The sequence below is a fragment of the Muscardinus avellanarius genome (genome assembly GCF_963383645.1).
Source record: "Muscardinus avellanarius genome assembly, chromosome: 4".
NCBI classification, from domain to species: Eukaryota; Metazoa; Chordata; class Mammalia; order Rodentia; family Gliridae; genus Muscardinus; species Muscardinus avellanarius.
Window position 1 is genome coordinate 24572380 of NC_137789.1, and position 72089 is coordinate 24644468.

General features: G+C 38.9%; 1 protein-coding gene across 1 annotated transcript; it reads left to right on the forward strand.

Moving 5' to 3' along the window:
* Positions 1-24937: 24937 nt before the first annotated feature.
* Positions 24938-45904, forward strand: RAD21 (RAD21 cohesin complex component; the record flags this gene model as incomplete). Its single annotated transcript, XM_080694636.1, has 13 exons — positions 24938-25081; positions 31306-31435; positions 32370-32469; positions 34105-34211; positions 34839-35045; positions 35335-35460; positions 35828-35950; positions 38233-38456; positions 40048-40225; positions 40650-40798; positions 42872-43021; positions 45082-45165; positions 45713-45904. 13 exons carry the CDS (start codon positions 24938-24940, stop codon positions 45902-45904), a joined length of 1914 nt encoding a protein of 637 aa, XP_080550762.1.
* Between the last annotated feature and the right edge of the window lie 26185 nt (positions 45905-72089).

A 72089-nucleotide genomic window follows, 5' to 3' on the forward strand; every position in this document is an offset into this window, starting at 1 on the left:
CATGATCTGGGGTCCCTTTAGCCTGACTGTCTAATAACTAGACCATGTGTGATTTGAACTCATAACTAATCTTGTTTGCATCATCTCTGTTGTAAAACATTCAAATCCCACAGATACTTTCTTAAAATAAAATGGGATTAGACTCAGCTAATTAAAGCAAGAAGCAAACTACAATCTTTGTTGAATACCATTCCCAGGCAAGAAGCTTAGGTTTTTCCTCCATTCTGGAAGAGGACTCTCATTCTAACCTGACTGAATTCAGGACAAACTCTATAAAACCAGAATCCCCTGAATTATTACTTTAATAGATAAGAACTAACTCCCAGATGTTTCACACTGTTTAAAGTGAAAGATTCATTTGCCTCTGAGCTCCATGCAGAAAACCTCACATAGAAAAAGTGTCCCAGGCATAAATGAACTAAGAAAATCACTTTCCTTTCCTAGTTGGAAACTTTTAACTTCTGGGATGAAGAGAATTACTATAATTTCCTTTAAATTTATGGATGCAACTATCTGGATGCAGGCACTAATAACACATCTTGATGGAAACCTGGGAAGTGACTGCTTGCTTCCTCTTCATTCCAAAACCAAAAGGCTTCTTCATGCTACACTGCATTTCATGAAGCAAATAACTTGGTCTCTACAGCCTGTATTTGGAACATGTTATGAGAGTAATAAATGAAATCTGGGTGAGAGATAAGACCACTAGAAGTGCTAGAATTGAACAATTGAAAGGAGATGTTGGTTTTTGGTGTCATCTTATTTTGGGGAGGGTGGTTTCTGGGGACTGAACCTCAAAATATTTTTTATATTGAAACAGAGTCTTACTAAGTTGCTGAGGCTGGCCTCAGACTGTGAGCCTCCTGTCTCATCCTCCAAAGTACTGGGATTACAGGTGTGTGCCACTAAGATTGGCTTGATCCCATCTTTAGACTTTAGGGAGAGTTGTTTTGTTCCCAAAAGATCCTGCTAATATTACAAAAGACTTACAAGATGCAGTAGAGACCACTGGCCAAACCATATTTCTACAAATTATGTAGGTATTACCTGGCAGTCAAAGCTATGGGTTACATGAAGTCAGACAGACTTCAGTTCAAAGACTGAGTGTGCCACTTACTATCAGATGCTTAAACCTCCCCCAGACTTGGTTTCCCCATTTGTAAGTGGAATAAAAAAATATTAGAATAAACTATATATCATTTGTACCTATATTTTATTTTATTCTAACAACTCAACATTGCCAATTTCCACTTTCACTTACTAACTATAAAAGTCTCTTTAAAAAAAAAGTCTTTATTAAAGCAAATGCCCAAGAAATAGAAGTGAGTAGCAAAATCATGGCTATTATTATTGGTGATAATAACCAACATTAGCCCACTGATTTAAGAGCTGGTTCCAGGTTTGGGGATGGTGTGTGTTTATTTTTTTGTTTGTTCATTTGTTTGTTATTGGTGCTGGGACTTAGACCCAGGTCTTTGTACATGCTAAGCACACACTCTACTACTCAGCTACATCCCTAGACCTCCAAGGTTTAAATATAAGATCTACCATTTTTTAGTGACCTTAGGTAATGTATAAAGCCTCTCTACTATTAGTTTCCTTGTATGTGGGGATGGTGATGGTATTTATCTCATAGTGTTTTATAACAGTAAGTAGGTTAACACATTAAGTGCCTAGAATAGTGCCTGATATGTAGAAAGTACTATGTAAGTATCAACTGCAATTTTGAGCAGTAATATTGAATTAGAAAAATTGAAGATCAAATGCAAATCAATCCACATGCCTCTGAACCAAAGAAAACTATCAAAGTTCCATTTTGGGGGAAGTCATGGCTTGAAAATATTTCTTGAAGGCCATTAATCCTGGCCATGTGCTGTACAGCAAGCCACAAGGATGGGAACAAGTGTGATGGTGTGAGGTAGGGAGCCACCTACCACCTCATCCCAATTTTACAATCACTGTTCCAAGAAGCCCAAAGCTTCATTGAGCTTCTCCTCTTATGTGTCCTTATTTCACTTAGGGAGCTGAGCTATTTGCATCTTCCTTTTCTGTTACAAGGTAAGATGCATATTATTATCACACAAACTAGTATATGAAGAGGAGAGAAGTCAAATGAGTCCTGATTGGATGTAAACTTCTCTAACTACATTAACATTCACAATTCAAACATATAAGAAGTGAATTTAGAGTTCAGGAAAGCTGAGACATACTAGGTCTTTAATAAAATATGCCTGCCATTGTCATTATTACAACCAACATCTTATTGTTACTCTAATGAAAAACATTTAAAGTTCTGACTTCTGCACAATAAATGACTCCAGTTTCCCCTGTATTCTGATATTTAACAAAACATCCTAAAGTATAGTTTCTCTTAAAAAAAATCAATATAGAAGGTGCACACTTTTTGTATGAGAAATTCAAGTGAGGATGGCTTGTACCTACTCCACAGAATCTGAGGACTCACTTGAAGTGGTATAAATGGCTGAAGGTGAAGTTGAGGCCATGGCTCAGTGGTCTGGATTCTTTTCTATTTGCCATCTGGTGGGACTGCAATGTCCAAGCTGACTTTAATCATCCTCAAAATGAATAGTTAGAAGATGTAGGGGCTGGTCTGCGTCACTCCCTCTCCACAGGGTCTTACTACCTAACTAGCCTGAGCTACCTTACATAGTGGCAGTCTCATAGTAGTTGAACATTTTTTCAAAGAATTTCCCAGAAGCCTAGAAGGATCCTGAAAAGTCTTGTTACAGTCTTTCTTGGAAGTCCCAAAATATCACTTCTGTTGCCCTCTTTGCAGGTAAAGAGCTGAGGATAGTACCTGAGACATACTTTTTGGTCTGTTAATATTGGCTATTACTTTTAATGTGGTTATGTAACATGGTTGATAAATGTGGTTTTGAGAAGCCTGCATGTATAATACATGCTATTAGGCCAGACATGGTGGTGTACACTTATAATCCCAGTACTTGGGAGGCTGAGACAGAAGATCACAAGTTTATGGCCAGCCTCAGCTACTTAGTGAGGCCTTCTGCAACTTAGTGAGGCCATGTTTCAAAATAAAGAATAAAAAATAAAGCTGGACATGTAACACAGAGATAGAATGCCCCTGGATTCAATCCCCAGTACTACAAAATACTACATACATATATACATATACATACATACATACATACATGCTATCTAAAGGTCAGAAGGGAAGAGACTGTTAGGTACAGAGGAGAGGTGAGGACCCATAGTAATTTGTCTGTAACTCCCTGCCCCAGTTCACAAATCAGTGATGTGAGGCTGGAACAGTGACTTCCTCACTCTTCAGCATCCTGGGGGTTGCAGAGAGAGAGAGTCCTTTCTTTGGAGGGCTGATTATCAGTCACTATTCTGAGATTTGGTCCTGGAGATGCAGCCAGTTCTTTTCTGTAATCAACTGAGTTGCAGAGGGCTTCACTAAGTAGCTGAGGCTGTCCGCGAACCACAATCCTCTGGTCTCAGCCTCCTGAATGCAGGGATTATAAGCGTGCACCACCACGCCTGGCTAAGGGTTCTTATTTTTTACAATTGTTTGGCAATTCTGGGTCTTTTGTTTATCCATATGAAATTTAGTACTGATTTTTCTAGCTCTTTAAAGAATGGCATTGTTATTTTGATAGATATTGCACTGAATCTGTAGGTTGCTTTTGGTAGAATGGTCATTTTGATAATATTGATTCTGCTTATCCAAGAGCATGGGAGATCTTTTTGTCTTCTAAGAGCTTCTTAAATCTCTTTCTTTAGTGTTTTATATTTTTCACTGTAGAGGTCTTTTATCTCCTTGGTTAGATTTATTCTTAGATATTATATGGTTTTTAAAGTTATTGTGAATGAAATTGTTTGTCAGATTTCTTTTTCAGTGGATTCATGGTTGGCATATAGAAAAAATTACTGTTTTTTTTTTAGATTGAGTTTGTATCTCAATACGTCACTGAATTTGCTTATTAGCTCTAGAAATCTTTTCGCTGAGTTTGTTGAGTCTTCTAAGTATTGGATTATCTCATTTGCAAATAGGGATAATTTCAGTTCTTTATTTTTTATTTTTTACTTATCATTCTAGCAAAAGTCTTGAGTATAATGTTGAAAAGTAATGGTTATGGTGGGCATTCTTTTGTTGTTCCTGTTTTTAAAGAGGAATCTTGCAGTTTTTTTCCTCATTTGATATGATGTTGACTTTGATATGATGTTGAGATGTTTCTTCTATTTTGATTTTCTGCAGTGTTTTCAATATGAAGGGGTGTTAGATTTCGTCAGTTTTTTTAACATCTATTGAGATGAGCATGTGAGTTTTTTCTTAGTTCTATTTATGTGGTGAATTACATGTATTGATTTGAATATGTTGAACCAAACTTGCATCACTAGAATGAAACAAATGTGGTCATAATGTACAATTTTTATATGGTTTTGAAAGTGTACTGCTGGTATTTGTTTTAGAATTTTTGCATCTATGTTCATCAGAGATATTAGTCTGTAATATTCTTGAGAAATTTTAATTCAGTTTTGGTATTAAGATGATACTAGCCTCACAGGAGGAGTTTGGAAGAATTCCATCTCTTTCTATTTCACAGAATAATTTGTGAAGTATTGAGTTAAATTCCTCTGTAAAGGTTTTATAGAATTCAGCTGGAAATCTGTCTGGAATTGGACTTTTCTTTTATAGAAGGCTTTTTATTGTTGTTTATCTCTCTTTGCTTGCTATTTGTTGGTTTAGGCTTTCTATGTCCTCTTGGTTCATTTTAGATAGGTTTTATGTGTCTAGAAATTTGTTGACTTTGTCTATGTTTTCCAGTTTAATTATTAGAGTACAAATATTTAAAAGTTTCTGATAATCCTTTGGATTTCCCTAGTGTCTGGGTTATATTTTAATAATTTGGGTTGATTCTCTATCTTTTAAAGGAAGTTTTTTCATTTTGTTAATCTTCTGTATTTTTGTTGTTGCTGATGTTGTTGTTCTTTCACTGATCTCTGCTCTGATTTTAATGATCTCCTGCCTTCTGCTGGCTTTAGGATTAGTTTTTTCCTGCTTTGTGAGGGTCTTGAGGTGCATAATTAGGTTGTTTATCTGGTGATTTTCTGTTTTTCTAATGTGGGCAATCAGTACTATAAATTTTCCTCTTAAAACTGCCTTCGAAGTGCCCCGTAGAGCTAGGTATGGTGGCACATGTCTGTAACCTCAGTTCTTGGGAGTCTGAAACAGGAGGATCGCAGGTTCAAGGACAGCCTCAGCAAGTAATAATATGTTCATCAACCTAGTGAGACCCTGTTTCCAAATAAGAAACAAAATCAGGCTGGGGGGGTGGTATAGCTTTAAGATAGAATGCCTCTGGGTTCAATCTGCAGCACCACCACACACACAAAAAAAATAGTGTCCTGTATGTTGTGTCTCTATTTTCATTTAATTCTAGGTTTTATGTGTCTAGAAATATGTTGATTTTGTCTATGTTTTCCAGTTTATTAGAGTACAGAGTTTTTATTTCTCCTCTTATTTCTTCTATGATCCAGTCCTCATTTAAAAGTACATCAATCTCCATGTATTATGTAATTTCTTTTGTTCTTACTGTTGTTTAATTTCAATATGATCTGAGAAGATACACCAAATTACAGTTTTTTTTTAATTTGCTGGTACATCCTTTGTGACTCAGAATATAGTCTATTTTGGAGAAGATTCCATAAACAGCTGAGAATAAGGTGTATTCACCTGTTGTTTGGTTGGGCTATTCTGTATATGTCTATTAGATTCATTTGTTTTAGAGTGTTCTTTACGTCTCAAGAGTTTTTACTGATCTTTTATCTGGAAGATCTATGTAGTGGTGTGAGAGGTGTATTGATATCTCCCAGTATTATTTTGTTGGGGTCTATCTGAGTCTTAACATCTCCAAGACAAACTCAAATTTGGAGCATAAATATTTACTATCATTATATCTGTTGAATTCATTTTATCAGTAAGAGATGACCTCCTTCATCTCTTCTGATAAGTTTTAGCTTAAAGTCTGCTTTGTCAGATATAAGAGTTGCTATCCAGCTAGGCATGGTGGCTCATGCTTGTAATCTCAGCATTTCGGAGGCTGAGAAAGGAGGATCATGGTTTGCAGCCAGCCTCAGCTACTTAGTGAGGTCCTTTGTAACTCAGAGAGACTCTGTTTCAAAATAAAGAATAAAAAATAGGGCTGGGGGTGTAGCTTGGAGGTAGAATGCCCCTAGGTTCTATGGTTCTATCCCCAGTACTGCAATAAATAAATAAATAAATAAATAAATAAATAAATAAATAAATAAAGAGTCGCTACCCCCACTTGTTTTTGGTCTCTAGTTGCATGAAATATCTTTTTACCTTTAGCATAAAAATATATTTGCCTGTAAGGTAATAGAAAAATTTTTGTTTGTTTATTGTTTGTTTTTTGTTTTGTTTTTGTGGTATGGAGATGGAACCCAGGGGCATTGTATCTCTGAGCTACGTCTCCAGAGCTACTTTTTAGTCATTTTTTTTTTATTCTTTTTTTTTTTTTTTTTTTTTTTGGTGGTACTGGGATTCCTAGAAACCCTTCTACCTCCAGGCTACACTCCCAGACCTATTTTATATATATATATTTTTGGAAACAGGGTCTCTTAAGCCAGCGAGACTAGCTTCGAACCAGCTTGATCCTCCTGTCTCTGCCTCCCAAGGGCGGGGATTACAAGCGTGCGCCACCATGCCCGGCCTAGTCATTTTATTATTGAAACAGGGTCTCACTGAGTTGTGAAGGGCCTTGATAAGTAGCTAAGGCTGTACGCAAAGAGGATCCTCCTGTCTCTGCCTCCTGAATGCTGGGTTTATAAGTGTGTGCCACCATGCCCAGCGCTGTTTTGTTTTGTTTTGTTTTGAAATAAGATCTTGCTAGGCTGCTGAGAGTTCTGCTCAGTTGCTGAGGGTGGTCTGGAACCTGCAATTCTCTTGTCTCAGTTTCTTAAATACTGCTAAAAATATATTTTTAAATTCAGCTAAAAATATATTTTTATCACTCAGGAGATTCCAGGTCTTTTAGGAGCTATAAATAAGGAAATGGGATGAAGATCGAGAATTTCACAATATCAGAGATTCTAGATTCCTCTTCTAAAGGCTTCCAATAGTTAAAACCTATGCAGTCCAAAAGATTCCCCTTTTAAAACTCTCAGAAATCTATGTTTCTAATAAACTAATGTGTTCTTTCCGGTCCAGGCTTTTTTTCTGGAATGCTTTGCACCTGCTACCAATGCCTGTTAAGGGTGTTCCCAAAAGGCAAAAAAAAAAAAAAGTATATATATATATATATATATATATATATATATATATATAGCATCTAGTAGAAAAATCTAGTTGAGTGTTTTGCATAATGCATCATGTATGATATTTAAGAAAATTTTAATAAATGTTGCACTGGGAAATTTAAATTAAGTCACAAAAATTGGCTGTTTGATTATAAAACATTCGCTTTTGGGTTTATGGTGCATATTATGCTCAAATCTTTCAGCTAAAAATGGCCTGTTTTCCTTTTTAGATTACTTGTTTGATGGCGTGTGTGATTTGGAACAATCAGAGGCCATGAATCTGGCTGTTGCTTCCTGATTTCTGCACATTCTGTTGAAGCAGCTAAACTCTTTCCTTGTTTAGTTATTTTTTGTGGATTATGCCTTTGAAACTGAAAATATATAAGGGAGAAAAAATCCCATCTCAGAAAAACATGATAGGGGAAGAAATGAAAAATCTTCTCCATTATTTAAACAACATTATGCCGAGCCTGGTGGCACACGCTTGTGATCCCAGCCCTTGGGAGGCTGAGATAGGAGGATCGCAGGTTCTCAGGCAGCCTCGGCTACTTAGTGAGGCCCTCTGCAACTTAGTGAGACCTGGATTCAAAATAAAGAACTTTAAAAATGGGTATGAGGATATAGCTCAATGGTAGAATGCCCCTGGGTTCAATCCCCAGTACTGCAAAAATAAATGAATAAATAAATAAATAAATAAATAAATAAATAAATACAATTATATGGATAAGCCAAGGGCAGCCTCCTCTGGAGTAAAAGAAACAGAATATTCCACAATATAGAAAGCAAATAAAGTTGGAGTGATCAGAGGAGGAATAGGGAGGGCCAGTATATTTTTGTCAGGACTATGTGAAAGTTAGTAATACAAAGTTACCAAATAGCATGTGGGTTAAATATATTACACCTTATCACACCACTAGAACTTATTTAAACCATTTAAACACTTATTTAAGCCATTTTAAAACGTATTTAAATGGCTGGGCATAGTGGCACACACTTGTAATCCGAGCATTTGGGAGGCTAAGAAAAAAAGGTCATGGTTCGCAGCCAACCTCAGCTACTTACTGAGCCCCCCTGCAAGTCAGGGAGAACCTGTTTCAAAATAAATAACTAATAAATAGGGCTGAGGGTATAGCTCAGAGGTAGAATTCCCCTGGGTTCCATCCCCAGTACCAAAAAAAAAACCTTATTTAATGAGTTGTTCTATGTGTTTTTAAAAATGGTTCAAAAAGTACAGAAGGAATGAATAGGCCTTCCAGAGTTCTAAGTTATATAATGAGAAATTGTCAAAAGTTATTAAAAGAAAAGAGAGATTCTCCCTTTGCAATCAAAGTCAGTATTAAATTCCCCAGTGCTCAAACTGAAATTACAGAGAACGCCGCTCTAAAAGAGTAGTTTCATATCATTTAACACAATAGTTTATTAGAATCAGGAAGAAAGGCAGAGAGAGAAAGAACAATTTTTTTCTACTATCAATAGAAATTGTATTTTCAAAAAAGATTTTTGGAATAGAGAATTATAGCATGAATCACTGCTACCTAAAATGTTATCCTAAATATCCTATGTAATGGCATCGATGAGTAGAATAGCTCCCAGAATTCACAGGAAGATCAGGGCAGAAGAAATTTAGTGAGTGTTAGGGGGTGGAGAATGACCCTGTTCTGTATAGTCAGGCATATATATATATATATATATATATATATATATATATATATGGAAAGGAAAATTAATGAAAAATTCTCATGTCTGCATCATATATATGTATATACACATGATATATATATGTGTATGTATTTAATGATGCACATATCATTAAATTCCATCGCATGATGCATTACCATACAATTGGTCCAATACATACGTGTCATACAGCTTGATCCCAATGAATGCACAGCAACTCCTCTCTTCACTCTTCTTGTCTACATGGTGAAATGATGCCAAAACAAGAAATACCATTTTCCAACCATGAAGCCACAAGCCAGCTCTAAGGATGACAGCGTATAAAGACGCCAACAGTGTATTCCTAATTACTAACAAGCTGTGTCCTCCACGTGTTTTGCACATAAGATTATTCAATGCCTTTCTCCTTTATTTCTGAAACCAGTGTTACTTAGTGTTACTTGAGTTGTCCATACCTTGCAGCAAAAATCATTCCTAATTAATGTAAATCTAGAAGGAAGAACCTATATTTTCTTCAAGGTCCTCTAACCCAGGCCAAGTCTGATTTGTAAGCTCCTTTACTGCAGCCCCGCCAAACAAATCAAGCAAACCAAGAACTTGCCAGCTGGTATCTGCAACTCTCTATTTACTGGAAGAATACTTAGAGCCTGAATTACCCTCTCGTACTTTCCTGTACAGCACCTGCTTTTTTGGCACTGTCTTTGGGTGTCAAAAGTAGGTGCTATACGGGAAATTAGGTGTCCATGGTCAGCTCCAAGATACAACTTTCTACCTTCTGGAGTTTTTGGTGCACAGCTTCAGATAATACTCAGCATAGCTTTTTTAAATTATTACAGGTTTCTTGCTTTAGTCATTGCTAAGTTTTTGTTTTTCAACTCTGTATTGCATAAATAAGCACTTCTGACATCCTTTCTAACCAACATCTTTTCTCTGGATTCTTCCTTCAAATAGTCACCAATGACCACCATCCGTGCCAGTCATCAATTTATTGCCCCTATGGTTCCAAATCCACATTTATCTTGCTTTGCCATATGAAAGCTGGACTGTGGGATCATTTCCCTTCTCTGGAACGTGTAATGTTAGTGTTTTATCAGCAAGGGGTGCAATAAGGACCAGTCAGGAGGGAGGGGCTGCGGTTCTGGGTTCAGGGGTGTGGTTTTGCTCCTGCAGCTCTGGACAAGCTGAAATGGGACACCCATGGACACTTCATGCTACTCAAGTTTTGCCAGAGCCACCACACATAGTCCTTAGCACCACAGAGAGCCGCCTTCCAGCAAGTTTTATCAGTGTTGTGAAGGTTGATTTGCAGCTAGTTCCTGGTGCCTCCACAGTTTCTAGCTCCCTCAGGTACTGTGAAACCACAGCAAATTTCTCTGCTTTTAAGTCACCCATAACTACACCCTTTCCCAAAGCGTTGAGATCTCAATGGGCTTTTTCTTCCATGGCTACTTAGCCTCAGCTATAGAAATAGAATATGTTTGTTGTATCTACAATTCTTATATTCTTAGAGTTCTCTTTATTTAGTAGTTAATTCCACGTCATTGGTAAATTACTAATTACCCTTTAGTGGTTAATCTTTATTTTAGTTCATTATTAGTGCGTTGTAAGATAATAATTCTTTATATTAAAACATTTCATTCAAATTACTGAGTGGTTCCTGTCTCTTGACTAGACCCTGCCTAGCACATCATTTCTGGTTGGTTCACTGGAATTCTGCAAGCTGCATCTTTATTTTACACAAATGTTAGGAGTTTATCCATTTCCAAAATAAATTAACCTGTTTGTGGTCAATGATAGAAGTCCAAATTGCTAAGCCTGCCAATCCAGTATTAAATTTAATCAATATATGTTATTTTGCAAAGGTCCAGGAATGAGGAAAGACTCAAAGGCATTGAATTTTTGTTGTGGTGACCTGCCTTAAACCAATTAACATTTAGTTGTTTCTTGTTTGTTTGTTTGTTTTTGTGGTACCTGATATTGAACCCAGGGCTTCACGCATGCTAGACAGGTGTCCTACCACCGAGCTACATCCCCAGCCTAGTACAACATGTGGTACAGAGGATTGAACCCAGGTGTGTTCTACCTCTGAGCTAAACCCCAGCTCTTTTTATTTTTTTATTTTTTTATTTTGAAACAGGGTCTTACTAGGTTGCTGAAAGCCTCAGTAAATTGCTAAAGCTAGTTTTGAAACTGCAATCATTCTGTCTCAGCCACCCAATTACAGAGATTACAGGTATATACCACCATGCCCAGCTTCTCACATTTATTTTGTGTTCCAAGATTAGATTTTTGAATGTCAGCCTAAGAACTAAATTACATATCTAAAACTTCAGTGTTTAGAAACGTGCTTAAGTATTAGAAAATGGTCTCGATAAGGACCATTTTCATATCTACATAGGGACCACTACATATCAAGGGGTTGAAATATTTTTACTTCTACTGATAGTGAACCCATAGACAAACAACAGTTTTTTAAACCATACTTTCAACCCACACAACTGAATATTAAAATATTTTAAATGTTTAAGCTTTATGCTATCCTTCCTCAATGGTATCTTCAAATAATATATTTGATGAGGACATAGATTCCTGAATATATTAAGAACTCATATAAGCCAACAATAGAAAAATTCAATTTGAAATGACAAAGAACAGCCAGGCATGGTGGTGCACGCTTGTAATCCCAGTACTTAAGAGGCTGAGACAGGATGATTGCAAGTTATTGGCCAGCCTCTGCTACTTAATGAGGCCCTCTTCAACTTAGTAAGACCCTGTTTCAAAATAAAGAATAAAAATAGGACTGGAGTATAATTCATAGGTAGAATGCCCCTGGTTTGAGTACCCAGTACCACACACACAAAAAAAAATGACAAAGGGCTTAAAAAAGACATTTTTTCATTGAAGATATACAAATACACAAAAAGATGCCCAATATGATTTTGCCACTACCAAAATTCATATTAAAATCCTGATGAGACCTCATTACATACCCACTTGGATAGAATTAAAGAACAGAAAAATAACAAATGTTGGTTAGGATATAGAAAATCAGAGCCCTGATCCATCGATGATGGGAGTGCCAAAGGATACACCTGCTATGGAAGAGAGTCTGGCTGTTTCTCAGTCAGTTAAACATAGAATTACCAGATGACTCAACAGTTCCACTTCTAGGCATATAACCCAAAGTATTGAAAAGAAATGTTCAAATGAAAATATGTACACAAATGTTCATATAGCAGCACTATCCATAGACACACTTGTGGATAAGTGGTTGTCAGGGACTGCAGGAGGGGGAGAATAAGATCCCTGCTTAATAGGTGGGGGATCACTTTTGGGGATAATAAAAATGGTCAAGAATAGGCAGTGGTGACTGTCACACAACACTATAAATACACAAAGTGCCACAAAAATCATGCAATTTTAAATGGCTAATGTGGTAAATTTTATATTACCATGATAAAAAGATATATTATTGGAGGGGAGGATTTGAAGGGAGAAACTTGAACAATTCTCTCAAGAAGTAGCTTTGCTATAAAGAGGAGTGGAGCAGTGAAGTAGTGGAAATGGAATAAAGGGATTTTCTAAAATATTGACAATAGTGCCATTATATAATAATCATTAAACATGCTTGATGAATAGATGTATGTTATCAGAGGCATCAAGGTGTCTCAGTTCAGCTCAGGATGAATAGATGGTTCAGTGGATTCCAGCGAGTCTGTTAGGTGCCTAGCAGATGATACCATGACCACACCTTTCGCTGACACCCATGGTCTCATTGTGCCAAAGAAATGAATGACTTCAATAGGAGAGCAAGATCAAATATGGAAGAACAAAAGATGGACACATCGCTTAAGAGAGCAACTTTGTCTTCCTCTAGTGTGATAGTGGATACGGCTTATCAATGTGTTCTAACAGAAAGATAGAAGAATGATCAATGAGAAATTCTATTTCTCATTCATACATTGTTGGTGAATGTAACAGATTAGTAACTTACTGGACCGAATGGTTCCAAATGATCTAAAATAAATGTGGGTTACAGATATCCTGTGAATCTTTATAAATCTGCTTATCTAATATTAACACTTGTTTTGATATCATTTTGTAAAAACAAAAACTATTATAAAAAAACTTCTGTAGTAAATACATATAAAGATATGGAGAGACATATACAAAGGCATAGAAAAAAGTAAAAAGAGTTTTATGTCAGATGCACTTTTGCCAATAAAGAGTGATTTATTCTGAATCATACAACGCAGCAGCTATATTACCTCTCAAGAGTATGTTCCAGAGAAAAAGGTGTTGGCAAAAAAAAATTTACTGGGCTATGCAGAGACTTCCTAATACAGACTTGATATAGCCAATACTTTTAACATTTTGATATTAAAAGTAGAGGGCTATAACCCAGAATTTTAAAGGACTCATCAAATCCTAACCATTTCAGATGATATAAAATTCTGCCTTCAAAGCAGACATACAATGTATTGTCAGGGAGCCTGACATCTAGAATGGGGAACTGCAAGCCTTGGGATTAGACATGTAACCTTAATTCTTCACTGTCAAGGTATTAACTCTGAAAGTAAAAAAAAAAAAACTGGACAAGCCAGCCATGTAAGTATAGATTTATAGGTCTTGATATTCCCTCTGTGGTTTGAAATATGATTTTTTTTTGTACTGGGGATGGAACCCTTCTACCTCCGGGCTACACTCCCAGACCTATTTTATACTTTTATTTGGAAACAGGGTCTCTTAAACCAGCAAGGGGCTTTGAACCAGCGCGATCCTCCTGTCCTGCCTCCCAAGCACGGGGATTACAAGCATGCACCACCACGCCCGGCGAAATACTGAATTTTTTAAGAACAAAATGTATGACAGACTTGGAAGAATATATTTGGTGAGCCACTTACAAACATGATCAAAAGTATAATAACGGTAGAGAAGTATTTGAAAGTGAAGTTTATAGGAGAGAAAATTCCCCCAATAAATTATAAAATAGTACTCCATGGAAGACAACTGATAATGACAGATTACTGGGCTATCTAAAGTGAGAGAGCAGACATTTATTTTGTAGCTTCTGTATCTTGTGAAGTACTTGAGCCAGATAAAACGCTTTATCTGTATTAGATACAGATGCATATAACAAGAAAAAATATCAAGACACGATTTTCTTCTTTACAAAACAAAAGAAGTCTGGAAATGGGCAATTGGAAGCTTGAATAATAACTCCACAAAGTCAACATGGACTCAGGTTAGTCCATTTTACTGTGTCTTTATCTTTAGTTCAAACTTAACTCTTATTGTCCAGGATGGCTGCTGGAACACTGGCTCTCACACCTATGTTCCAAGCAGGAAGACAGAGGCAAGGGAAGGGCAGGCTGCTCCTTTGTAGAAACTTTCTAGCAATGTCCAAACAAAACGGGAATAAAACAAATTCACTTAACCACACTTAGATGCAAGAACATTTGGGAAATATACTTTTTCATCTGGGGGCCATGTGCCAAAATAAAGAAAAAGGCAGAGGTTGAGAGGCAATTCTCTGCGTTTGTCAAAGAACTCAATACAGAATAAAGATCAATAGTGAAGGATACTCAGTCCATCTAAAGAGAAAGGAGATTATGTGAAGGAAATGAGTGTGGTAGTAGATACCCAAATACCAATTATATTAACCACAAGGACAGTAAAATAACAATGACTATTTACTGAGCTCAAACTCTTTGCCCCCCACTATGCTATATGCTTATATACATTACCGTACATAATAAGCATCACAGTGCTATGGGAGTAAATAAAATTGCCTTATTTTATAAGTGAGATCAGGCTCAGAGTTGTGGAGCAACTTGTGTAAGTCCACAGAGCTACTAACTGGAAAAGAGCTGTGGTGCAACCCAGGTCTATTTGATTCCAAAATCTGGTTTCAGAAAAATGCAGTCCACATACCAGGAAACCTTGGAATTACCTGGAAGTTGTTTTAAAAAACCGACTCTCGGGCCACACCCAAACTACTGAATTTGAAAAATGTGATTTAAACAAGATCTCCGGGTAAGTAGTAAGCCCACTAAAATCGGGAAGTATCACTTTCCACCACCACCTACCATGAATATGTTAGACTCCGCTGATAGGAAAATGACAGCTTTGGTCTTGGGGTTTCCTAATTTCAATGTTTTGTTACAGTGTGCGTTCTTTGTTGTTGTTTTTGTCGGATTTGGTATCGGGGATTGAACCCAGGGACATTCTACCTCCGAGCTATATACCGAGCCCTTTTTATTTTTTGTCTTTGAAACACTCTCTCTAGGTTGCTGAGTGTCATTATACTGCTAAGGAGGATCCTTAGAAGAATGGGATGAACCTACCATATGATCCAGCAATATCACTTCTGAAATACGTCACTTAACATTTTTCTACAAGATAAATATGTTGATACGGTGGAAAGCTGAGCCAGAACAGAGCATTCACCTTGCTCGAAAGAATCAAATCCAACAGGTTTAGGGTACTGGGGCTGTGACATAAGTACAGAAATTACATGAAAACCCATGAGTGGGAAGGTGGGCTCACATGCTAAGAGCTTAGCATGAAATGAGTGTTCACTCCGAAACTGGACACGAAAGTCAATCATTCTACATCCGTCTATGGCCTTCATAATATGAATAAGTATTTGTAAAAAGCTTAAGATTTCTCCCTAGCTATAGATTCGTGGAGGCACGGATTATCTCCGTGGTATTCGTTATTTTTAATATCCCAGAGCGGAGCCAGCACATTGACTGTCAGACACAGAACTTTCTACATATGTAAGTTGACTATTGAGGAACTCGTTTAAAGTTCTCGTTTCCTTCGTTACTACAAAGTCATTAAAATAAAATTTTGTGTAGGGCGCCTGCGAAACCGCATCAATGACAGCTCTTTCAAACAAGCTGAAGAATCAAGCTAAACAATTCACGCGCTGGCAAAGCACTGCGCATGCGCGGCTTCCTCGCAGCCCCGTCCCGCTCCTCCCCGCCCCGCAACCCTCGCGCAAAAGAATCATTTTTGCGCCTGCTCAGTTTCGGGCTCCACCGCCAGGGGGCGGGTCCAAGGAACCGGAAGTGTTCACTGCGCTTGCGTCGCGCCTCGAGTGGCGCCGGCCGGCTGCGCAGGCGCACAGGGACCATTTTGACCATAAACATCCTGCCGATTTGAACCGAGGATTTGGGCGGCAGGAAGAGCCGCGGCGTAACGGCAGCCATCTTGTTTGTTTGAGTGAATCGGAAAGGAGGCGGCGGCCGTGGCGGCGGCGGGAGCGGCTCCGAAGCGACACCTCGGGAGGGCGCCCCCTCTCCCCGCCCCCTCCCCCGACCCTTTCCCCTCCCCGGGCCACCCAGCCCGCCCAGCTCCCCGCGGAGATCCAGGTAGGAGACTCGGCCGGCTCCCGCCCGCGGCTCCCTCCCCCACCCCTTCCCCCGGAGCCGCCGTCGGGGCGCGGGGTGGGCGCGGAGGGCGAGGTGGCCCCGGTCCCCCGCCGCCCCGAGCCGCCCGCCGCCCCCGGCCCGCCCTCGCCCCCCGCCCGGCCGCGCAGCCCGGGCCGCAGCCTCGCGCGCGGGGCTGCAGATGGGCCCGGTCCCCGAGCCCCCGGAGCCGCTCCTCGGCGCCCCTCGGCCCCGCGCCGCGCCTCTCCCCGGCCGGGAGCTGCCCTGGGCGGCCGAGGGAGGGGAAGGAGTTTGAACCTGTGCGCTCTCGGGCCGGGCCCCTCCTCGGGTGAAAATGGCTGTCGGGGCGGACGCGGGGCGCGGGCGGGAGCGTCCTGGCCCCCGCGCGGCTGCAGCTGCCCGCCCAGCTGGGGTCGGGGCCGGGCCGGGGTCGGGAGCGCGGGCCCCGCCGGGGCTGCAGGACGAGGGCCGGGGGCTCCCGCCAGCTCCTCCCCGCCCCCGCGCATTTGGTTGAACTTTTCTTCTTCTTTACGTTAGGCATGCTCTGTTAAAACATTACAAGGCCAGAAGGAGACGCATTGAAGGGAAGTTGCTTCTAATTCTCAGGACATGAGCGTGATTGGTTTTCCCCTTAACTTTTCTAAACGCCTTTTAAAAGTGATTGAGGAGATCAGGTGTCGTGGAGACGCTTTGATGCTGGATGCCTTTTTCGTCGCCCAGACAGGCTTTGGCGAATGGTGTGGGGTGACACTGTCGGGTTGTGCCGCCAGACTCAGCGGCCTTCTTCAAATTTGAAAGAAGGAAACTCTGGGGAGTTTGGTCACTCTTCATTTGTTAGGCTGACTTGAGAGTTTGAGAGCATCGATGTTGTGCAGGGGTTTGGGTTAGAGTTTGTGTTTATCGGCCAGTGTGTGCAAGTTATTTGCTCCCAAGTAACTATTTGCTCTCAGACTGTAGAATAATCACTGGATTTCAAAAATCACGTTTTTAAGATGAGAATAAGTACCAGTGAGCTGTGAGAGTCTAAAGAATTATAAGTTGTAGAGTCATTAAATACTTCTGTTTAATGAGCCCAGTTTCGAGGTGAAGGCATCGATGAAGACATATGCTGTATTGTTATTAACTGATTAAGAGTTGTGCAGTTGGGACAGCAGTGTGTAATGGACTAAAAGCTCTCTTTATATACAATTCGGAATTGCTTTGATAGAGCATTACCTGTAGCTTTTTTGTGTTTATAAAAGTATCACATTAGTATAGTATAAAATTAAAGTTTCCATTTAGGCTGGCATATGATTACGGTTATTTTTACAGTCCAGAATGTCTTTTCTGAATTCCTATTTAGAACACAAATTCAGAGAAATTAACATTTTGGTAGTTTTGAGAAATTTTAATTCTTGAGAAATAAACATTTGTAGTTTAATACTTATAGTTAGGCGTGATTGCACTGGCTAATGTTTTGCTGCAAGATTTTTATTTTTATATTTTTAAGTTAATGTTTGCATCTACTGTGATTGCGCTATTATGTGTGCTGCAGCAATTAATTTTTATTCTTGTTGGTAAATATCCCATATTTATAGTTTAGAAAGCTAAAGCTCGGATGCTAGATTAACTTACCATTACTCCCCCCCCAAAAAAAATAAAATAAAATAAAACTGGAGGGAGCTGAACTTGAATTTAGGGCCTATTTTAAAATTTTGGGTCAAGCAATGTTAACAACAAAAAGAGGGGAGTTCTAGGGCCCGGGTCTGGAAACGCTCTTTCTTCCTTTCTTCACCATCTCTCTCCCCCCAACAAGACAGCTTTGTACTTAGCAGAGCTGGGTATTAATGTTCCAAGGATAGTAGATCACCAGATGCTGTTCCTCTGTGTTTTTATAGCAGAGCAACTGCATCACATAGAGCTTAAGTAGTTTAACTTGCTAGTTAATGACAAAGCAGGATTATATCTTGACCCCTAAGGTGGTAATTTCTACTTAAAGTAGGTGATTTTTATGTATGCCCAAGTTAAATATACACATATCAAACGGTACAAAAGGGTAGGCTTCACTTTCTCTCATACCCACTTTTTAAAGGTAGCTATTGTCACCAGTTTCATGTATATTCCACATTATATTTTATGCTTATACAAATGTTTGTAAATGTATACAGTTGGCTCTCCTCCTTGGATTTCACATAGGTGGAATCAACCAACCACAGATCAGTAATACAGCCACACATTGTTTTATTGAGCTTTACAGTACTGCTGTTTGCTTTTTATTTTTAGCCTATTGAAGGTTTATGACACCCCTGAGTTGCTCAAATCTGTAGGCACCTTCTGTAGCATTTTTTAGGAATGAAGCACTTTAATATAAGTTTATGATAACCCTAAAGATATGGCATTCTGAAGATACAGGTGGCTACTATGTATACAGAGAAAGAGAAAACATCTCTTGCCCCTTCCTTCCTCTGAGCTTATCCTGGAGATTTTCCATATTAGTATAAATTTTATATCACTGTTTAAGGCTGCATTGTATTTTCTTGTGTAGATTATTTCTAGTAAAGAAATAATATATTTCTAAATCAAGTCTATGAGCACCATTTTTCCAAATCTCAGATTATCTTTAGCATTTTTTAGTAGTAAAGCATTTTAGTGTATTTAGAAATAATGTTGTTGTACACTTAGTAAATTACAGTATTCCATAAACATTTGTGTGGGCTGGGTAACCAAAAAACTTATGATCTAGAACCAAACCCCAAATACCTCTGAGGTATGCATGTATTAAAAAAATTTTTGAAAGACTATCTTTTCTTATATCAGAGAGAGATTCATTTGAGGCCTCCCTGGCTCATATCAAAATATTGATGCTCAGATATTCTATATAAAGTTGTGTTGTATTTGCATATAACTTCCACAATCTCAGGTATACTTTGTTATTTCTGGATTGCTTATAATACCTAACACAACATAAATGCTATGTAAGTAGTTGTACTATACTGTTTAAGGAATAGTGACAAGGGGGCAACTATACATTGAGTATAAAATCCATTTTATAAAAATATTTTTTATCTGCAGTTACTTGAATCTGAGGATGTGGGGCCTGAAGATATGGGTGGCTACTATGTATACAGAGAAAGTGAACACATCTCTTGCCCCTTCCCTACTCTGAGCTTATCCTGGAGATTTTCCATGTTAGTACAAATTTTATATCATTGTTTAAGGCTGCATTATGTTCTTTGTGTAGATTATTTCTAGTGTAGAAGTAATTTTATTTCTAAATAGCCTAAAGTAGATTCTATCCAATATTCTATTATTGAAAATTATAATTGTAATTAGAAATATAGACATCTAAGTTCCAGCTCCATTTAGATGAAATAATCGTGGTGTTTTCCTATCTCTTTTGCTTTATTTTCTCATATATAAAATGGGCCAGTGTTTGCTACATAGGACCATCATTAGCAAGTTGAGTATGGGAAACATGTATTTAGTAAAGGGTGTGTGTGTGTGTGTGTGTGTGTGTGTGTGTGTGTGTGTGTGTGTTTAATACATCTTCAAGTATATCGTTCAAGTTGATTACTTGAAGTGCAGTTTCTGTCTAGAAAGTATGAATGTATGCAATTTTTATGAGCCCTTGCCAAACTTTCCTCCAAAGAGGTTACACAACCACTATCCTAAAAGATAAGTGAAGTGTTGGTAATGATTGACATCATAGAAGAAACACAAGCTTGACTTTGGGATTTTGGGGGGGTGGTTCTGGGGATGGAACCCAGGGGCATTGGACCTCTGAGCTACACCCCTTGCCTATTCTTTATTTTGAAACAGTCTGAGTTAACCTGAGTGTCTCATTAAGTAGCTGAGGCCGTCTGCAAACCTTGATCCTCGGTCTCAGCCTCCAAAATACTGGGATTACAAGCGTGCGCCACCATGCCCGGCTGACTTTGGGATTTTTAAATAATCTTAAAGAAATTTCCTTTTTTTACATTAAAAAAGATTGATCTTTCACATAAAATCTGAATTATTTGAGGAGATCAATTGAAAAAGTTGCTTGCTGTTTTAGAGGAAAATGATGTCAAAATCAGGAAATGGCTTAAGTCTTCTCTGCTATCAAATATAGGCTTTCTGCTGTTTTTTTTTTTTTTTTTTAAGCATTACCAGAATTTAGAATCTTCGAAACCTAGAGAGTTTAACCAGTATTTTCTTTTTAAAGTTTGGAAAAAAGTTGGCACTACCGAGAAAAACAAATTATTTATTTAATTTGTGGTCCTGGACATGAAACCTAGGTCTTCTACCTCTGGGCTTCACTCCAGATCTATTTTGTCCTTTTATTTGGGAACAGGGTCTCACTAAGTTGCTATAGCTGGCTTTGAACCTGTGATCCTCCTGTCGCAGCCTATCAAGCATTAGAATTACAAGTGTGCACGCACCACCATGCCCACCAAAAAATGATTTTAAAAGGCAACAAGAATTACGTTTTCTCCTTATTCAGATATAAGCCATCAGTTGATCCATCAGTACTCCTTTGGTTTCCTTTAGTTACCAGGGTGAGTTCATCTTGCTAATTGTTTCCCCAATTAATTTTAGCATGACCCTGCCTTACTTAGCCCCTCTCCCTATCCCATGCCAAGAGGGCATCTATTTAGGAATCTCTGCCTCTGCATAGCAGGGATATTTTAGACATGGTGCTCTGAATAGCAGCTGAAGTGTTGGCTATAAGTTACTGGCACCTGTTGAAAATGCCAGTAATTTTAATCTCTAAAAACTAGAATTTTTTTATGAGTCAATTATGAAATCATTTTGTATATCCCGTTTATTTATTCATTAAGTTCATATTTAGTAATTTCCAAGTGAATAGCCACGTTTTGCTTCTATATTGAAACTTAGAGGACTTTCATGTATGACAGTTACTACATTTCTAGGAACACACTTCCATATTGAATTTCTATAAAATTATCAAGGTTTTATAACATTATAGGGACATCTTGGGTTTTACTCTAACAAGATTTTTGAGGTTTGAAGTGGAAACTCAATTTCAGCATAGAAGGCTGATTATGGAAAGTATATTGACTTAGTGACAAAGAACCCTTAAGGTGGTTACTATTAAATACTTGGTGGTTACTATTAAATACTTGCCTTTGATTTAACTTCTTCCTGGCATAGTCTATGTTAGACAATTGAAGAAGCCTGGGTTCCACACCCCTGTTTTTCCTACTGTAAACTAATGATTCCTTGGGAACATTAGATAAACATAATGAGAGTTTTAGAGGAGATAGGCAGACCCGATCCTATTACCCTTTAGCCACTAATCCCCATCCTCCCAGATATTTTTGACATATAACATGGAATCTCTTGCCTGTAGTAGTTTAAAATATGCTTTCCTAGCCGGACATGGTGGCACACACTTGTAATCCCTGTGCTTGGGAGGCTGAGACAGGAGATCGCACAGGTTGGAAGCCAGCCTTGGCTACTTAGTGAGGCTCTCAGCAACTTAGTGAGGCCCTGTTTCCAAATAAAATAGAAAATAGATCTTGGAGGATAGCCCAGAGGTAGAAAGCCTCTGGGTTCCACCCCTAGTACCATCAAAAATACATACATACATACATACATACATACATACATAATATGCTTTCTTTAAGTCATTGGAAAGAATGGGCACATTTTAAATTCAAAGTTCAATAAGCAAGTTCTCATTTTAAAACATGATTTTCATGTGAAAATAAAAACGTTTAGAGTTACTCCAGGTCTTTTTTTTTTTTAAAGGTAATATAAAAAAGATTTTACTTATCTACCTGTAGCATAAAAGAGATCCCACTGTTTTTCCATCTTCACCAGCTTTTAGTGTTGCTTCTGACTTAGTAAATGTATGCCAATAATGTATTGGGCTTTAATTTGCATTTTCCTACTGGCTCGTGATACTGAGTACTTTCATGTTTTTATTTGCCATGGGTGTATCCTCTTCTATGAAATTTCTCTTCAATTTGTTCATTTCCAACTGGATTTTCTTTTTCTATTTTACTCTTTGAGTTGAGAGTTCTTTAGGAATTAATTCTAAATCTAAGTTTTAGTCAGATAAGTGATTTGCAAATACTCTTTCCCAGTTTGTAGCTTGCCTTTGATTTCTTTTAATGGGGTCTTATGGAGAGCAAAAGTTTTAAATTTGACGAAGTTCATTTTATTGGGTAGTCTTCATTATGGAATGTGTTTTCAGTATTTTGGTTAATGATTTTGCTGAGCTTTGGGTACCAGGTACCATTTGGGTTCGTGTGTGTGTGTGTGTGTGTGTGTGTGTGTGTGTGTGTGTGTGTGTGTTGCTGGGGATTGAACCCAGGGCCATTCTTTTTTTTTTTTTTTTTTTTGGTGGTGGTGGTACTGGGGTTCCTGGAAGCCCTTCTACCTCCGGGCTACACTCCCAGACCTATTTTTTAACTTTATGTGGAAACAGGGTCTCTTAAGCCAGCGAGGCTGGCTCCAAACCAGCGTGATCCTCCTGTCTCTGCCTCCCAAGCGTGGGGATTACAAGCGTGCGCCACCACGCCTGGTGAACCCAGGGCCATTCTACCTTTGAGCTGAACCCCCAGCCCAATATTTTACTCTTTATTTTTGAAACAGGGTCTCGCTAAGTTGTGCACAGATTCACTAAGTAGCTGAGGCTGGCCACAAACCCATGTCCTCCTTTCTCAGCCTCCCAAGCACTCAGATTGCCAGCGTGTACCACCACACCCAGCTTTTTTTATATATATATATAGTTATACATTAAAGTCCGTGTGTGTAAGTTGAATTAGTTTTTACATAACATGAGGTTTTGTTGTAGGGTTTTGTTTGCTTTTGGCCAATAAATGACATTTAATAACTCCTAACACCATATGTTGAAGAATCTATCCTTCCTTTGAACTGAATTTGCATTTTTCTAAAAAACCAGTTAGATTTATTTGTGTGGTCTATTTCTGGTTTATTTGTTCTGTCCCATTGATCCCTGTGTGTGTGTCTGTCTGTCTCACAGTGTTTTGACTATTGTAGCTATTATGTCTTGAAATCATGTGAAAAAATTCTTTTCATTTTATTCTTCATCTTGAAAATTGAGCTTTTCTAGTTTCCTTCTCTCCATATGTTAAGAGTAATTTTGTCTATAGTTAGAAAAAAATACCACTAGGATTTTTACTATACTACCTAGCAATTATACTTACAGACATTTGTCATAGAGAAAACTTGGGTTCACCCTAAGTTTGTACACTGTATTTTTAGCTGCTTCGTTAATAGCCTAAAACTAACTAACCAAATGTCCTTCAGTAGGTGAATGGCTCAGCAATTGTGGTATATTATTTATCCCACAGAATGCTACTCAGTAATCAAAAGGCATGTACTATCGGTAAAGGCAACAAAGGGACGAATCCCAAGAACATTATGCTGAGTCCAAAATGTCACATACTGAATGATACCATTTGGATAACATTCTCCAAATGACAGAATTTTAAATGTAGAGAATAGTGTTGGTTGCTAAGGTTCAGGAATAGTGGGTTGGATGGGATAAATATAATGGAATTGTGGTGATCAAGTAGTTCTATATTTAGTCATGATTACACATACATGTGTGATATAGTGGCATAGAGTTATGTATACATGTTAAACTAGTCACTGTCTTGGTTTTAATACTGTTAGTTTTGTAAGGTAGTGCCAGAGAGTAAAGGGTATGTGGAACCTCCCAAGAATTTTTACCATTATCTAAATCTATAATATTTCACAATTTAAAAGTTAAAGTTCGTATAAAACATTATCTTTTTCATGTGTTTGGCTTTATTTCTGAAAAGTCAAGACATATATCATATTCTAGTTACGGACAGTTTTTTAAAAGACAAATTCATTTGATCTTCCATGAAACAGAAATTAAGTAAAATAAAGGAAAATCAATTTGCATAGTTAATGTGTTCTTCCAGATTGAAATTTTGGGCTGCCTTTTTCTTAATACGTTAGCTTGTTGAATGAAAAGTAAATTCGTAGCATACTTAGAATTCTAAGACTGAGGAGCCAACTACTTTTCAAAGACTCGAGTTAAGAAACCTAGACATGTAATACATTACTTTTTGAGCCTTAATTTTTTTCTAAATACCCACCTATAAAAGGGCCAACCTACCTTAGTTTTGCTTAGTGGACTGTAAAGTGCTTAACATTTGATGGAATTCTGAAAATGAAAATTTTCACATTGATTTCTTGCTGTGAAAGATATTCTCCAGCTTAGGCCAGTAAGCGAACTATTTATATAGTCCGTAGTCAGGTTAGAAATATTTCATAAAGTTTCAAAAAGAACAAATTTCTCATGACAACTTTTAATATAAGGCATAAAAACAGTTTGATTCTTTTATCTCTTTTCCTTTTAGTTCCTAATATTTTGGGATCTTTTTCTTGTCCTCAAAATTAAAATAATAGGATGTTTTGCAAAATGTGTTTAAATGTCTTATTTCTTGTTAAAAGTTAGATGTTGCATTTTCAAATTTCTTACATGTCTCAAATATTTTCAGTTCTGTATGGTACTTATATTAAATTTTTTTTCTCCCTTCAGGTCTCTTCCCATTTCATAACCAACCAGAACAATGTTCTACGCACATTTTGTACTCAGTAAAAGAGGGCCGCTGGCCAAAATTTGGCTAGCGGCCCACTGGGATAAGAAGCTAACCAAAGCCCATGTGTTTGAGTGTAATTTAGAAAGCAGTGTGGAGAGTATCATCTCACCAAAGGTATGTTTGATGTTGGTATTTTTTATCTACTTTGTTATATAAAATAGAACTTACAAAAGTACTCTTTAGGTAGTCATCTATCCCTGCGTGTTGGAAGCAAGGGAAAGCCATAGATTTTCCAGTTTTCTTTATTCTGCCTATCATCTTTAGTTGTGTTTTAATATGATCAATTTGATAGTCTCAAAATCTGTAAGTACACTGATATTTTCATTTGCCTGTTTTAATGACAAGCATGAGGTGGGACATTACTCAAATTTTTATATTTAGCTTGCTAGGTAGTTTTTATACACAAATATATGTAGAAGTGTTTCTGATTTAGGAATTTATAAAATAGTTCAAGTAAAGGATTCATTGATTAGAAACTATTTTAAGAACCAAATGTAACTACCCAACACATGCTATCTACACCATTTGTTTAACCCAACCTCACAGGCCTACATGCTGTGTCTTAAACTTTTCTCCATATCACAGAACTTTTATACTTTCTGTATCCTTTCCAGGGAACATTCTTCCACCAACTTTATGCTCCCTTAGTTACTGTCTTGTCTTCTACTGGAATGGAAGCCTCATGAATATCCATCCTTTATTTGCCTTATTTACTGGTTTGTAGAAGAACTCTTATTGACATCTTCTAAAAATTTTCTGAAGCAGTGATTTCACACTTGTATTTCACAAATAGAATAACTTAAAGTAATACGGAATTTTTGCTTTGTCAAGAAAAAGACCTTTGCAGTACATGAGGTACAGTTTCCATTTACTGTCATATTTGGCATTTCATTGGAGAACATACATGTTGACTTAAGAAATAGACTAATTTCAAATTAAAGGAAAAGTCAAGTATAATTTATCTGAGTTTTAAAGATTCTTTGCTGTACATTGTATTTTATATACACACCCACAACACATGTACACCAACTTTTCCTATCACAAAAACATTCTAAGTCATATAGCTGTGTGGTTCAGCTATGGAAAAAATACTCTTAGAATTTTAGACAGTGTTGGCATAATGTGTTAAGTAAAGAGTGGATTTCTTGCTGGAAGAATAAGGGAGCTCAGGAATGTAGGGGATGTAGCAGAGCCTTGTTTTGAAAGTTGTGTGGAAACGTATTTTTAGGAGGAGTGAACCATTTGTACTTAGATTTAATGCTTCTCTTTGTATGTGGAATTTTTTCTGGTTTTAGAGTTATCGCTTATGGGATTTGTATTAGAGACATTTCTGTGATGTTCTTTATAAGACCATACTAATTTGAGAATTTTAATGTTATGTACACTTCACAAATAGAGGAGGTAAATGAATAATTTTTGTCCAGTCACCTAGAAAACCCTTCAGTAATATTACACTATGCCTGCTAGAGTTTTGTGGATGCATGTATTATACATATAATTTGTTGTACGTGTATACATAAAAGCTGCATTGTATTTTGTAATGAGACTGCACTTAGGAACAGCTGTGTTCATAGTTCTACCTCATTTAATGGTTGCGATTTAGAGTGCCATAGTCTCTTATCCACAGAACTTAAATACAGAATTTGAAACAGACTTGACCTCAGCTGATATGAAGTACTTTAAATATTCATAAGCTCACTCTAGAAATACTAATGTGGAGCCATGCATGGTGGCGCATGCTTGTAGTCCCAGCATTTGGGAGGCTTAAGCAGGAGGATCTTGGTTCGAAGACAGCCTCAGCTACTTAGTGAGGCCCTTTACAACTCAGCGAGACCCTGTTTCAAAATGAAGAATAAAAAAAAAAAAAAATAGGATTAGATGTGTTAGCCCAGAGGTAGAATGCCCCTGGGTTTCATCCCCAGTACCACAAAAAAAAAGAAATACTAATGTGTATGATTATGGGGGGATTACTCTAGACCTTTTTGAGAATGTTGTGATATATGGCATAAATACTGTATTATCTATAATATTCGGAAAGTTTTGAATTCTAAAACACACTTGGCCTCTAGGATTTCAGATAGGGAATTATGGACCTATAAATCATTGGTTTGTTTGTACCTTTCTCTTTATTTCAATTTTTTTGAGATTTAATTATTTTTCTGTTCCTGTGTGGTACAGCCATTAAAAGTGACGGTGGAATGATAAGATGAAGAATAGGTCCATTTCTAGCAAATAGTGCAAGAACAACTGGATATCAACATGCAGGAAAAAAAAGAATGTGGACTTAGAACTTTACTCTTTTCATAAAGAAAAATTAACTCCAAATGGATCATAGACTGAAGTTTAAAACACAAAACTAAAACTTCTAGAGAAGAAGATACCTAGATAGATAAAATCTCTAGCTTTCAAATGACTTTGACATGTACCACCAAAGACATTATAAATTCACAAGCTGAACTTCATTAAATTTAAAAATTGGGCGAGAGGTTTAGCCCATGTAGAAAATATGAACCATTCACAGGATGCTGGGTTCAGTTTTTAATACTAAAAAAGACTTAAAAAAAAAACAGCTTTGTGGAAAATAATGTCAAAAGAATGAAAAGGCATTTCAGACTGGTAACATATCTTTGCAAAAAACATCTACTAAAGGACTGTGGTCCAAACTATATGAAGAACACCTAACACTCAACAATAAGAAAAACGCCTATTAAAAAAGAAGGCTGAAAGAAGTTCTTTATTGGGAGGGAGGGGTCATACTGGGATTTGAACCCAAGGGCACTCTACTATTGAAAGCCCTTTTAGAAATGGAGTCTCTAAGTTGCCGAGACTGGCAGGTTAAAGACAACAAATAATTCATTCAAGAAAAAAATGCGCAGAAAGCCACATCATCAAGGAATGCATCATGTATCTATTAGAAATGCATCACTTAAGGCCGGGCATGGTGGCACATGCTTGCAATTCCAGCATTAGGGAGGTTGAGACAGGGGGATCACAGTTCGTGGCCAGCCTGAGCTACTTAGTGAGGCCCTGTTTCAAAATAATTAATAAAAAAAATAAGACTGAGGGTGTAGCTGGACTCAGTACCTCAAAAGAAAAAGAGGAAAAAAATGTACCACTCTTAGAAATATACCACTTATCTATTAGAATGGCCAAAATTCCAGACACTAATAACATGGAATGGTTATTAGTATGTATGTGGAGCAACAGGAACTCTTTCATTGTCATTGGGAATGCAAAGTGATATGGTCGTTTTGGAAGACTGTTTGACAGTCTCTTAAAAAAAAAAAAATACCAATCTGATCTTCTATGCAATTCAGCTATCTTGCTCCTTGGTATTTTCTTACAGTAGCTGAAAACTTTCATCTATACAGAAGCCTATAAATAGGTATATATAGCAGCTTTATTCATAATTACCAAAACTTGGAAGCAACTAAGATGTCTTTCAGTAGGTGAATAGTTTAAGTAAACTGGTATAGTTGGGCAGTGGAATATTATTCTGTGCTAAAAAGAAATGAACCTATCAAGCCATGAAGGAACCTTAACTGTGTTCCTAATCTTAATTTAGGAGAACCTTAACAGTGTTACTAATGAATCTAAAGCGGATTCATATTGTATAATTATATCTACTGGACACTGGCAAAGGGAAAACTATGGAAACATAAAAAGATGAGGGAGGAGGGATGAATAAGCAGAGCACATTTTTTTGTTGTTTAAGTTCATCCATACTCAGAATGTAAAAAAAAACTGAGTGGATTCTAATGTAAACTGTAGATATGGGGTAATAATAATTTATCAGTTTAAATTTATCAGTTACAAATGTACCACTATGATAGGGGATATGATGTTGAAAGTGGGGGAGGCTCTATGTGTATAGTGGACAGGGAGCTTTGCTTTTGAGCCTAAAACTGCTCTAAAAAAAGTCTGCTTTTCAAATGACATGTTAACAATGTGAACAGAGCTTTTCTTGAAATGAGCCTTGTAACAAATCAATGTAATACGGTTTTTATGTGTACACAAGAAAAATTATGTATGTGCATGCATAGCACAGAAAAACCCAGAAGGCATACCAAAAACATTAAATTTCTCTAGGTGGTAAGAGTTACAGACCTTTATTTTCTTTTTTGAAGATACCTATTTAGGGCCAGGCACAGTGGCACACAGTTATAATCCTAGGATTTGTAGACTGGAAACAGGAGGATCTCAAGTTTAGGGCTAGTCTCCACAACTTAGTGAGACCCTCTTTCAAAATTAAAGAATAAAAGGGGCTAGCAGTATAGCTCAGAAGTCAAATGCGTCTTGGTTCAATCCCCAGCACCAAAAAAAAAAAAGAGAGAAAATGACTTAGGAAGCATTTCTTATTAAATCTTTATGTCTTTAAGTGAACAAAGTCTTAAGGAAAACTTTAATACTGAGGTTTGGGAATATAATTGATGGGCTAAGTGATATACTTATTTTTAAGATGTCTGGTTATACTGATAGTTTGTTTTCGATGAGATTGTACCAGTTTACACTGCAGTCAAATTGTGAAAGAATGTTTAATTTTTTTTTATTAATAGGTATGCTTACTGAGATAGGTAAATAGTGAAAGGAGAGATTGCACTCTAACATTCATAAGCAAATATTGAGAGTCTTTTGGCTTAAAAGCTTAACAGATTATTTTTTTCTATTATATGCACAGTTCTTTGTTCTTTCATTAAGAACACTACAAAAAAAAATGAGAGTTGTTTGTGTGAGGCTATGTGTTAACCACAAACCATACAGCTTCAGGAATAATGTTAAGTGTTAGGCTGGTGGCTCATTTGCAACTACCTGCAGGCTTGCATGCTCTGTCTCTTCCCTGCTCCTGTGTCAGAGGCACTGGCACCCTTTGTAGAGCTTTCCCTGAATATATAGCCTCTGTTCTTTGTTATATGTACTTTGCTATTCTTTTACTCTTTGCTCAGAAGGACAAGTGATATTATCTCATTTTACCTAATCCAAACCAAACTAATGCAGAAAGAAAGCCGTTGCCCAGACACTACTGTTTGGAAGTTGCTAATTCTAGACAAGATAATCTCAAATAAGTTTTTTCTTGTCTTCCTTTTTCTAGATAACAGTAAAGTCACCTAAAGTTTATTAGACCACTTAAAAAGTAGATTGTTTTTTCACTAGGAGCAGTGTTTTAATTGGAATTTTTGTGTCAGGGATTTATAGATTCAATCATAAATTAAGTATAATTTGCTATATCTAAAAATTCTAGCAGCAAACTGCCTAAGAGTTGTTAATGTAGTCCTAAATTGCTGTAATTTTATAAATAACAACATACTTATAATTAAATTTTGTTTTTGTTTTTGTTTTTTTGGTGGTACTGGGGTTCCTGGAAACCCTTCTACCTCCGGGCTACACTCCCAAACAACTATTTTTTATATTTTTATTTGGAAACAGGGTGTCTTAAGCCAGCAAGGCTGGCTTCGAGCCTGCACAATCCTATCTCCGCCTCCCAAGCACAGAGATTACAAGCATGTGCCACCACGCCCAGCCTTATAATTAAATTTTAATCAAATGTTTGGCAATTTTTATTAGCATTTGAAAAACTTTATGTTTGGGAAACTGAGACAGAGTTTATATTGCCTTATTTTCTCAAATTTCATTACTATAGCAAGAGGAATTTTGAACACTTCTGTTTAAATAGAAGTTTGAAAGATATAGGATTGGTCCAGCAGCTCAGCGGTCTTATCCAGCAACTCGCCATTCTCAGTTTGTTGGCATCTTATTCCATAATAAAATACCATGGGTAATGGGTGGTTGCAAGTAGCTCCAAGCTCTACCCCTATGCACAAAACACTAAAGGGAGAAGGAAGACACATTGTTTTATTTGGAAAATCATTCTAAAAATTCCTCTGGCTTACTTTACCCTTATTTCTCAACTGGCTGAAATATGACATGCACACTTGCTGACAAGTATCAGCAAAAGGTACTGAAGTAATTAGTCATCATTCAAGGTTTGGGGGCATTTATTCTAAAACAAAATCAGAAATTAACCATCTAGGAGCAATGACTTTGGATTGGCAACCAAAAGTCAGACTCAAACCTTACTGTTCTAATGACAGTCACAGAATGATTGAGTTCCCGTTTCATAGCTACCCTCACGTCCATGTTATGCATGAAATTCTATTGTCTGATCTGTGTTGATGGAAACGTAAGGTATTCACAAGTCAAAACAAAAATATTGGTGAGCACAAGGCAACTGTAACTGAAAATATAAAGTCTAAAAATTCCATATAAGTAAAATGTAGACTCTAGAGTCTAATTACATCTAAAAATATAACTCTTGGATTAATACTAATTTTTATTCAAAGGTAAAGATGGCACTGCGAACATCAGGACATCTCTTACTGGGAGTGGTTCGAATCTATCACAGGAAAGCCAAGTATCTGCTTGCCGACTGTAATGAAGCATTCATTAAGATAAAGATGGCTTTTCGGCCAGGTATTGTTGCTGCTTTTTTCTTTTATTTTTTTAATTTTGTAATTTCTCATGTTTCAAAGATAGCACAAGGCCGAGGGAGGCAATTCTTTTAATCCTTTTCTCAGCAACTTAAATAGAGCTGAGTCATTGGAAGTAAGATGTTAAAAACCATTTGTTATGTGATGATTTCTTAAAGGTAGCTCAAAAAGACAATTGTAAAATTAAATTTTTTTCTAAATAAACTTAGGTAATTATTAAGGTGTTTAATTTATGACAGTCTAACTTTTTAACATTAATGAAGTAAAAAAAATATTTGTTTAATCTGAATGTAAAACATGTTTTAAACAATAGTTTCTACTAGGGTTATATCCTAACATTTCATTTTTCTTAATACATAAACAGTAAGATGATTGAGATCTAAGATTTTACTTAAACTATTTAAGGAAATGCTGTGATGCTTTAATGATTTGTAACCTAGAAGGCCACTATAAGTGCATTTTGTTTAAATAGCATGTTTTTTATATTTACCCATTTTTAAAATATAATGTGTATTTATTGTAGATAGCTTGGAAAGTATATACTTTTTTAGGCATAGCTAAAATTTATATATCCCTATTGTCTCTGAAATAACCAACTGCTTTTAACATTTATTATAGTATTTTGCAGTCATTCCTTTTCCCTTCCTAAATTTCATGCCTAAAATATTATTGTGGGTATTTGTTGATATATCACTTTAAAGACAACCAGCTTAATGCATAATTGGTGCTTTGACCTTTTCTTTGTAAAGTAGTATGGTTTATGATAATAGAAGAAAATAATACTTGTGCTTCAAGGTACTTTACCTCAGTTATCAAACTTTCTAGAATATAACCCCAAGAAATTATTCCTACTTCACCTTCTTTGACCCATAATCTATGGTGTAGCTAGACCTTCACGCTTAACATTTCTTTTTCAGGTGTTGTCGACCTACCTGAAGAAAACCGGGAAGCAGCCTATAATGCCATTACTTTACCTGAAGAATTCCATGACTTTGATCAACCACTTCCAGACTTAGAGTATGGCCCCCCCCACACACTCTTTCACTTGATAGCATGATCTACAAACATTATATTATGGACTTTCAGTTACATTGTTTTACTTGGAATGCTTTGACATGGAGTCAACATATGGCTAAAATGTCATTGCTTTCCTTTAGGGTGGTGGTAACTAGGAAATGTATAAATTAGAAAGTGTTTCTCCTATCAAAAAATCATTGAAATGGCAATTTTTAAACAGCTAAGATAAGAGAATTCTAATGTACTTAGGCCAAAACTTTTGTAAGCTGAGTAAGTGTCTAGGTTTGGACCTTTACATAATAATATCAGTGAACTTTAATTACTGCTTCGAGATATTTCTGGAAGTATATGTTAAAGTCATCTGTTTTCTTCTTGGCCAAAATATTGTGGAGAACATTCTGTGGAGAACAAGAAATATTCATGGAGAATATTCTGTGGAGAACAAGAAAGGGTCATTGTCGTGACACACGCCTTAGAGGAGAGAGTTTAGAGATAGGGTCAAAGCAAAGTACTGCGGTGTGTTTCCTCCTCGCAAGTCCTTAGAGTCCAGCTGTTACCCCAGGATGGGGAATGGGGCCAGAGTTTTTCAAGTGATCAGGTCGTGTAATTGAAGCCAAGAAACCCTCTACTCCAAGTGCAGCTTGTTCTCTATTTTTTGAAATGACCTATTACTCCTAACTAGAATGCTAATTATAATGTGCTTGTAACAACATCTCTGATGACTTAGAAATATCAGTAACTCTTTAATAAAATATCCGGTCAACATTTAAATGTCTCCGTTTGACACAGACATTTTTTCTTCTTTCCAAGTTTTATTCATTTATTTATTTTTCTTTTCAGTTTGGGGCCACACAAAAGCTCTAAACTGCCTTTGGTTGATATTCCCCTTAAGTCTTTTAAGGTTCTATTAGCTCTGTATCACTCATCTCTTTGTTTTTTCTTTACCATTTATTTACTAAACAAACTTGGTCATTTGTGTGATATATTTATGTTCTAGATTTGACCAGTAATATTCCAGAGTTTTAATACTACATAGTATACATGTGTGTTTCATTTGAGATTGAACCCGGGGTGTTCTACCTCCAAGCAACACCATCAGCCCTACTTTTTTATTATTATTTTTGAACAAGGACTCTAAGTTAATGAGAGTCTCACTAATATGTCAGGGCTGTCCTTGAACATGCTATACTACTGTTTCAGACTACCAAGTACTGAAATTACAGGTGTGCACCCACGCACCCAGCAACATTATATACTTTTTATTTTATTTAATACGTCTAAACTGTAGGAGGGATGTTATTTGTAGATAAACCAAGTCTCAAAAAGTCAGGTAACTTCAGAGTTCATCACTTGCAGGACCCTGATTGAAAATTCATACATATCAAGCCCATCATTTCTAATTTTTTCCTCTATATTGCTTTAGATAGTTATTTCAGCATATTATATTTTGCTTGCTAGCCATCAGTGGCTTAAAGAATTAAATACAGATTAATTTGGAATCACTTGGATTGTTTTGAAATTTTATCAAGTGTTAAATATTAGATTTTTAAAACTTGATAGGTCATATGTGTCTTTTTTCTTACAATATAATACAATGAGACTTGAAACTAAAATGTATTTGATCTTCTTTTAAAGTGACATCGATGTAGCCCAGCAGTTCAGCCTGAACCAGAGTAGAGTGGAAGAGATAACCATGAGAGAAGAAGTTGGGAATATCAGTATCTTACAAGAAAACGATTTTGGTAAAAGAGAAATTACTAATCATTAAATATAACATTATGTTGTGATGCTAACAATTTTCAAAAAACAGGCTTAAAACTACGTATTGACAGAAAGACAATTTTATTTTATTTTTTGAGAAAATAATTTGCCTATTATTAAGATTCATTGCCAGTAATGCACCAACTTAGAGCTCATTCTTTGCCTAATCCTTGTCTCCATATGCACTGATGTCAAAATACAGTGAACCCAAATATTTATTTGGATGAAAAGACCCCCAACATTGAAGTAATGCTCACTTTTAAACTAATTTTGAAATAGCTGGCTAACTTAAACACTATTTAGAAATTTAGGTACTCAAAACTATTTCAAGCCAAATTTCTTTTTTGATTAAAATACCTTATAATAATGGGTAAGTCTAAATATAATGTAACTTCACATAAATGTTTACATTTACCTAACATACTTAGGATGACCTAAATTTTGATCTAAGCCTGGTTTCTGTTAGTCATATCCTTGAGTTACAAATTTTAAAGTGGATATTTTAATATTTAAGTAAGTGAGATATCATAATAAATCATTGGCTGTTGTCATGTAACAGAGGTATTTCTAACTTTTCTCATCTAATGACTTAACAAACTTTGTTTTAGGCGACTTTGGCATGGATGATCGAGAGATAATGAGAGAGGGCAGTGCTTTCGAAGATGATGACATGCTGGTCAGCACTAGCGCTTCTAACCTCCTCCTAGAGCCAGAACAGAGCACCAGCAATCTGAATGAGAAAATTAACCATTTAGAATATGAAGACCAATATAAGGATGATAATTTTGGAGAAGGAAATGATGGTGGAATATTAGGTAAGTCACCAAAATTATTATAGTTCTGTATTCACTATTGATGTTTTGGGGCAGTTGCTAATTCTGGGCTTGAGCAGCTACCTTAGTACATAGGTGTGAATTATGTGTGATCAGTTGGTTCTATAAAATATTAAAAAAAATTTTAGAGATGCTTGCCTCAGAATTGTACATTTTATAAGCAACCTTGAAAAAAATTAAATACAGGTTTAAATGATTGGGTTTTATTTTATTTTCTAGTAACTAGCTATTGTTGTTTTAAGTTTTAACTAAATTATATTCCCTCTTCCAGATGATAAGCTCATTAGTAATAATGATGGTGGTATCTTTGATGACCCCCCTGCGCTCTCTGAGACAGGCGTGATGTTGCCAGAACAGCCTGCACACGATGACATGGATGAGGATGATAATGTGTCAAGTAAGCATCTGTGTCAGTGATTCTGGGGTTGATAACCTGCCATCCAAAATACTAACATTAGAATGCTAGAACTAAAAAGTTACGGCTTTTAATGAACCTTAATATCATTGAGCACCATGCCCGTGTTTGATTATTGGTTCTGATTCCTTTGTGCTTATCCCTGGTATCCCCCCCCCAATATGTTTTGTTTTGTTTCTTTGAGTTGATCTGAGCTACCACATAAATAGAAAAGTGGGATTTTTTTGTTTTTGTTTTTTTTTAAGTGTGAGTAGGGTTTCTTTCAGTTTCAAAGAGAGATTTCTTTTTTTCATTTGTAAGATATATACTATATGCCCAAGCCTCTTGTGACCATATTTTATTTTTACAGTGGGTGGGCCTGATAGTCCTGATTCAGTGGATCCCGTTGAACCAATGCCAACTATGACTGATCAAACCACACTTGTTCCAAATGAGGAGGAAGCATTTGCCTTGGAACCTATCGATATAACTGGTGAGCAGACATACCTTTAGATGTAGACAACACATAGAACACATTCTGTTTTTGGCTCTTGCCCATCTTCTGATCTGTTTCAGTTGTTAAAGATAATTAAGCTTCTTTGTCAGAGTCATCTGTCATAGAGTCTTTTAATCTGTACCATTATATATTTTGTACAATATATATAATTTGTTCTCAAATAAGAAACAAACTATAGGACAAGCTTTTCACTAATGTTTATCTGGGTTTTGGGGATCCCAAGATATTAGCTGCTCACATGTGGAGCAATAAGAAAAAATTTTCAGGGCAGTTACAGTAAAGTACAAGATGAACTAATCATTATCCAGATTTCTAGATTTTGTACAGTTGGCCTGTAGTCTGAGGGAATAAACTAAAAATACTCTTTAAAAACTGAAATATCAGCCAGGCCTGGTTGTAATCCCAGTATATAGGTTGAGGCAGGAAGATCAATCCACAGGTTTGCAGCCAGCCTCAGCTACTTAGTGAGACCCTGTTTCAAATAAAAATATATGAAACTAGGGATGTAGCTCAGAAGTAGAATAACCCTGAGTTCAATCCCCAGTACCAAAACAACAACAAAAATACCTGAAATATCAAAGATCTTAAAGCCAGTAATCTTTTTAGTGTTTACTAAGAAACGTTTCAAAAAAATATTGAGCTGAACCTGGTGGCACATATCTGTAATTCTAGTACTTGGGAGGCTCAGACAGAATCAGGATTGCAGGTCCAAAACTAGGCTCAGCATCTTAGGGAGATCCTGTTTTAAAAATAAAAAGAAGGTCTGAGTGTATAGCTTGGAGGTAGAACACCCCTGGGTTTAACCCCTATTCCTTCCCTCAAAATAAGAGTATTTAATTAGGTAGCTGCTTTGTAGTAAAAGGCAAATTGGAATGTGAAATTTTAAAATTCCTAAATGATTTATAGAGACAGTGGGGTAGTATACTTGAAATCAGTTACAGAATAATTAAGACATGGTTTTTGGCTTTAAGTAGAACAAGATTAATACTTTGTGTTTCCTGCTGAAAATAATCTGATCACCAAAAAATGTGACTTGGACTTTGGGTTCTAAAGAATGCTTCCTAGTATAGCCGGGTGTGTAATGCCAGCATTTGCGAGGCTGAGGCAGGAGGATCATGGTTCACAGCCAACCTTAGCTACTTAGTGAGGCCCTTTGAAACTCAGTGAGACCCTGTTTCAGAATAAAAAAATTTAAAAAAAAACAGGGCTGGGGGTGTAGCTCAGATTTAGAATGCTCCTGGATTCCATACCCAGTACCACCAAAAGAAAAAAAAGAATCCTTACTATGAACTTGGTTCTACTTGTAAAGTTATAAAGATGAACAAGATCTTATCCATATGTAACTCATATGCTCATTAGGGAAAGGTGGATAATTAAAATTAGGAAGTTGCAGATATTACAGAGACCTATATAAAGGATATAGTACAGTACAGTTAAAATGAGTTAGGCTTTGTAGGGTGTTGTAAGAACTTGAACTTGGACTTTTCTAGAGGGAAATGCAAAACCTAGAGGAGGATGGGTTGGAGAAAGACTTACTATATAATATATTTCAGGTTTTGTTTTTAATTTTGAACCTCATGAATGTTTTACATATTAAACCTTATGAGATATAGAATATCTGACAGGTGAAATCTTCAGGAATTTAATCCTCAGTGTGTGCTTTCTTAAATTGAGATAATGTTACCTACTGTGCAAGGTTGTAAAGGTTAGAAACTACTATAGAAAAATGTCTAGGAGTTTTACATCCATTTTACTGGGCCTGGGCTTGTTTCACTTTAACAACTGTCATATATGGAGTTTTTTTCAATAAAAATATGCAACCATTTTGTCACATAATGATGAGTGTTTTGTAACACCTATAAGTGATTGGCCTTATTTCAAATTTTTAAAAATATGAAGACTTGAGCAGGACGTCAGCCCACCATTGAGCCAAGTGTGATGGTCCACTGCCCGTGGTCTAAAGCTGCATATGTTAAATGTATTGGGATGCATTACATTATTCTACTCACTTTGTGCTAATAGTTATACATATTCATTCATTCCAAAATTTTTTGGACACCTGGTACATGCCAGCCTCTATCTAAATGGTGCTTGAAGAACATCAGTTAAAACATTGTGCCTTTACAAGGCTTGACTTTTCTGAGGCCTGTGTAGAAAAGCAGAACGTGTAATCAGGCCAGGAGTAGTAGCTGTGTGTTCCACCTGGCCCCTCAGAAAAAATGACTTTTTTTGTTCCCTCCCCTTCTTTTTTATTCTAGTCAAAGAAACAAAAGCCAAGAGGAAAAGGAAACTAATTGTTGACAGTGTCAAAGAGCTGGACAGCAAGACAATTAGAGCCCAACTTAGTGACTATTCTGATATTGTTACTACTTTGGATCTGGCACCACCCACCAAGAAGTTGATGATGTGGAAAGAGACAGGAGGAGTGGAAAAACTCTTCTCTCTACCTGCTCAGCCTTTATGGAATAACAGACTACTGAAGGTAATGTAGTTTACAGAATTTATGTCATAAATGTTTTGACTTGATTTAATTTTTTACTCATCTTTTATCAAATATTTTTTAGCAGTATGGTCCCTTTTTTCTCCCTTAAGTTGAAATATTCTGGCATAACTTCGGCTGGAAATTAGTGATAAGCAACACCTACATTTTTAACCACTGTAGGTATAAAATGAGTTTTCCGGATATTAAAAAGCCACTGGCATTTTTAATAACAGTTCACTCTCTCAAACTTCTTATGGTAAGCTTAATTATATTGCCTTGATGTGTACTGTGCTTCAAGTCTACATGCTTTAAGTGCTGAGTAAACATAGAAGTTCAATTTTTCTCATAATAGAGAGTTCTGACTTTATGGGTTTATTTATTTATTTATTTTGTCAATATGACATTTTCTGCTCACTCTGCTTCCAAACTATTCCAAAGTATCGTTCAGAGTTCTGGGATACTGAATGAAGCAGGGCTGTTACTCTATTTTAAAGTTTAAATGTGCATTGAACCATTTGACTTTTACTGTAGTCTAAATCTAAGGTACTAAACAGCAAGATTGTGGTGAAAACCTCTCTTTATTGGAAGCTCTGTCATAATTTTAAAGAAGGTCTTTAAAAATATTTATTACTGAGCCAGGCATGGTGGTGCATGCTTGTAATCCCAGCATTCGGGAGGCTGAGACAGGAGGATCACGGTTTGAGGACAGCCACAGCTACTTAGTGAAGGCCCTTTGCAACTCAGTGAGACCCTGTTTCAAAATAAAGAATAAAAAATAGGGCTGGGGGTGTCGTTCAGAGGTAGAATGCCCCTGGGTTCCATCCCCAGTACTCAGTAGATTCACTGTTAGAATTTTTTCCTGAGGAAGTAATAAAATATATGGGAAAAGTCACTTCGGTGAGCTTGTCACATTGTCATTTACAGTTCAGAAATTAAATACCTAAAGTATTAAAGTATTAAATAGAACAAGTATGAAATCATCTTTAGATGATATTCTGCCTCTCATATACCAATATATAGTGGTATATTCAAAAATATTTTAAGTGATAGGTAATAAAGGTACTGTGTGATATTAAGTGGGAAAAAGCACAGTTGGCATTGATAGAAACTAAGTTGAGTTTTCAGTTTATGCATGTGAAAATAAACTGCAGGCAAATATTTAAATAAGTGAGAGAACAGACAAAATTATTTGAGGTTTCTGCAGTTAGAATTTATAAACCTATATTTGGAATCATTTTACAGTGGACTAAAATGAGTAATGTATCAGGTAAAAGTCATGTTAAATTATGTGTTTTAGGCCGGGCGTGGTGGCGCACGCTTGTAATCCCCGCGCTTGGGAGGCAGAGACAGGAGGATCGCGCAGGTTCGAAGCCAGCCGCACGCGCTGGCTTAGGAGACCCTGTTTCCAAATAAAAAATGTAAAAAGAGGTCTGGGAGTGTAGCCCGGAGGTAGAAGGGCTTCCAGGAACCCCAGTACCACCAAAAAAAAAAAAAATTATGTGTTTTACTGTATAAGTATTAAAATTGACAAAAATATAGAAAATGTCAACAGTAGGTTTTTAATGTGATTTGTAATTATTTCATTTATTAGCTCTTTACACGCTGTCTGACACCACTCGTACCAGAAGACCTTAGAAAAAGAAGGAAAGGAGGTGAAGCAGATAACTTGGATGAGTTCCTCAAAGAATTTGAGAACCCGGAGGTTCCTAGAGAAGAGCAGCAGCAGCAGCAGCAGCAACAGCAGCAGCAGCAGCAGCGTGATGTTATTGGTCTGTTCTTTGGGGATAGTTCCCAGATGAAGTTTAAATGCCAAAATGTACCCTTACATTGCCAGAGTAAAAGAATGAGGAGTGGAAGGGTGTGCTCAGATTTGGGGCCAGGGAAATGCATTGGATCTGATTACCTTAGTACACATGAAGCTTTTTTCTGTGGAAAAGCTTAAAGTTACGGTAGTTGGCTGGGTTGATAATTGCTAAAGAGCTTGCCTGCTTTGGATTAGGGTTAGATTTTAAAGACCCTTTCTCCTTCACATATGTTATAATTTGAATATTCTTTGTGCAGGTAAAATTTATCTGGCTTGCTCAATTAGAGAAATTAACATGCCTATATATGTCTTAATGTACTAATTGTAAATGGTCTAAAATACTGTTCAAAATTGTATGGCCTGAGTCTTTTTCCTATGATCAATTGCAGATGAGCCTATTTTGGAGGAGCCAAGCCGCCTCCAGGAGTCAGTGATGGAGGCCAGCAGAACAAACCTGGACGAATCAGCCATGCCTCCGCCCCCACCTCAGGGAGTTAAGCGAAAAGCTGGGCAAATTGAGCCAGAACCTGTGGTGCCTGTAAGTAAGCAAAGCATCGGAAGGTATTGGCCTTCGGCCATGGTGTTAGGAGCCCTTTTGGAGAATTGTGGTTTAGACAGAAAATGGCAAGGAGTGGGTCCAGGAGAATGGCAACCAAGGATGTAAAGGAGTCTGCCTTAAGTGAGAGGTGTCGGGAATCTGCAGTCTGCCTGACTTGTTTGGAAGTCTAAAATGAGTGTTCCAAAATAAGTAAAACCTTGGCCGTATAGAACCCTTGGCTCTCAACTTGGTCTGATTAATTCTTTAGAAAACATTCGTGCCTGTCTCTAGTACTAGGCAGTTTTAGGTTGTTAAGTAGTCAGCATACACTTTTTAGAGAGCTGAAAAAAATCAGAGCAGTATCTGGCTACTTCATTCATACTTTAGCTACTACCATTCCGTTCAACTAGGATAGAAAAACAAAGTAAATATAAAGGAAGTAGTAGGCTCTGGCTTAGGGCTTCCCCGTTTAAGTTTATAGAGTAAATTAATTTGAGTAGGCTTTCTGGTAACCATAGTTTCTTGGCTCAGCCTCCAGCAAGGGGTATTGTAGAAGAAAATTGGCCATTTTAAGAACCCACTCTCTGTGCCCTCTGGTGGTGAGGAGCTATCAACAAGAGCAAGTTTCTTTATGAGCTAAGAAAGGGAACAGGTACATTGATCACTAATACCACTGTCCAGATCATTCTTTGGTTTCTGAAGAATAATATCTTAAGCCCAAAAGGAAGGAAATATCAGAAACAGACCCAGAAAAAGTCTCATTTGTACTTGCTGCTGTAAGAGTTCCAAGGTTCTTGTTAAGAATTCTAGCTTAATAGTTCAAATTACCCTCTAGTAACTTTAAAGCAGTTTTACTTTATTTATTCTGGACAACCCTTTTTTAATTTTTTTATTCTGAAACAAGATCTCGTTAAATTGCTGAGATGGCCTCAAACCTGCAGTCTTCCTTTGTCAGCCTTCCAAGTACTTGGATTAGGATTGTGGGCATGCACCATCATGCCCAGCTTAAGGCAACTTTATGCAGTAATAGTTAACAGTACTAGGATGATTAACGTTTTTATTTTGCCATGATGGGTTCTTTGAAAAACATTTTCGCTTTCATTTGTTTTATTGCTTGTAATTTTCCTTAGTATTTATATTTCTCACATAGACTTGTTGAGCATATGGCTTCTAAAAAGAATAAAAATAAGCCAGCATGATGGCACATGCTTGTAATCCCATAACTTGGGAGGCTGAGACAGAATTGCAAGTTCGCAGCTAGCCTCAGCTACTTAGTAAATAAGGCCCTCCTCAATTTAGTGATCTCCTCCTTCAAAATAAAGAATAAAAATAGGGCTGGGGGTGTATCTTGGAGGTAGAATGCCCCTGGGTTCAATCCCTAATACTGCAAAAAATAAAATAAAAATAGCGAAGCATGGTGGTGTGGTGCATGCCTGTAATCCTAGTACTTGGGAGGCTTAGACAAAGAATTACAGGTTTCAGCCAGGCGTGGTGGCGCACGCTTGTAATCCCAGCATTTGGGAGGCTGAGACGAGGGTTGCAGTCCGTGGACAGCCTCAACTACTTAGTGAGGCCCTATGCAACTTAGTGATACCCGGTTTCAAAATAAAGAATAAAAAATAGGGCTGAGGGTATAGCTCAGAGGTAGGATGCCTCTGGGTTCCATCTCCAGTACCGCAAAAAAAAAAAAGGATCACAGGTTTGTAGCCGACGTCAGCAACTTAGGCCCTCCACAACTTGGTGAGACCTCGTTTCAAAATAGAAAATCAAATATAGCTGGGGGTATATCTCAGGTAGGATGCCCCTGGGTTCAATCCCCAGTACCATACACCCAAAAAAATTATAAAAATAAAGCACGTGTGTTTTAGAGTAATAATTAATTTATTTTGAAAATGCTTTAATATCATTTTACAATAATATACATACTATAATCAGTGGCAGGTTGTGGGAAGAAGAGCGGTTCAGTCCCAATCTATTTTCTCATATAGAAAACTTGAACAGTTATATTTGCAATTCAGAAGAAGCTATCCTTAAAAGATGCTTGTTAAATTGCCTCGTTCTTATTGTTTTAAGCCACAGCAGGTTGAGCAGATGGAAATACCACCTGTAGAACTTCCTCCAGAAGAACCTCCAAATATCTGTCAGCTAATACCAGAGTTAGAACTTCTGCCAGAAAAAGAGAAGGAGAAAGAGAAGGAGAAAGAGGAAGATGAGGAGGAGGAGGTAAGAAAAGTGTAAAAGATACCCAATGAATAAATTCCCATTCTAGATTTAGCAAAACTCTTTTTTTTTTTTTTAATTCAAGTCAATTTGGGGCATCAGGGCAATGAAAACTGTTCAAGTAGAATCAAAATGTAACAGTTCTTAGTGGCATAGATCATCATTGCTGTGCTCTGACTTAGGAGCTCGTTGGGGCTTTTGAGACACGGGCCTGCCTTAGACCACTTCTAATTTGCCTGTAGCTGCAGTTCTTTATCTTGTGGTCAGTGGTCAATTCTTACTGCTATTGTCTTCTGCCTCTCATGTAACCACCTGTGCTCTGTGGCCTGGAAATCAAGTAACTAAACATTTTTATTTGTCTAGGTTTTGTTTTTGTTTGAATTAGACCTGGACAGGGAATGACTTTGCTATAGTAGTCTGAAGACTTGATATGACTTTTCTTTTTTAAAAAAAAAAAAAAAGAGAGATACTATAAAATGGGTTTCTTTTTCCTAGGATACATTGTAACATCCTTTTTGTAGTTTTCTTATTTCTGGGTCATTGAGGTAATGATGTAAGACTTAGAATGTATTCTTCTGTTTGATGCTCTTTCTTTTTTTTTTTTTGGTGGTGGTGGTACTGGGATTCCTGGAAGCCCTTCTACCTCCGGGCTCCACTCCCAGACCTATTTTATATTTTTGAAACAGGGTCTCTTATGCCAGCATGGCTGGCTTCGAACCTGTGTGATCCTCCTGTCTCCGCCTCCCAAGCGCGGGGATTATAAGCGTGTGCCACCACGCCCGGCCAAATATTTTGTTTAAAAGCTTTGGGGGGGGGGGTTACTAGGGATTGAACCCAGTGGTGTTTTTTTGTTTTGAAACAGGATCTTGCTAGGTTTCTGAGAGTCTTTATACATTTCTGTGCTGTCCTAGACCCAAGATCCTCCTGTCTCAGTACTGGAATTATAAACATGTCATCACACCTGGTATATTTAAAACTTTAAGATGTCTTTCAGGTGGCACTGGAGCTATTCAAATTTCTTCCACGGCTAGTGGTTTTGAGTTGAATATACTTTCATTAGTATCTTTGTATTTATGATGTGTCATTATGTCAGCCATATGCTCATCTTTAACATGAACACTACATTATTATAAATCCAAAATGTATCTTCATAGGTACCCCAACTAGAGTATGCCATTATCGCAGACTTTTAATATTGAATCATTATTAAAAATTATGCTTTTGAGCCAAGCCTGTCGGTATACATATGTAATTCCAGTACTTGGGAGGCTGAGATGGGGGGATCGCAGGTTCAGGGCCAGCCTAAGCAACTTGATGAGACCCTAAGCAATTAGCAAGACCTCTTTCCAAATAAAAAGGGCTGGGAGTGGCTCAGGTGGAATGCCACTGGGTTCAATCCTCAATACAAAAAAAAAAGAAAATGGGGCTTTCTGTTATGTATGAAGCTGCTTAACCCTGACCTTTTGGAATGTGGTATATAGTTCTAGCATAGCTGAAGAGCCTCACAGCTTCACAGCTACACAACATCAGAATTCAAGAAGTTATTTAGGCAGCAGGTCTAATGTAAAATATATATATTAAGAATTATAGCCCATTTCTTTGAGTACACCATATAGGCCAGTCAGTACTAATCATCCAGTGTGCAGCTCTTCAGTACCGGTTCTGCCATAATAAAAAGTCACATAAGAAAATTAGACTACCCAAAGTATAGACTTATTTAAGTAAGCATTATATTTAATGGCATAGCTGATTAAACCCTTGCCTGAAGTTCCTTGGCAGAATGACCAGTAACAAAAAAAAGAAACACTCAATGACCAGCAGCAGTCCCATGTCCCATCCTCTTAGAACAATATAGAACCATACACTCAGCCAGATGTTTGCTTGCACAGAGGACTTTCTTTTGTAACTTAAGTAGACATACTAGATTTTTTTTTCCAGGAGGATCAAATATAATTCTCTGTTAGACTGCGCAGCTAAAGTTAAATGTTAAACTTTGAGGAAATAAAGATATTTCATGTTGCAGCAGAGCAGTTTGTCAGCTTGTTTTGGGTCATTTCGTTCAGGATGAAGATGCCTCTGGGGGTGATCAGGATCAAGAAGAAAGGAGGTGGAACAAAAGGACTCAGCAGATGCTGCATGGTCTTCAGGTATGCCTGTGGAGTAGTAGAGAAAAACGCGACTTCAGATATTTTAGGTTAGGTATTGCTATCTCAGAAGATAAAGGTTTATGTCATGATCAGCAAACATACCCTTGTGAAACTTTTTTCAGAACTTCATTGGTTCTGAAAAACCATGAGAGTCAGCCTGGAAAGCATCTTGAGCAGCTCTTAATTAGCAGGCAAGTGGTGCCTGGTTTCCTCATAGGTGCGATGGACAGTAGACATTACATTTTTCACCTTTGTCTTTTAAGTGCTAGATTTTACTACCGTATCACACTAGAGGTCCAAAGAAATAAGATATTTCATTAATAGATTTTGAAGCAACTTTCCTTGTGTTTTGGACTTTTTTTTACTTTAGACATACTTTAGCCCTTTCCTTATCATTTAACATGAGAATTACTCCCATGCCATTCACAGAATTTCAGACCTGACCTCAGTAGAGTGTATGCTTTTCTCAGTACCTAAATTGGCATTCTTTTTAAGTCACTTTACTGTGCAGGTTACTTTAATCATTCTTTTTTGTGATTTATTTCAGCGAGCTCTTGCTAAAACTGGAGCTGAATCTATCAGTTTGCTTGAGTTATGCCGAAACACAAACAGAAAGCAGGCTGCAGCAAAGTTCTACAGCTTCTTGGTTCTCAAAAAGCAGCAAGCTATCGAGCTCACACAGGAAGAGCCATACAGCGACATCATTGCAACCCCCGGACCAAGGTTCCATATTATATGAGGAGCTAGAAGCATTATATAGCTAGTGTTTATTCACTAGTGCGTACAAATTGCCCCCATGTGTAGGGCACACAAAACCCTTTAAGAAAATTTTTAGATTTTTGTCTGTAAAAAAAAAATCTCTCGCCTTTTCATTTTTTCCAGTATTTTAAATTTGTCCATTTCGTCTTTAAAGGAAACTGCTTATATGGGTTGTGTTTGTATTCTGATGCAGAAAACAGCACCCCATGGACCCAGAAGATGTTTTTAACAGTTCAGAACAGATGTGTGCAATATTGGTGCATATAATAATGTTGAATAGCAGCCAAAAGTCCTAATTTTTTTATCTTAATTCTCTATTACTGCGTCGAAAAGAAAAAACCGTATCTAGGGAAAATGCCTGGCAGTTTATTTAAGAACTATGGTATGTTTCTTTGACAGGAAGGAAAATGTCTTCCCATTAGTAAAACCAACAATCTGGTTAGCTACTGTACTTAGCAGTGGTACCTGAGAGATTATCTTGAGATATGCTTTTAAAATGTAATTCTATCATGAGCAAGAGTATCATCGTATGAATTTGTTTTGTAACCAATCTCCTTCAGCTACAGAAGGATAGGACTGGCTTGGTTATAAGAATTCTACACTGCAAATCATTCCATTATTACAGTCTTGAGTTTTGCTATCCTAAACTATTGTTTTAGTGCAGCCTCAAAATGGACAAATAAATTTATTAAAGTGGAATGACTATTAAAAACATAACATTCCAGGAGCTATAAATCAGAGGGTTTTTTTTAAGATGTTTGGATATATTTTTTTCAGAATTCAGATCATGAAAACAGATTTCCTTGCCTACTAAAAGGGTAAGCTAATGGAAATTATATACCAGGTTGACTTAACCTTTAAGCAGACAATGCTGTAAAAACTAATGGCTTCTCTGATATTTATTATAAATGTTAGTACTGATCTCATTTTCCAATGCTGCACACGCCTGTATTGGAACTTTAATAGCTTTGCAACTGAAATCCTGTATCCGGTTTCCTATAATTTAAATGAAGAAAACACATCAAATAAAGGCTTTATTATTAACCGACCAGATAGCACCAAAAATTATGTGACTCTTAGTGATTCTCAAAACATGTCTTAACTTTTTAGAGCAAAATTACACTGAAAGTTCTAGCTTAAGTGTTGGCACTTTTGTGGGAAAAAATCACTTTTGAACTTAGACTTCAGTGTATACCCAGTAATTTAAAATTATGTGAAATGTTTTAAATTTGTGAGCCTCGTAATTACTGTTTTAACGATTGAGTTTCTTGAGAGGGTAATTGTATAAATTGTTGTTGCCGTTTTATTTTCAGTACATGTGCCTGTAAACCTTGGATTTTCCCCCTTTGTAAAAAGACATTGTAGATAATTGAATGTTTGATTATAGAAAGGTCATTAGTTTCTTGTTACACATTTTGTTAGTCTGGTTTTTGTTGCTTATCGGGTTTAATATTGTTCTTGAAAATAGTTGATACTATGTTATGTATAGCTTTTCTAATAAAAGTTGTGTTATAAGCTGTCAACAAGTGTGGTTATCCGGTTGGTGTTTAAAGGTTAACGTGGCCTAGTGCCTCTCTTTCACCATTTCTAGAATAGTTATCTATACGAATTAAGTGAACTTTGAAAATTGAGTAGCTCCTTGTGACTGCACCTCTATGTCAGGGCAGCTGAGCCAGGCAAGGCCCATGAACACAAAGTCCTGTGCTTCCATGGGGCTTATGCTGTGGTGTGGAGAAAAGTAGCAAGAAGCTTAGAAATCTGCAGTATTAGAGGAGGTCTGGTATTCATAGGAGGCAGGTATGGAAGCCGAGCTTGGTGGCGCATACTTGTAATCCCAGCATTTGGGAGGCTGAGATAGGAGAATCCCGGTTCAGGGACAGCCTCAGCTACTTAGGCCCTTTGCAGCTCTGTAAGACCCTGTTTTTTTTTTTTAAAAAAAAGGGGGGGGCTGGGCATCTGGTTCGAAGCTGGAATGTCCCTGGGCTCCATCCCCCAATACCACACACACACACACACACACACACACACACACACACACACACACAAGTTCTTGGGTATGCCCCTTGGCAAAGGTCAGGCTCAAAAGCAAAGCAGACTGAGAGGCCTAGACAGGAGTTTGTAGCGCAGGTGTTTCAGAGGGGCCTAGCAAGGGCCACGGCAGGAACAGAGTGATGGTAATGAGAAATACTACAAACCTGATTCACACCCAACAGGGATTCTCAGCATCACTCCCCATTGACCCAGGGAGCTTTAGGAAGTACTGCTGTCTGGGCCCTCCACCCCTACTGTGGCTTCTTGTGTGACATTGACTGTGCAAGTGGATAGAAGGGATTTACAAAGATTGTGAGTCTTTACCACAATCTTTGAGTAACACCAGTACTTCTGGAAGATGTACTTTTTGCTGTAGAGAGTAAGCCCTGTATTTATGCCATCATTACCTGAGCTTGAGAAGAACAGGTCAACAGGAAGGAGGCCAGGTATTTGCAACTAATTGAGCCGGGTTTTGAAGCTTTACTCTGTCTTCTACCATTAGTGTGGCTTTGAATCTCAGTTTTCTTGAAGTTCGGTGCCAAACTTGCAGAGGCTTGTGAAGATTAGATGAAATAATGAATGCACATAAGTACCTCAAACTGAGCACTTAATAAGTGGTGGCTATTGTAGGAATGTATAAGACAAGTCATAGTAGAAAAGTAGAGTTTTCAGAGCAGGAACTTGACAGAGTGGAGTGTTAAGCAGAGAAGAGATGGATGTAAAGATAGGGGAATCTCAGATGCTAGGAGGGACCTAGTGCTCTGCCTCTGAAGGTCTCCTCCCTTTCAGTTCAGTATCTTCCTGTCTGCAGTGCCTGCATTCTCTTAAATCCTCCTTACCTTGCAGATGTCAGCTAAAGTGTACATTCCTCAAGGAAAATTTGACGAACCCACACCCCATCCCATGCTATGATCAGGTTTTCTGATTAAATGTTCTTGTAGCTCCCTGAAATATAAATGACTTGCAGGTAATTGACAACACTTTCCTCCATCTTAAGAATATAAGTTTTGAAGAAATCTTTTTAAAAAAACCTTGTGAATGTTGTTAAATAAACGGACAGTTGTCACAAAATCTTAGAACTCAGTAGTTCTTCAGTAGCTTACCTGTGAGAAAATTCTAGCCCAAAGACAGATTAAACATCCACACTGTCTAGAAACCCTGTCAAATTTTAAAAAGGTCTGGCCCGCTAGTTAATGTTTTATACCTGTTTTCATTTATTTTAAAAACATTTTTTTAAAAACATTTTTTTAAAAATGAGAGGCTATCAAATTAAACCTGGCAGATCACTGGCTTTACAGCAGGCACGCTTGGCCAGCCCTGTTGTGTACCACTAGTGTGCCCTCGCCAAGCCTCACTTCTCTGCATCTTTGTTTCCACGTTCATGAACTTGGATAGCAAGACCTTTGTGAGGTACGTCAGGGTTGAATGAAATATTGAATGAAAACAGCAACCACAGGCCAGGCCCGCCCACACTTGGTACCAAGAAGGTGTTGACAAGTGTAGCTATCCCCCGCTAAGCTCTCTTGTCATTAAATTGGTAATAGGAAAGCAAGCAAACAGACCGCAGACTGGGTTGGGATAAGAACACTCAGCATGCAGGGATTTTTGGTGAATTCGCCTGAACCCCACCCCCCATGCCATTTCTGAATGGCATGAGGCTTTAACTGTTTTCTGTAATTCTATCTTTTTAATATAAACTTCTTTAAATCTTCAAAAAAATAATTTTAAAAAGTCATCTTTTCTAAAAACTGGGTCATATGCAAAGAAGCATTGTGTTCCAGAGGAACAAACCTTGGGCATGGTCTCCCAGTAGAATTGAGTGCCCCAGGGCACTGGTGACATTATTTTGAAAATAAGCCACTTTGGACTACCTTTTCCTGCCTTAAAGTCTTGCCTTCACACTGGCAGGTCATATCCAAAGGAAATGAAACCAGCATGTTGACGAGATGTCTGCCCTTACATGTTTATTGCAGCAATATTCACAAATCCGGTGTCGACCTAGGTATCCATCAACAGACCAATGGATAAAAGTGGTATATATGCCTAATGGGATATTATTCAGCTGTAAAGAATGAAATGCTATCATTTGCAGTAACACAGAAGGAATTGGGAGACGTTAAGTAAGATAAGGAACAGAAAGCCGAGTATCTCAGTATGCCCTCAGAAGCTGAAAGGTTGATCTCAAAGCAGTAGAGAATAGAATAGTAGTTACCAGAACCTAGGGGAGGGTATGGGAGAGGGAGGGATAAAAAGAGGATGGTTAGCCGGGTGTGGTGGCGCACGCTGGTAATCCTAGCATTTGAGAGACTGAAACGGAAGGATCACAAGTTCTAGGACAGCCTTGGCTGCTACTTAGGCTGTCTGCAGCTCAATGAGACCCTGTTTCAAAATGAAGAAAAAAAATAGGTCTGGGGGTATAGCTCGGAGGTAGAATGCCCCTGGGTTCCATCCCCAGTATCAAAAAAAAGAGGATGGTTAATGGGGACGGGTGCGTATGGGATAGGAGAAGTAGCTTCTAATGGTGTCCAGCAGACTAGGAAAACTATGAAATGTTTCAAAATAACTAGTAGACAGGATCTTGAATGTTCCCCCAAAAAGAAATGCATGTCTGAAGTAATAGATCTGCCAGTACTCTGACCTACTCATTACACATTGTGTACAGGTATTGAAATGTCAGCATGCCCAATAAATATGTACTATTAGTGTATGTCAATTAAAAATACTGATCTTTTAAGCCTAGGAGGCTGCAACAGGAGGACTGCAAATTGTAGGCCAGCCTCAGTAACTTAAGACCTTTGGCAAATTACCAAGATACCCCTACACACACACACTTCAAAATAAAAAAAATAGGCTAGGGGTGTAGCTTAGAGGTAGAACACCCTTGGATTCAATCCCCAGTACTGCCAAGTAATAACAACAATAATATAATAATAAAATAATAGTAATGTTTTTAAGGATAATTTTAAATTAATTGGTTTTGCTGTATCTATTTAAATGAGTTTGCTGAAAATGTTCAGCATAGTTTCTTTTGACAAATAACATTATTTTAAAGGAGAGGGGGAGGTTCCATATTTTGACTTGCTAATTGTGCTGCTATGAATACGGGTATGCATGTGTTACTGTAGTTCTCTGATTTCAACCCCTTCAGAAAGATGCCCAGGAGTGGTATAGCCAGATCGTATGGTGGATCCATTCCCAGTTTTCTAAGGAATCTCCACGCTGATCTCAATAGCAGCTGAACTAGTTTGCACTCCCACCAACAGTGTAAAAGAGTTTCTCTTTCCCCATATCCTCACCCATATTTGTTGTTATTTGATTTCTTTATGCTTGCCACTCTAACTGGGATTAGATGGAATCTCAGCGTAGTTTTGATTTGCCTCTTCCTGATGACTAATGATATTGAACATTTTTTCATGTATCGGCCATTTGTATCTCTTCTCTTGTGAAGTGTCTATTCAATTTAGTTGCCCATTTCTTGATTGGGTAATATGCCCAAACTAGGGAGTATTGGGGTTATCAGAGGGACTCCAGATAATGGAGGGGAAACCTAAGCAGAGCTAGAATGGAAAGGTAGGAGAGGAAGAAGGCTGAGGTAGATTAATGGAGGAGCTACATTCAGGTATGTGTAAAAGTATGAATGTAGTAAGGTCAACCTGGACACTCATTGTTTGGAGGGAGAAGGGGAAGTACAGGGGGAGAGAGCACCAAGCACAGTCTGAATGTGTGCCATTTTCCATATGATCCACATAAAATAAAAAATAAAAGAGGGGGAGAGATGCTTGGGATCCAGATTATGTGAACACTCTTGATTTTTCAACATTCTGTATGATTCAAAAATTGTTTCCAACACCACAGGCCACATATCTACAGACAGATCCAGCCCATAAGCCTCGTATTCCTGGTTCTGTTTTGTTGACCTCGAGGACTAACAGAAATTTGTGCAGGAAAGCAAGACTACTCAGGCTTTCCCCAGTCACTGTCCAAAGGCCACAGGATGCTTCCTTGTGAAGAGCACTGTCCAGAGTACTCCCAAATCCTGTATTTGGTTCCCCAGGCCCACAGAGAGAAGGCTTACCTGGCCTTAGGTATAACTGCTGAATACGCATTCTCGACTTAATGGGAAGGTGTTCTGAGAAGCAGGAAAAATGTAAACCTAGAGATAAAAGTGTCCTCAAGTCTCCAGAGCCAATTCAAGGGCTTCTCTGATGTTAGCGATCCCAAGAGGCCAGAAGAAGAGCCAGACCCTGAGTCTCAAGCCCCTGTACGCACCTTCAAAGGCACGCACTTCCTGGATGACTTGTTCAGATACCAGAATTTAGCTTTATCCTCAGAGTTGCCATTTCAAATGCTTGGTGGGCATCCGGAGCCCCACCTGGTGGAAGGAAGTCATCAGCTATTACTTATGCTCCAGGACTAATTAGTTCTCAGTCGGCCAACAGCTGTTCAGCGGGAAACACACACAATGCAAGGAGGGGACAAAGCTCTGAGTGGAGCAGGCGGGGACAGCCTGGTTTCCAGAAGGCATCTGGCCAGCGGGGTTCTTGGATCCTGTTGCAATTATCCCAGCTGCTGATGGGCTCCCAAGTGCTGTGAAAATGAGCAACGGGTGGATAATAATCATATGGCAGCCGTCATCAGGAGCACAGCTTCTCTTTATCCAGTGTATCCGTCAGTGTTCTTGTAGCTACAGTCTCAAGACTGACCCTGTAACTTAGGGGAAAGATTTTCTTATGGTTTAGGTTTCAGTCCATATGAGACTGAGGACCATGGAACTCAGGGGATGGTGATGGGAGGTGGAGAGAGAGAGAAAGAGCCTGCGTACATGGGCTGTGCTCCTCCCTCTGGTCACAGAAGCCTGGAAGTGAGAGAGAGAGCAGGAGGAGGGGGAACCATTTATATGTAATATAATCCTCAAGGCCGCACACCCAGGGACCACCTTCCCCAGCCACAGGCTACTGGCCTACTGGTTACCACCTAGTTAATCCATCACAATGGACTAATCCACTTCTGGGATTAGAAGCCTCAATTTTATCAGCTACAAACATTAACACATGAGCTCTTTTAAGGGACATTTTATATCTAATACATCCAGTGAGTTCAGCCTTGTGTCTGAGAGTACAGGACTGGATTATGAGAGTGGTGAGGTCAGTATCACCTCTCTCTCTCTAACCATGAATACCTAAGTCTCTTTCCAGAAAAAAAATGTCTAAAGCCCCTGTGAGGATTAACTAACAGCACAAAGAGGGCACTTAGCATCATGGGTGGCCCCTGGCAGCCGCTTTAGTTCTGTTTTTTAGGCCACAGTATTTGTTAAGTGCTTTTCCCTGAATTAAGAAGGACTATGACCCAGGTGTGGTGATGCATTCCTGTAATCCTAGTACTTTATAGGGTGAGACAGGAGGATCACAGGTTCGAGGACAGCTTCGGCAAGGTCCTCAGCAACTTAGGGAGACCTTGTTTCAAAATTTAAAAATAGGGTCAGGGGTGGTGGCGCACGCTTGAAATCTCAGTACTTGTGAGGCTGAGACAGGAGGATCGAGTTCATGGTCAGCCTCAGCTACTTAGGCCCTCCACAAGTAGTGAGACCCTGTTTCAAAATAAAGAATAAAAAATCGGGCTGGAGGTGTAGCTCAGAGGTAGAATGCTCCTGGGTTCAATTCCCAGCACCACACACACAAAAAATTAAATAGGGCTAGGGGTATAGCTTAGAGATGGATGGAATGCCCCTGGGTTCAAGTTCGAGTACCACAAAAATAAATAAAAATGACTATGATGATGGTATGAAGACAAAATAGGCCCAGTCACTTCCTGCAGAGAGTTTATACTTTAGGTAAGTTCAATAAAGTCAAGACAACTCTTCCAAAGACATCAAATTGCCTTCACTTCCCCCAAACTATCCCTCTTCTCTAGTTTTACAACATGGTATGCATACTTCCTTGATGAAACTTAACACACTGTATCATCATTTATCTGCTTCGTTCTCTTGACTAATTGACTAGACACTTTGGGAACGTGTCTGTAATCTCAGAACCACAGGACCCCACGTATGTATGACTCTAAGTTTGGACATAATTAGTTTTTGTTGGACTCAGCAAGACCAGAGGTTAAGGGTGAGTATAAACAGTACAAATATTAAGCCAGTATCTGCAGAGAGACGCCTACGGGGCTTACCCGAGATTCAGGTGGGACGTGCTGACCAGTTTAGAACAGAGCCCTTGAGAGTCTGAATAACTCTCAGTGGTGAAACACAGAAGAATATTTGATTTGGGGTTCCAAATCCCCACAATAATTATTGGTATAAAACTTTGCTTTCTAGGAAATGACAGTATCATTTTCTTCATGCTATATAGAAGATAATAAGTAAATTCCAAGTTTCTTTCCTCTAGGCCATCCTAAATTTGTTTGGACCAACACTTCTTAGCGTTAGATTTGTTTCATATAGAAACTGCATGTGATTAGTTATGGAACTTCCGGGAAGATGGCGACCGAGAAAAGCGGGGCTTAAGAGCCCCGCTAACAACAAATCTCCATTACCACAAAATCAGCGCCTTTCATAGCCAGAAAACACCATCACCAGTGAAACAAAAAATCACCAGGCTCCAGAGAGAAAGCGGACTGAGAACAGAGCCACAGAGGAGATACACCGGCTTTGCGCCCGAGGACGCGGCAGACGCGGCAGCAGCGCCATACTGCTGGCGGCACCGGCGAATTCACGGGACGGCTACAGCAAGCCGAGGTGAGCCACTGCGGAACAGCTAGGCGGGATTTCTCCGCGCAGAGAGCATCTAAAGCTCCCAGTGGCCGAGCTCAGCACACGATGCAGAGATTCAGAGTAGAAATCAAAATCAAGAAGAAAAACGCCAGCCCCATAGCCGAGGGCGTAGCAGTGGCGCCATATTGCCACTGGCGGCAACAGCAGTGAATTCAGCGAGGCCAGTACAGCTACATCTGCGTACTCAAAAACAGTGAGTCAAAGTGCGGGCCACAGAGGAGAAATCCCAGTACTGTACTCCCTGGGACTTGACCCAGTGGGGGAGGGGCAGTGGCAGAGATATCACACCATAGGAGAACGTGCAACCTGGCACCCCCCACAGTCTAAAGCAGCCTCTATCGACTCCCTGGGTCGGAGACTGTGATAAAACCCAGTAAAGGAGTAGTGGGGTCCGAGATACTACTGACTCGAGATCCAGAACACCTTAAGTGAAGTCATAGTGATCCAAGGGCAGAACCCAGAGAAGGCACAAACATTCGAAATCATGGGAAAGAGGAATAATACTGGAGCAATGAATGCCCACAACCCCACAACATCAGAACCCGATAAAACTGAAAATCAGAGATTTCTAGAAGATCAAATCAGGAAAATAACTGTAGAAATAATAGAGGTGCTTCGAAAAGAACTCAGAGAGAGCCAAAAAGAGATAAAGGATGCAATTAATGAAGTAAAGGCCTCAATTCAAAGCACAAACAACCGATTGGAACACATGGAGAACAGAATCTCGCTCTTAGAAGATGAGCAATTCAAAAATGAACTCATAGTTTCTAATCTAGAAAAAAATATCCAACAGCAGGAATCTGATATTGAAGAAATATGGGCCCATTTTAAGAGAGCTAACCTAAGAATAATTGGAATAGAGGAGGGAAAAGAAAGTGAAACCAAAGGGATCAACAATCTCTTCAAAGAAGTAGTAGCAGAAAATTTTCCAAACATAGAGCAAGAGGTTGATACAAAGGTCCAGGAAACTTACAGAACTCCCTTTAGACAGGATCAGAGAAGAGGATCCCCACGCCACATCATTGTCAAAATGACCAATGTGGAAGCCAAGCAGAGAATCTTAAAGGCAACAAAAACAAAGGGCCAAGTGACATTCAGAGGCAAACCAATTAGAATCACTCCAGACTTCCCAATCCAAGTCATGAGAGCCAGAAGGGCTTGGAGTAACATATTCCAAACTCTGAAAGAAAACAACTTCCAGCCAAAAATTTCCTACCCAGCAAAACTTTCTATCAAATTAGATGGAGAAATAAGAAGCTTCCATGACAAACAGAAACTGAAGGAATTTATGTCTTCAAAACCAGCACTAGAGAAAATACTCAGAGATTAACTACAAAGAAGAAATAGGTAACACACACCAGAACCAGAGAAACAAGAGTTTCCATCCAACAGACAATTAAGATTGGTTATCTGTGGAGATTCATTATTTATGTTAGTCTTTTACCTATCTCTAAATGGTATTGTTTGCCTTTATTGTTGTTAATTTTTAGGATTTCTAGTTGGAATATTAATATACCTTCAGATATAGCAATTGGAAATATTTTATCCCATTCTATTAGTAACTGTTTACATTGTCTTTGGATATACAATTTTTTTTTTTTTTTTAGGGAGTCTGTATACTCCTCTGTTGCCTGTGCCATTGAAATCATAACCAAGAAATCACTGCCAATTTCAATGTTGTGAGGTTTTATGACCCAGATTTTCTCCTAAAAGTTTATAGTCTTAAGATTTATATTTAGGTCTATTATCTATTTTGAGTTAATATTTGTATATGGGATTAGGTAAGGGTCCAATTTTATTCTTTTCCATGTAATTATTATTTTTTAACAATATTTAGTTAAAAGATTATCATTTCCACCACCAAATGTTCGTGGAAACCTTGTCAAAAATAACTTGACAATATAGGGAAGAATTTAGCTCTAGGCTTGTATTTAACTCCAATGGTTTATATATCTGCCTTTAGAACAGTACTACACTGTTTCAATTATTGTAGCTTTATATGGTTTGAAATCAGAAAATATATATCTTCTAGCTTTGTTCTTTTTCAAGATCGTTTTGGGTATCTAGAGTCCATATTCCATTTTAGGATAGATTTTTTTCTGAAAAATAAATATATAAATATATGATAGTTTCACCTAAAAAATAGAAAAAAATATTCTCTGGTAAGAAAGAAAGCAAAAAGAAATATTGAAATGTTATCTTTAAGTCATCAAAAGCTTGGTATCAGACAAATGAAACTGTTATGTGAGATTATCATTTTTAATTTGAGATAAATTGCCATAATACTAGATGTCAACTACTAAGCCAAGCATGGGAGGGAGGGATAGGGAGAGAATGGGGTGGGGATTGGGTGGGGGCGGACTGGGAAAAGTTTGCATGTATGTCTACAAAAGTATGTATCCTACTATGATGTATGAATACAGTGCACCAATAAAAAAAAAAGAAAAAAGAAAGAAAGAAAGAAACTGCATGTGATACACTATACCGTCTTACTGAGCACCGCGATCCCGATGAGCACTGAGCAAGGTAACGCGTGCACACAGGCTTGGCAGATTGGCAAAGCTCCCCAGGTGTGGTTATGATAATGACATCTTACCCAACTCAGGAAGAAGAGCCAGCATATCAGAATATGAAGACGTTGGGCCTCATTTGAAAGTCTATTTCAGCAAGGTAAGACGATATAATACAGTGGAAGTTGCTTGCTTAGAACTGTTCATAACGAGCTTAAAAGTTTTAGGACCTTTCATCACTTAATGCTTTTATTGAAGAAACTCTAGGGCAGAAACACCTTTCACAAATTCTTTGAAACTTTGTCACAGTTGATGAGCTTCATAAACATATCTTAAAGAATAAAATTAATAAAATCACTGAAGGAATGAGGGGGACTGCACTCAACATTTACTGAACACCAGACACTGTAGTACGTTCTAATATTGTACGAAGACATGCTCATTCCTCCAAAGATTATTAGAAAGCAATGACTCTTTTTTTTTATTTTTTGGTTCTGGGAATCAAACCCAGGAGTATTCTACCTACGAGCTATATTCCCAACCCCTTTATTTTTTTAATTTTTGAAACAAGGTCAAAAATTAAAGTTGCTAAGGGTCTTGCTGAGTTGTTGAGGCTAGCCTCAAACCTGGGATCCTCTTGTCTAGATTTCCAATACTGCCACTCTCCCAAGTATACCACCATGCCCAGTTAATGCGTGACATTTAAACCAGACACTAAAGAACAAGTAGAATTTCACTCAACAGAGGTTGACAGAGAATAGGAGGGATGAGTGAACCAGGAGAAATACTATAAATCAGACAGGAATGGAGGCAGTGAGGAGCCAGGGTGATCTATCAGCCTGAATCTCAGCAGAGGGAGGACAGAATCTACTCCCAGGCTGGTGGGATTTTCTACTAATCAAAGACCACCCAGCATGTCTCCATCCTTCAGCATAGTCTGTTGCACTTCCTCATGTTTACCAACAAATACAGCCTCTCCTACCACATTTTCTGCTCTCTGCTAATCAGGTTATCTGAGGTCTTTATCCTCAAGGAACCAGACAACAGAAAACTGAAAAAAATGTTTCAAGACAAGTCTGCTGTTGAGCGGCCATTTTTATAATTCCTGCTGGTTGTAGCTCTGTTCGTGTCAGGAGCTCCCTGCCAGGAAGCCTGAGCATCCAGCGTGACTGCCGAGGCCACCGCCGCTTCTCAGGCTCTCACAGCCGGGGAACAGGAAGAACACTGGGCCCTGGAAAACTACATGGCAGAAGCAGCTGGGAGCTTCTACTGTCCTCAGCCTCTCCCCTGGGTCATGGGAAGAGGCGCTTATGGCCAGGAGAACTGGCGAAAGGGTAGACCAAGCGCAATAGGTAAAGAATAGCTCCCTCTGCAATTAGTTTGCCTGCAGTCTGTGCCAATGGGCCAGCTGGAGCCAAAGCTCGGAGAAGAATGTCTGGGATAGCCCCCAAAAGACAAATGGCTAAGAACTTCATATTCACCAAAGCCAAAATTTGGAAATCAACTGAGACATCCAAGAACAGGTGTCTAGAGGAAAGAAGATACGTATATAGAATGCAATACTATTCAGCCAAAAAAGGATGAAACCTTGTCCTTCGTGACAACATGGATGGATCGGGAAGAGTTTATGCTAAGTGAAATAAGCCAGACACAGAAAGACGGAGACCGTATGCTCTCATTCATATGTGGAAAGTTGACTGCACAGAAGTAGAGAAGAGGAAAGTGATGATCAGAGACCAAGGAGGGAAAAGAGGAGAGCAGGATGGGGAAAAATGGCTGATGGGTGCAAAGTTACAAGTTAGTGCACAGGAGTAAGTGCTAGTGTACTAACTGCAGAGGACTGTGACTAGAGTCACAGTCATATAGTGTATGTTTCAGAATAGCCAGAAAAGAGGTTTTTAAATGTTCTCACCATAAAGTAATAACAAATGTACAAGGGGATGGATGTGCTAATCATCCTGACTTGTTTGATTACATAATGGACACATGTATCCAATCATCATTCTCTACCCCATAAACATGCACAATTATTATGTGTCAACTCAAAATGAATAGAAAAGAGCTTACACACAGTTACTTCTCTTAGGAGATTCACATAATGATAACAGCAGTACCATGTGCTGCCCACTTAACGGAGTCATCATGGCTAGAATTTGTGAAGCACTTTCTATGGACCAGACTCTACATTAACTAAGCAGGTCATGTAGTCATGTCATTACCTCACTTAAATCTTCCCACCATCTCTCTGAGGTGACTTTTACTACTCATATTGCTTCAGGGCGATCAACCGAGTAGAAACCGGTCTAGAGTCATTGTCACTGACGATCTCCTTCCCTCCTCCACATTTCACCATTCGATGATGAGTAGATGGGGTCATGTGAGTGGTTCTGGCCCATGGGCTCTGAGATGAAAGGAAGCTCAGTTCTTCTGAACTGAGACACGGAAAAGCCCATGAGCATGCGTCCCCATCTCCTCCCTCACCTCCCCGTAATTAAGCATGATGGTAGGCACACCACAGAAGCTGCAGAACGGACATCGGCTGTGTCACCGAGTGATCACCAGGAGCAGAGCCCTCTCACAGCCCTGGGATAGATGTCCCAACACCCAAACATAAGCCTGTGTGGTGCTAAGCCACTGAGGTTCCGCTGTCGATTTATTACTATATAACCTAGCCTATCCTGATAAAACACAGAAGCCCCAAGAAGTTCAGCAACCCACTCTAAGAAATCAATTTAGGTAAGTAATTGAGCTGACATGAGAAGTGACATCTTTTGGTTCCCAGACAAGTCTTCTTTCTCCTATACAAATTTAATTCTGTGACAAAGGACACAGTTCCTATTGAGCCATCTATTATGGTGACTCATGCAAGACCTGGCCCATAGGCATGCCTCTTGCAGGCAGCTGGTAGAGGTGATGTGCAGACTGTATTCCCAAGCAGAGCCTGCAGGTGACTAAATCGGAGGACAGACGAAGTGGTTTCCAGACAGCCCCATGAGGTGACATGAATTAATGATGGTCCAGGTGCTCGGGCTTCACAAATTCAGCCAACAAACCCAAAGCAGATTCCTTGTTCTAGGCCCAACCCACAAAAGGTTTAAATTAAAAATCTAATTTATTAATTTAAAGAACAATGGCTATCACATGGCCCGTGATGATTTTGTTGGCCTAATTATCACGTTCTCAGTTGACACAGCTGATCATCTTGTTCATCTCTGAGACAAATCCTCAACCTGGCATCTGGCATGTCTTGGTCTGGCTCTCTGCTGTCTTTCCTAAATTTATCAGGAGCTCCATCCCAAGATTTCTTTGTCAAGCCCTCTTTCTCTCCCACTCTAATACTGGAATGACCCAGAGCTTGTTGGCAAACTTGTCTTTTCTATTTCTACCTTTCGTGGTAGGTTCTTCCAGTCTCATGACTTTAAGTCATGCCTCTGACATGCTGACTCTCAGCTTTGTCTTGCTCCAGCTGTGACTTTTCTCTTGAGCTCCTGGCCACCTCTGGTTGTTTGAAAGGCATCAAGTTTCACGTCTCTAGAGCTCACCTCTTGATTTGTACCCACACATGAGCCCTTTCAGCTTCACAGGCATAGTTAGGGAAGTTCCATCCTACCAGCTGCTCAGACCTACGCTATTGAAGCCTCTTTGACTCATCAAATTTTCTCACCTGTAGCTTTGCATGCTCTCCCAAATCCTGATATTCTATCTCCAGAAGAGAGCCAGAATTCAGACTCTTCTTCCTACCTTTATTATTGCCATCCAAATTCACCTCAAATCCTCTCTCCCTAGATCACTGCAGTAATTCCTGCTGGTCTCTTTCTGCTAATCTACTTCTCTCCATCAAACTTCTGCCAACACAAAAGTCAGAGTGATCATATTAAAATCTTTGTCAGATCACATCCTTCCTCTGTTCAAAACCTTCCAACCACTTCTCATCTCCGAGTAAACCACAATCATTATAAAAGTCTATGAAGTCCACGCAAGTCCCTTCTCCTCCTGCCCCAAAATTACTACTCCCACATTTCCCACTTCCTTCCCCTTGCCCATTCCATTCCTTGTTGTGTTCAGAACAAGCCATCCCACTTTGGGAATATTCTTCCAGCTACTTCTTGAGCCTGGAATGGTCTTCCCTCAGATAGCTACACATTCACCGCTTACCTTCTTCAAATTCCCTTCATCAACCTCAAAGAGGCATTGCCTCCTGGCCACCATAACAAAAAAATGAAACATTCTCATCATTTCCTATTTCCCTTCTCTGCTTTATTTTTCTCCATAGCCACAATTAAAATATTATGTAACATTTATGTGCACACATATGCCCTTGCACACATATCTCCAGTAACGTAAATGTAAGCTTCATGAGGACTAGGAGTTTTGTCTCATTAACTCACCTCTATATCTCCAAAACCTAAATCAACAGACCCTGAAACAGAATAAATATTAGGTATTTTTATCTTGGATGGGTGGGTGGATTGAGTGAATGAATCAATGAATGTTCTATAGCAGCTACACAAAGACAAACTATGCTCAGAAAGGTGCTTGCTGGTCATGGATTTGAGCAAAGGGCAAATGAAGATTTGAAGAACCAAATATTCTGGTTTTTTTTTTTTTTTTTGGTGGTACTGGGGTTCCTGGAAGCCCTTCTACCTCTGGGCTACACTGCCAGACCTATTTTTTTAAATTTGGAAACAGGGTCTCCTAAGCCAGCAAGGCTGGCTCCGAACCAGCGCGATCCTCCTGTCTCCGCCTCCCAAGCACAGGGATTACAAACATGCACCACCACGCCCGGCTTAAGAACCAAATATTCTAACAGCACCATTTTGAATAAGGATGTATATGTCACAGGACCAAGGCACTCTGGACTGTGTGACCACAGGGTCTTCACTGCCAATGTCAGTGGTCCTCATCTCTATGGCTAATGAAGTAATTCTCCTGGCAATTTATTTCTTTCTTCAAATATACTGTTATTACCAACGAGTGACCATCAGAGCTTGTTTGGGCTTAGGGACCATTCTGCCTCTTCTATAGCTCCTGTTTGGGGCAGAGTGCATAATTTGACTCTTAAAGAACAACTGCACTTGGAATCCTCTGTTTCAAGCCTTTGAGAGCCCTGGTGCCGTGTGAGGAGTCCACGCTCATCTTTCCCCAGGTCCTATTCAGCTGAACTCTAAGCTCTTACTTATCTCAACTGGCAAAGATGGCGATGGGGACACAGGCTGGAAAGCGAGCACTGTGCTGTCGCATCATCATTTTATTTTCAAGGTCAAAAAGAAACCTGTACAAAAAGTTTAAAGCAGGGCATTTACAGTTGGGTCCTCTCTTCACCTCCTCTACACTTTCTTGAGATGGAAAACAAATTCCGTAATCAATCACAGTGGGAAAGCTTCCTCGTCATCACACTCACACAACTGTGCAGATTAGCTTCTACTTCAACACTAGTTCATACTGCTACTGATCAGTCCCTTGACTAGTACCTTGTACTTTGTGTGTGTGGGTCTCTGTGTGTGCATCTCTGCGTGTGCATCTCTGCGTGTGCATCTCTGTGTGTGTGTGTGTGTGTGTGTGTGTGTGTGTGTGTGGTGGTACTGGGGTTTGAACTCAGGGGCATTCTGCCTCTAAGCTACATCCCTAGCCCTATATTTTTTTGTTTTAAATAAGGTCTCAATAAGTTGCTAAGGGCCTCACTAAGTTGCTGAAGCTGGCCTCAAACTTCAGTTCTCCTGTCTCAGCCTCCCAAGTACTGAGATACAGGTGTGCACTACCATACCCGTCTTAGTACTTGTACTTTTAAAGCCTAATCTAAGACTTTCCCCAAACACTTCACTTACACCCACTCTCATCCTTCTCAAACTTAGCAGACAACGTGCTACAGATTTAGAGGGAACGTTTAATTCCTTACTCTTGTATGTGTTGTCAGCTGCCGGCTGCTGGTCTCACCCACATATCTGGTTTAGGATTGGCTATTGTCAAAGATGGTGGCTATAACCAGACCCCGTGCTGCTTATAATCTCTCAGGCTAACTAGACTTGACCGGGTTGTCAGGAGCAGCAAGAGATGGCAGGACCCAATGCACAAACATATTTCATTCTGGGTTTTGTTTTGTTTTGTTTTGTGTGTGTGTGTGTGTGTGTGTGTGGTTTTGGGGGTCAAGCCCAGGAGTATTCTGCCTTCGTGCTATACTCCCCCAGCCCAATTATTTAATTTTTATTTTAAAACAGAGTCTCACTAGGTTAATGAGTCTCACTACTTGCTGAGGCTGTCCTCAAATCTGCAATTAAACTGTCTCAGCCTCCCAAGTACTGGGATTACATGTGTGTGCCACCATGACCAGCTTAAGCTTTTTCTTTTTCTTTTCTTTTCTTTCTTTCTTTTTCTTGGAGTGGGGATTTAACCTAAAAGCATTTCATCTCCGAGCTATACCCCCTACCCAATCTTATTTCTTAGTTGGAAACAAGGTCTCACTAGATTGCTGAGAGACTAAGCTGCCGAGGCTGGCTTTGAACCTGCGTTCCTCCTGTCTCAGACTCCCAAGGACTGGGATTACAAGTGTGTGCCGCCATGCCAAAGCAAATTCAATTTCCAAGCCCAGAGTCACTATGGCAGGCATCTACTTGAGAACTGTGTATTCTTAGGGGGTGAGGTGGACTGCAGACATTTATAAAAGAATTTAATACAGTGTTATGTTTTAAAACAAGCTATTGTACTCTATTTCTCCTCAGAGTCATTTTATATTATAACTCAGGGTAACATCAGAGAAAGAAACTTCTTCCTGGATACTTTTGCAAGAAAACAAGATCATGTTTTTATTCTGCAGTGCCCTCATATGGTTCTTATCTTTTCTGCATCCTTTCCCTTCGGAAGTCACTCCATTCCATGGTTCTAGTGGGGTGGTAAGACATCGTACTGTCTTAGATATTTTCACTCTACCTTATGACTTGGGTCTGGCCCAAACTCAGGCTGATCCCAAGAAGAAAACATATGACCAATAAAACCAGTAAGACGTCTTCCCTGGGAGGGATCTGTGGAGGGGAGGGTGCATGCTTCTCTGTCTTCTGGAGTATATGAATCAGAGCTGAAAGTTAACAAGCCATATTTCCCAGTTCCTAGAGAAATACTGTCTACAGAATTTAAAGAATCAGAAAAAAAATAGTCCAGAAAAGGGAGGCGGTGATCCAGTAGCATTGAATTCCAGTTAGTTCAAGTTTATGAGATCCTGGTTTCTACAGCAACTTCTTTCATTCTGCTTTAGCCCAGCATCTATCTGGTAAGTGATTCTATCTATTTCCATTTCTCTAAGTCTCCACCATTTGCAGCCAAGACCACTGACAGATGGGAAACCCTGTAATCGCTATCAAATTAACTCATCTCTGCATCCTGGTCCCAATCACCACCTTTAGCTGTCAACTCCCGAATCCTTTAAAACGTTACTAACGAAAGTGCTGTCATGCAGGGCTGTGGAGGGAGAAGGGCAAGGAGGCAGGAGGAAACAAATGGACCACTGGGATAAGGAACAGACAGGATGAAAAATTACCTCTCAGAACAGCCTGGCAGAAGAGGAAGGAGACAGATAAATGGGAGACTTTGGGCAGCCAAGAAAGCAAATGAAAGCATCAGAAAGATGACAAAGTATAGTAAGAACAGTATTACCTGAAACACCCATGGGGGTAGATGCTCGCTCAGCACAGTGGCTTTGGGGCTGTCTAGTTCTTTTTTATTTTTGGGAAAATATACGTAAGATGATGATGAAAAAGACAAAAATAAGAAGGAAAAGAATGATGAGCAAGCCACCTGACTGCACATTAAAATGAAAAATGAGTTGTAAGGAAAATTGGTTCTTGATGGAAGCACAGCCCTGTTACTTGTAAATATTGGTATTCTATCAAAATTCCATTAAAATGATGCAGGCTTATCTCACATACAGAAGCTATATTATATGGAGTTTTCCCAAAGGATTGGATTGTGAAGTGTAATCTAGGGTAATTATGTTCCCACATCCTGTTCCCCCTGGAAGGTAGGTAACTAAATTCTCTTCAGCTGCCTATCTTATTGTCTAACATTAATTTTTTCTCTCCAACTATGTGTGTGTGTGTGTGTGTATGTGTGTGTGTGTGTGTGTGTGTGTGTGTGTGTGTGTGGTACTTGGGATTGAACTCAGGGGCATTCTACCTCCGAGCTATACCCTCACCCTATTTTAATTTTTATTTGGAAACAGGGCTTTGCTAACATGTTCAGAGCCTCGCTAAGTTGTTGAGGCTGGCTTCGAACTTGTGATCTTCCTGTCTCAGCCTCCCAAGTCCTAAGATTACAGGTGTGTGCCACCACGCCCAGCTCCTCTGACATTTTTTTTTTTTACATTTGTTTGGCAATGTCTCCTATGATCAGCCTCACATTCCTCCAGCAAGCAGGGTCAGCCCCAATTTTTATTATCAAGCACAACACTCTTGTTCCCACCCAGATACCATTTTGGTGCACACAAAATGCAAGTATTCCACTCAACTGTTTTCAGGATTCATGCTAGTGCCTGTGCTGTTTGTTTGCCTTGCTCTACCCAGAGATGACAGGGATCTTGAAGCCTAAAGGAAGCAGGACCTTGAGCAGTTGACAACAATCTCTGGCCAGCTATCAGTAGAGAATCTCTGTTTATGCTACTGGCTTTATCTGAGCATGTGGTCAAATTTGAGATGTGAAAATGCTTTGAAAAGTAACTCTAAAAATACCGCGATTACATTAGTAGTAGCATGCTATTTCTCACCTCTATTTGTTCTCTCAGGATAGTTTCCTTCTAAGTTCTACAGAGGTATTTCTTAGTGACTCGCTTGGTCTATGGCATAGTGGTCCTGCCTACGCTGTCTTCAAGAGGGAAAGCTTGATACAGTGAAGATGTGTCTGGCACACTTGCCCCAGCATGGCAGCCTCCCTTTGGCTGTCCTGCCAGGTGTCCTCAACTGGGTCACCCCCTACTTCGATTCACCCCACCATGCACACTGGCTCCAGCCTCAGGTGATCTGGCATGGACAGGATCAATAATGATCAGAGATTTTATGCAACCAAGTTGGAATGAGAGCCAATTTGAAACGCAAATAGGAGCGACAGGACAATTCTCTGAAAAACAGAAAGGTACCATGAGTTTACAAAATAGAAAAATGGGACTCAAATCCCAGCTCTTTAACCTGTGGGCCCCATGGTATAATAACTGTACCATGAATAGCAAACTTATTTTCAGAGGTTCAATTCCAACTTCTCCTAGAAATTCTGGGAGAAAAGACTTACTACAGAGGTTCTTACAAAGATTAAATAAGATAATATGCACAAAACAAATAAGAGAATGACTAACACAACTGCTCAATTAAATTTATATACAACTACTACACCATTATTATTTCATTAAAAGGTCTGAAAAATATCTCTTACTCCTTTAAATAGTTGGCCCAGATGACAGCATATTTGACAGTATGATGAATTTGTCTTTGATGTAAGAAAAGTGGTAGCAAGTATATTACAAGAAAATTCCAACTTTCAATTTTTGCCTTGAGGAAAATTAAACACACACACACACACACACATACTCATTCACATGCACACAAACGCAGGCACACCTAGAGATAGAGTCTTTTTTTACTTCCTCTTTTAATTCCAGTATAAGGAAAACAACAGCACAAAGATAGTTATAAATGATAACAGACAGCCTCCATAAAGATGCAATACGGAACGTTGGGGATTGTAGCTTCAGAAAACTCACACTCCACTAGAAAGGAGAACCACCACTCAGACTAGCCAGAGGTAGCCTTCTGGTCATGGATGCCTTCTTCATCAAAAGGGGAAAAAGACCAGGAATCTAGACTTTGTAAAATTTCCAGATTTTTTTTTTTTTTTTTTTTGGCAGTACTGGGGATGGAACCCAGGGGTATTCTACCTCCAGGCTACACCCCCGCCCTATTTTTTATTCTTTATTTTGAAATAGGGTCTTACTAAGTTGTGGAGAGCCTCACTAAGTAGCTGAGGCTGTCCGTGAACCACAATCCTCTGGTATCAGCCTCCCAATTGCTGGGATTACAAGCATGCGCCACCACGCCCAACAAATTTCCAGATTTTTTTTTTTTTTTTTTTTTTGTGTGTGTGTGTGGTACTGGGATTCCTGGAAACCCTTCTACCTCTGGGCTATACTCCCAGACCTATTTTTTATACTTTTTTAAAATTTGGAAACAGGGTTTCCTATGCCAGCATGCGCAGCTGGCTTCAAACCTGCACGATCCTCCTGTCTCCACCTCCCAAGCACAGAGATTACAAGCATGCGCCACCACACCCAGCCAAATTTCCAGATTTTTAAAATGTTGAGAACTTATATGTGTTATTTTAAAACACCATTTGAAAGAAACTATAAGCAGAACACAGTAGGCAGATAAGTAGCCAGACTAAGAAATTCCCCGTGTATCAGCACATTCCCTTCTCCCCACAGCAAGAAGATCAGAGCAATAGAGCTAACATTGCCCTGAAAAGAAGAGTACAAGGTTACCTCGAAATTCTAGCCCATTTAGAAATCTAGCCTTAAAACTTTCTTAAAGAGCTTATTTGCCAAATGGGAGCAAGAAGATTTGATATACACACTTGCTCTAAGGATTAAATAAAATCATAACCACAAAAACTCTTCCCAAACTGGAAAACGTTCATTCTCATGACTACAGTTCAGCCAGAAAAATGGAGGTGTGTGCAGTAAGATGTTCCTGGGCAAGAGAGACTAAAAAGTTTTGTCTTTGGATTAATCTTAGAAAAAGAGAGTTCTGGGTTACAGAGTTTGGTGGTCAAAGATGACAAGATTAGAGACTCGAGCTCCACAGGGTCTTCCCTTTGGGCTTGATTTTTGTCACCGCTCTCTTTTGTCACAGTGAAAGCCGATCGCCTGTCTCAGCAGGGATGTGCAAGGCTTGGATGTTGGAACCCTGCAGTATCCTGGCATCCTCACCTGCCACAGCTGGAGAGAGTGTGGACAGAGAAGGAGGAGCACCAGAGGGCAGAGGCAGAGTTGGAGACAGGCAAGATGATACAGGCCCCATGCCCCAGATGTGATGGATTGCAAGATAGAAGATAGAATCGGTGCTAATTAAATGAAAGGAAAGGGGGCCCCAAGCCAGAATGTCAGATGTGAAGCTGTTTCATTGATGTGGAAAGTCATCCTGGCACCAGCATGTCAGGAAAGAAGAGAAGTGAGTCTGTTATCAGCTGATGCTTGCAGAGAAGTTTCAGGCTCCAAACCTAGTGAGCCCTGCTTGAGATAGAAACTATCACATCAGAAGAATGAACTGCTGGGCTCCTGCAGTTCACCAAGCCTGAAATGAGTGCAGAAGGTCAGATTCTCTCAGAGCTAGGTTATATACTCAAATCCTTCAGCTGGGGAGGAGACTCAAGTGAAAAGCTGGAAGTTGCCTTGTTGCTACTTCTTCTCAAGGTGACTCCAGCTAGAAATTTTTATCATTTGTAATTAAAACAAGGGCTCCTAATTTATTTTGTCCATTTAGCCTATAGGATAATAGCCTATAGGAGCCAGGCATGGTGGCGCACGCTTGTAATCTCAGCATTTGGGAGGCTGAGTCAGGAAGATCGCAGTTCGCAGACAGCCTCACCTACTTAGTGAGGCCCTTTGCAACTCAGTAAGACCTTGTTTCAAAATAAAGAATAAAAAAATAGGGCAAAAAAAAAAAAACAGCCTATGGGCTGCTTGTCAGAATAATGTTTATCCATGCATAAAATAAAATGTATGATTACAAAGAAAACTAATTATAATTTAAATCTACTTACCAATAGTTTTACAACATATTGTGATAAAGTAATAACAGTGCTTCTTTTTTTTTTTTCAGTACTAACAATGGAACCCAGGGGCATTTTACCTCTGAGATACAACCCCAGCCCTATTTTTTAGTCTTTATTTTGAAACAGGGTGTCACTGAGTTGCAAAGGGCCTCACTAATTAGCTGAGGCTGTCTGTAAACCATGGTCCTCCTGTCTCAGCCTCCCAAATGCTGGGATTACAAGCATGCACAACCCTGCCCAGCTCAGCCTTCTTCTTAAGATTATTTTCTATCAGCCTAGTAAAGCTTAAATGTAAGACTTTAAAGGGAAAAAAATGTTTCAAAGGAACAAAACATCATCCCATTAAAAAAATTAAGCATATAATAATTTGAAAATATTCTCAGCTTCTACCAGGGTAAAATACATAGGTCCTGGGACCAATTCAAAAATTCCACACTATTTAGTAGGAGGTAAATCTATGGGCTTCATGTCAGAATAATGTTTATTCATGCACAAAATAAAATGTATAAGCTTATTATAATACATAATGAGCCAAAATTATACTGATTATGGAAATAGTGACAAAAACAATAAAAGATAGCCAGGCATGGTGGTTCACACTTGTAATCCCAGTGCTTGTGAGGCTGAGACAGGAGGATCACACAGGTCCGAAGCCAGCCTCAGCTACTTAGTGAGGCTCTCAGCGACTTAGTGAGACCCTGTTTCCAAATAAAGTATAAAATAGGCCTGGGAATATAGCCCGGAGATAGAAAAGCCCCTGGGTTCCACCTCCAGTACCACCAAAAAATAATAAAAGATAAAAGGTTATTATATCTATATTTTATATGTTGAAGAAGATAAAAATTGAACATGTTAAGTAAAGCAGTATTTTAAATGATGAAAGCGGAATTTCTGGAAGTGATTGAAATTATCATTTTTATTTTTCAATACAGTGATTGAAATTAAAATATTCACTGGATAAGATTAACAAACATTAGATGTGGGTTTCTGGGAAGATGACAGCAGTTGCACTGGTGACCACGGCCGCAGCAACAGTAGCTGGCAGCGGCCAAATAGGACAGTTATTCCTTTGAGAAACCCTGGACATCAGATTTTGGTTTAATATCTGATTGGGACATTATATAGAGACATTTATAGCCATGACTTTCTAACTAAAATATAAGAAAGAAGAGACAGGCCAAGATGGCAGAGACAGCAGCGGCGGCGGCGGCCAGTATTCGGGAGAGGTAAATAAAACCAATCCAACCCACCTTGAACTGTTGGAGAAATCTCCCCCCAAAAAGACTGCTCCTGCCCCACATGCTCAGGAACTCTGGACAACATACTATGTAAGAAAAATGTTTGGGATGCATCAGATGGAGCCCACATAGTCGGACTGGTTAGCTCCACATGTCCCGGGAGCCAAGGATGCTCCTGGCTGCAGAGCTCCTCTGCGCAGCGCTGGGGCTGGGTGCGCTCGGAGCAGCAGCAGAACCCACTCTCTGTGGTGAAGCTGTGGGCCTCTGCTCTTGGCAGGAAGATAAAGCACATTGCTACTAAGTACTTGAGCCCCCAATCCCTGCAAAAGACACATACTGTTTTCTTTTATTAAAAAATATTAAAGAGGGAGGGAGATGGCGACCACGACTGCAGCGGAGATTGTTAGTAGCAACCAAATAGGATATGCATCCCCCTGAGAAACCCTGGACAACAGATTTTGATTTAATAGCTGAATGGGACACCACACAGAATCATTTCCAGTCATCACATCCTATCTGAAATATAGGAGAGTGGAAAATGGTGGAATTAGAGGCAAGACTGCAGCACGGCGCCCGCTACCGTAAGAAAAGTGATTTTTGGAGGGATATACCAGAAGAGATCAGAAAACAGACTGCTCCTGCCACCCATGAATAGGAATATTTAACAACAACATACTCTAAGAGGGGCCATGAAGGCAGTGGCAGCGGCCAGTATTCAGGAAAGGCAGACAGATCCAACCAAATCCACCTTGAATTTCTGAAGAAATCTTTCCAAAAGTAGACTGTTCCTGCCCCACATGCTCAGGAACTCTGAACAACATACATACTATGTAAGAAAAAGTTTTGCAAAAATGGACCAAAATGGCAGTAGTGGTGGCAGCCAGTACTTGGGAGAGGCAGACAGATCTCATCCAATCCACCTTGAATTTTAAAAAATATCTCCCCAAAAGTAGACTCCTCTTGCCATGCATGTGCAGGAATTCTGGACAATATACTATGTAAGAAAAACGTCTGGGGCAAGTCGGAGGGAGCCCCGCCCATATTGCTGGGCCAATTCGCTCTGCCAGAGGTCCCGGAGGTCCCAGGAAACCTCAGCTCTTGCTCTTGGCCATTATGCTCCTCTGCACTGCGCTGGAGGTCAGGATGTGCTTGGAGCAGCAGATTCCGCTCTCCATGGTGAGACTGAGCCTCCACTTTCAGTGGGGAGAAAAAATCCATTGCTGCTAGGGAACTGGGCTCTCAGCTTCTGCAAATGACATGCGCTGTTTTCTCCTACTAAAATGTATATATATGGGGAAAAATAGGAACCTCTGTAAATGTCATGCCCACAGTGACAGTAACCAGAGCCTGCCGTGGGGCAAGGCTGGGTCTGGAGCCAGCGGGCCGGGCCTGGACCCTGTTGCAAGACAGGACTGAAACTGAGGCCTGCTTCACAGCAAAGGGCCAGCGGGTTTCTTCAACTGTGTGGCCAAGAAGCAATAGAAGCTGCCACTGCCCATTCTAATCTCTTAGCAGATTTCCAGATCCAAACGACCTCTATTAAAAAAAAAATTGTTGTGAGTGGACCATCCTGTCATAGTTACTCACCTTCTGGCTTTTAGATTTTCAGTAAGTGGGAATAAGTATGGAGAAATAGAAGCTCTATAATACATTGTTGGTGGGATTGCAAGTTGGTGCAACCACTTTGGAGAACAGTATAGAAGATCCTCAGAAAAAGGAAAACAAACTTACCATATAACCCAGCCATACCTCTAGATATCTACCAAAAAGAATAAAAACCAAAATATCAAACTAATGCATGAACAACCATGT